Below are 67921 nucleotides of genomic sequence, written 5' to 3'. Positions count from 1 at the left end.
ACATGTCTATATAATTTTTTACAAGAATATGTTTATATAATTAGTCAATAGTTGTTCCATAAATAATTTATTCAAAGGTTTAATGAGAAACTATTATAAATTATAAACAATTAATGAATGTATAAATAATAAAGAATGAACCTATCTATTCAACTACAAGTGTTAAAAAAAATAACCCGGAGTATCGCCCGGGTCACACACTAGTTAATATACTAAAAGACGTTTCTAAGAAAGTCTATGTGTCACGAAGACCCCTTCATTATGTCACGTCATCCACTCAAGTTCTTATTACGCCACGTCATCCACTGATTCCACTCAATGCCACTTGACTCTCCCTTCTATATGTTTCTCATTGCATGTCAAGTACATTTAATAACAAATATAATTACAAGAAAAAAAAATGTAATGACCTGAGGCATCACTCGGACCCAAATACTAGCAGTGGCGGAGCTAGGATTTTTACGATGGTAGGGCACCGTATTATCTAAAACCCTTTTATCAAAGAATGTTCATAATATCAAGACTCAAAATTACTTAGCAATCATATTTGTCAAACCTTTATTATACAAAAATACATAAAATATTGCCCCTATTCAAGGCTTTAAACAATAACCTCACTCATATTTTTTTTTAGATCTTTTATACGTAGTAATAGTTCTGGAATTAGATAGATCTTTTGTATCAAATAGGATCATCCAAAATACTAATTATAAGGATTTATAACTAATAATTCAAGTATACTCATACACGTAAAAAGAAATGTTAAAATTAAACTTGACTAGTTTTCAAGTTTCGAAAGCATATTATTATATCATTAATTTCATTATCTTAGGTAGAAAAGTAATCTTGCCCAATGTGATCAAACTTTTATGTTGGTAAGTTTTTGTGTTATTTAGGAAATTGGATAAAAAGGACATTAAGAGAAAAGAAAAAAAAGGGGGGGGGGATTAAGAAGAATAAACAATGAGAGGGGGGAAAAAAAAAAACAAACAAACAAAAATGTTGGGCAAGAGATTAGAACCCATGACCATTGATTGAAAAGGTGAAGCCCTAACCACTAAGGTACTAATAAGTTGTAACACAATAATGCACTTTATATTCTATTTAAACAAATTTTGATAAACTTTTTTTTTTTTGTTGTTGAAAAAACCTGGCAGGGCACGTGCCCTACCAGGACACACTGTGGCTCCGCCAGTGAATACTAGTTATAAAACAAAAGTCATACGGGTATATCACTACTCTTACTAAGTACGTACTTCGTATTTAATACTACCTCCGTTTCTTTTTAGTTGACACGTATTCCTTTTTAGGAAGTTTCTTTTTAGTTGACACGTTTCCTTTTTGGGTAAACTTTTTACCTTGCATTTACAAGCTACCCTACTTGGTATTTCATTCTCTATCACTCTCTCTCCTCTCCTTAATATTTGTGTCTAAATCAAACGCGTCAACTAAATAGAAACGGAGGAAGTAAGACTTAACAAACTAATTAATCAAACCTAAAACAAATAATGATAACATACAATTAAAACCCCTTTTCCTATTCATTTGGGGACCTCAAAATGTTTAATCAACTTCAAATAATTTTTTTAAAAAATATCAATTCATTCTTCAAGATATTTGAAATGACTATTCAAAAACGAAATACTACGTATATGAAATGAGGGATTTATGTTACGTAGCAATATTTGAAATATTAAAGAGCAAAGTACCAAAAAAAAAAAAAAATGAACATATATTCAAGATTGGACAAGGAGAGATTGCATTTGCAAAGAGTCACGTACGGGACAATGAAAGCAATCTCTTTGTTATTTTGTTCAGCAAAGAAAAAGTGTCATTGTGAACAAAATCACATTGTTGTTAATCCGTACGTACTTAGTAATAATATACCTACTAAAACAGAAATTGAAAACTGTATACTTTAACTTAATTGGACAACGAGTGCATTATTGAGGGTTTGAGACAGATAGAGATGCTATTGTTTTCTTATATAAAGAGTTTGAGATATATAAGAATATAATCCAATATTTTTATTATGGAAAATGATATTTAGGGTATGTTCTCTTCAGCTTAATTTCAGTTCAGTGTAGAAGTTCCAATCTGTTCAATGTAGTTCAGCTCCAATATGTTCAGTGTAGTTCCTAATTTCCTTCTTTCATAAAACAATTCCTTTTAGTTCTATTCAGTTCAGTTCAGTTCAGTTTGGTTCAGCTCCAATCGGTTCAGCTCAGCTCAGTTCAGCTCACTTTAATAAATCAGAACAAGCCCTTAATTAAAGCCCTTATGGCTATATATAAGATTTATTAAACTAGATAAAATATTAATTAGGTCATGTTCTCTTCACTTTACAAAAATAATACTCGTATTCTAGTAAAAATCAATAATTGTAAAGAAGAATTATACTAGGAAATCATCAAAATAATGTCATTCAGGATAAATGATTCCAGTTCAGTAAAAATAATTCCACTTCATCAAAAACAATTGCCAAAAAAAGTTGATGATTTCAGGTCAGCAAATATAAGGTGAACATAATAGGCCTACCGATTAATGCATAATTTTGAAATTTATTATCAATTTATCAAACCAAAGTACCTTATTTTTCTAACTATTTAATTTTATAACTTTGTAAAAAAAGTAAAAGACAAATAAAGCTTTTATTTGAGGATGGAGGATGTTTTTGCAAAAGAATTCCGAAATCTGTGAGTGGGAGAGCCTCCTCATTTGGGTCAAACCAAGTCCTGTAAAACAAAGAAAGTCAATAGTATAAGGGGTGTTTCCAAAAAGCCCCTTCAATGGTCAAGTCAGTCAGTCATTTTAAAGAGAGAAAGTTTGCAAAGAGCGGAGAAAACTAATTACCCAACTAATCTATACAGAAGACTACTATTCATAACAAAGCAGAATAAACTGACTTATTAAGGTTCATATTAGGATTTCTGGGCGTTCTAGGCCGTGTTAGGCGTTATTGAGTTGTATCCGTGTTAGGCGTTATTGAGCTGTATTAAGGTTTTTTAGGGATACGTGTTGTGCACGATGTTAGAATATTTCCGCTCCAGGGTTTATTTCGAGGGTATTTTGGTAATTTTAGTATTTTATGAATGTGGGCCCATATAGGAGGCTTGAACATAGGGATTATTATATAAAATCACACTATTTAAAAATTTTAGCAACTATTTTCAAGCATCTAGAAACACTTTATATTTTTAATGATGATTATTATGTGAACCCAAATAAAATATATATATATATATATATATATATATATATATATATATATATATATATATATATATATATATATATATATATTATGAAAAAAGAGAATGAATTAATCATCGCAATATTGTTTTTCAAATTTAATTCTTGTTTTTGGTGAAAATTCAAAATTAAAATATCAATACAATTTAAAGTGGTTGGATGGAAATTTTAGAGTACAAACAAAATCATTTTTAAAAATGTTGGAGCGGGGCACGATTCTCTGTCCCATTGTTTGGGTCCGAATTGTGGGGACTATGTCAAGATTTTCCAAACATATGCTTCATTTTTGTCAAAGAATAACCCATTTTTGACGTTAACAGGAAATTTCTTAAGACGCCATATGTATCTTTGCAAAATCATGTAATAAATTGCAAAAATATGTATACCGCCAATGTTATGTTTCTCATGTCATTATAAATATTCCTTTCGTTTCCAAAGAAGATTACCTTTGGTGATTTTACACGATTAATATTGAAAATATGATAGTGGAAATTAATGATTAAATTACAAATTCTTGATTAAAGTAGACTTTCATTAAATTATTGTAAGATGATTTAAAGTTACTCTAAAAGTATTTAAAGTTACACTTATATACTAAAAACGTAATTATTTTCTTAACTTAAATTTTAACCTTAAAAAAACACTTATAATATACTTCGTATTACATTAATAATATTAGCCTCGAATTATGTATTCATAAATATTTAATTAAAGGGATAAATGTAAAGATTAAAAGTTATCCTTAAAGGGATTAAAGTTACCATATACAAAAATGGTTTAAGCTATTCTTAAATTGACTATTTTACAATAAAATTAACGTAAAACCGCCTTATACATGACTTTTTGATGATTAAATTTCACATATATAAAGTATTAAGACAATAAATTAACTTTGAAAATATGAATATTTGCATTGAAAGTAGGTATATAATTTTGTAAATAGGAATAGTTACATTGGGATATTACAAATATTTTGGTAAATAGGGATAGTTGCATAGAAAATATAATGTATAAGGAAAATGTGTAAAAAAAAAAACAAAAACAAAAACAAAAAACAAAAAAATTTCTAATCTAAGAAATAATTGACAAGTAACTAAGTAAAATGAATTAGTAATAACTAATAAGGCCTTTTTTTTGTTGGCCTTTGAAAAAGGAAAAATAAAGGGAGAAAAGGAAGGGGGGGGGGGGGGGGACACATGTTATTTGTGCCTTTGTAGTTTGTGTTATTATATATACTAGATATAGACTAAGGGCCTATTCTCTTCAGCTTAATTTCAGTTTAGTTCAGCTCCAATCAGTTTAGTTCAGTTTCTAGTTTCTCTCTCCCATAAACAATTCATTTCATTTCTATCCAGTTCAGTTCAGTTAAGCTTAACTCAGTTCAGTAAATCAGAACAGACCCTAAGTATAGATGTAAGAATGGTTATTGCTTAATAAAAATAATTTAATTTCATCAAAAAAAATACGTGAGCAAAATAAAAAGTTATTTATTGTATTTTACTAGATTAAAAACCGTTTGCACGGTTTGTAGTCCAAATGGCAGCAACCCATAGTTTTTCAATATACATAAGTAAATTCATGATCATGATTAGTAAATGTTATTTAATAATAAAAAGCTTACATTATATTTGAAAGGTTACAAATTTTGCATATATTTTATGAGCACTAATATTTAGTTGGCAGCAAAAATATTTACCAATATCGTTAATACAAGGCTTTTATCCAACTATGTTACAAAGTATTTTATATTTAAAAATAAAATTATAATAATAAAAAAGTATACTCCCTCCGTCCCTAAATTACATTCCTCCTTTCTATTTTTGGTATTCCAAAATTACATTCCACCTTTCTATCTTTGGTAAGTTTTTTTTAGTAAATCAACTCTATTTTTTTGTCATATATTTAATGCTTTCTCACTCATCATTACCTAATCTTACTCATGATCCTTGTGCCAAATTACAATGAATATGATTGGTTAAAAATTTTCAATTAGGAGCATGTGATTGGTCCTTTTTTTTTACAAAGGATTGATGACATGTCATGAGTAATAACTATTTTATCTTTGTACTTCCCATTGCATTATCTAATTATTGTTATTTGTCTTATTCTTCTCTCCTTAATTCCCGTGTAAATTTCCAAAGAGGAATGTAATTTAGGGACGGAGGGAGTATAATTTTTCACTTTTTAAAAATAAAAGAAAAATAAAGAGTAATCCCTTAACACGTGAATTGATAATCAATCAAGTGTTTAGGAACGAAATCCAATAATGATACAAAAATCCGTTCTTCAAACTAGATCAAAGTTAAAGTATATTTATGGACATTGATATGCCATATGAAGTAATTTTTTTTATGCCAATTCTTTTTAGAGTTCTATCCACTTATTAATTAGGCCTAATTATGCTTACACATATATAATCTTGATTGATAAGAGCATCTCCAATGGTAAGCTACAAGGGCTTGTTGCTTACCTTGATACATCAAAATTTTGAAATAGTATATTATTAAGTTACAAGGTGCTCCAATGGTAAGAAATAGAATGTTAGTTGTAGCTGAATATAATAAATTAAATAGTTTTAATTAAGAAAAATTACCGAAACTTTCCACTTTTAAAGGTTGTAGAAACTAGAAAACGCTTAAATTATTCGTTCTCAACTGCGGGTTACAAAAACTTCATGCATTTCCAACAAAACACTAGAGATTTCGTAACCCGCAAGTGGGAACGAAAAATTCAAGCGTTTCCACCTGCGGGTTACGATATTTCCAAGTATTTTATGATCACAATTCAAATGGTCTGTTTAAGTCAAAATGCGAGCGATAGTATGTTAAATGTGTTGACGCGTAACAACAGGGGGAGTATTTCCCTGTAAGAAATATCACTATGCTTTATTTGTATACTCCCTCCGTTTCACTTTGTTATTGCTCTTTGGAATCAATCACTTAAAAAAAAGAAAAGGGGAAATCTTAATAATTTGGAATTTGATTGCAACTTTTTTTTTTTTTTTGAAAGCATTTGATAGCAACTTTTGTAATGTCAACTAGATTAGTACTTAATATTTTTACTAATATTATACTATTAATTGATTTTGCAACAAATTATATGAAAGAGTACTTTTAGGAAGAAGAAGGTCATTAATGCGTTTTTATTAATTGATACTCATACTTTTTTTAAAATTATACTAGTTATTATGCACGGGCGATGCCCCGGGTTATTGCATTATTTCTATGATAGAAATCTTTATTAATATTTAAATTTGATAGAATCACAAGTAATATGGTAATAGCTTTAGTGGCTAACATGTTAAAGTTTAAGCTGAAGGTTGTGGGTTCAAATCTTGTAAGAACCATATTTTTGAACATATGGAATGAAAAACTTAATCCTAAATATTTTTAGGAACGCCTTTTAATATATAGTATAGATTTGTTGGAAAGATAAAAAATTGAAAAAAAAAAATGATTGAAAAAAAGATGATGTCATAATCAATTTTGGAGGGAAATTTTTAATGAAAAAATAACATGTGTACAAAGATGATGTCAGCGGTTTTAACTTTAATAATAGTTATAGATACATTAATTAAATCGCTTACAATAAATTTTGATTTGAAAATTTGCCATGTCAGCAATACACTAGCACATATATTGACCAATCAGAATTATTTAACTATTCAAACAACCAATTAGATTAATTATTCATGGATTATAGAAATTATTCACCGTATAATATGTTAAGAAATATTCAATATGGGTAAATTATCATTTTGAAGCACCCAAAATAGTATATGGGAGTATGGGACTAACAAAGTGAAACGGAAGAAGTTTTTTTTTTCCCTCTCTATTTCCTTTTATAAATTTGTTTTGTCATCTTAACATTTTTTGTTTTATTTTTTTATTTTATTTGACATAGGCTCATCTCAACTAATCGTACTTGGCTAAACAGAGCAAAAGCAAGAATTGATGATGCAACAAGTCAAGGGATGATAGTAATAATCTCATATACTTCACCGGAATATTTGTACTCCGTATTTGTTTCTCTGCTCCTGTATCTTTTAGTCAAAAAATTTACAGATTAGGAGAAGCACTGCTACAATCTAACATAAATAAAATGTACCTCCCAACATTAGAAGTCAGAACTTAATGTTCCTCAAATGATACACCATCTATCCATCCATCAATGCTTCCATCACTCTGCTTCAAAACATTAATTCCTATCAAAGCAACCAAAAAAATTGTTAATGAAGCCCTGTAAGAAGCTCAGCATAATGAGGTAAAGCTCTTCAGAAATCACTAATCAAAACATTAGTGTCCTTAATTACAAAGCAAAAACTTATTTGTTTCTCAAAATTGTCATTTATACACCAACATTTCAAACTACTCATTATATATACGAAGTGTGTATCATTAGAACACAATGGTCAATATTATAGCAATCTCAAAACGATCAATCTCTTTTTTGGCCGATACATGAGCAGAAACATTTCAAGAGATCCACATCATGTGCAAAAACAAGGCATATAGCTGTGCGCTTGTGTGTACAACTTGCTTTCTTATAAGGAGTCGTATGCCATATATTGAATCCTTACACCTTTGGATGAATAAGTAATAGGTTGTCTTATCACTCAATGTACCTCTATGTAGGTTTTATTTAGCCAAAAGTTGCCTAGAAAAGCAGAAATCATGTAAATGGTGCAGTGATAGTCCTCCATGCATTTTCAGTTTGAGCTATATTCTTCATCATCAAACAATTCACCTCTCCCGTTCAAGTAATTTGTCTAGTAAAAATAGCTGTACATTCACCGGTAAAAGAGGGTTTTATATACCTATTCATATTTGACAAAAAATTAAAATAAAATAAATAAAATAGAATAAAATAAATAAAGAACCCTATTTACACTGTATTTGGGGTTACCTTTAGATGGATTAAAGTAATGGAAGGATACAAAAAAAAATATCAAAACCTGAAGGGTACTGTGCAGACTCTCTCAAAGATACTGAAATTCTTTTTTTCTTTTCTTTTTTTTTTCTTTTTTTTTTTTTTGACGGGGATACTGAAATTCTTTTATATATATACTAGTTATATTTTATCAGGAAAGAAAACGGGGAAACTAAAAAGAGAGCTTCAACCTAACACATCCTTAAGTATGGTTTACAATAGCATGGAGACAGTATCAGGAGCAAAGAACACAATGAAATCCTAGTTTTACGCTATTTGCTTGTAAAGGTAAGTTAGTTTACATCTTGAAAGCATCTCTCTTCTTCATCCAACCCCCACACCCCACCCCCCCTCCCAAAAAAAATGGAAAAAGGAGATCAGATTTTCAATCCGTTTATTGATTGATTACAAAGGTTATGTCTTATAACATTCATCCATCATCATTCGGAAAAAAGAGATGAAGCAAAAAAACAATGAATAAGAATATTTATTGAAGTCAAGGTAAAGGTTACATTCTTTTTTTTTTTTGGGTGTTTAGAGAGCCACAAGGGTGAGTGATGAGAATCAATCCCAACTGGGAGGGAAGCTTTAACCACTTGAACTATCCCTCACTCTCAAAATTTACTAAAGCTTCTGGAAGCATCAAAGTTTAATGCATAAATAGAAATCACATTTACCAATTATCCTGCCACCAATCAGTTCCATTTTGCACCAAACTTTCATGATCAACATCACAAAGTATCAAACTCAATCTAGTTGTTAATTAAATTATGTCATAAGTCCATCAGGGAAGTACATATCAATTTCTATGTACATTTTATAATCTACTCCCTCTGTTTTTTTTTTTATATGCATCAGTTTGACCGGCATATTTGCCGAGACGTTACTTTGACCATTAATTTCTTTAATTGTGCATTAGTAAAAATTGTAACAAATTTATATTATGAAACTAAACATTATGACAAATCTAATGATATATTATATAATAACATTTATTTATTTTTTAGAGGTGAAAAAATTAAGTCAACCATGGTATGTGAATAGTGCAATTGTCAAAGTGACGCATAAAAAAAAAAAAAAAACAACGAAGGGAGTAATATAAAGAACCAACCAGGGAAATAATTTCAAATGGAAAAAGTATAAAGGGCTTAAGGGAAATTTTATAGTGCAAAAATTCCTTCATCAACATGACCAATATCAATCTTGAATTTCCTAAGAGGTTGGTCCTAGCTAACAAGATTAAGCATCTACAGGAGGCCAAGAATATTGGTAGATTCATTAAAATATATTAAGATTTAAAAAAAATAATAAAAAAAAAACACACACATTCGTTTAAATGTTTCCTGAAAGAAGCAGAGAAGCAATGGAAAGGCATGACTTACAATTGCACCTGAGCTTACAACTTAATTTGTGATTAAGTGCAGGAAGAGAATCTAAGCCTTGGTGAATATCGTGTGGGTTGGTTCTTGGAAGAAATTGACTTTTTTTTAGATCGCATATCAACATCATTATTAAGTTCAGCTGCAACAGAATATAAAAAATTAGGTATATGGTTACAAATCTTAAAATACTTCTTGATAAAACAAATAAATATAAACATCAATGCAACATATGAAAACTGTCACTGAATCTGAGTGCATAAGAGTTCCTCCGTGGTCAGAAAAGATCTGGATGTTTTCCTCCAAGAAAACAAAATAATGTTACCCTCACAGTATAAATAATAGCCTTCACTCCCTATCTAATTTATAAAGAACAAGTGTATTTGAGGGTTTCACCTACAGCTTATGCTTCTCTTTTCAGTGGACAATTATGCAGGACATACAAAGTTTATGCCAAAGTTTAAAAAATAATTAGCTAAGCTATGCACTGAAGTGATTATTAAGTACTACACTTCCACCAATGAAGGATTCTTCTTTTCTTAATATTGTAGAGATTTGGAAGCTATATTGTAGAAAGTTGCTAGCTGTCTAGCAGAGATAGATATATTACTAATTAAGTGATAAATTTTCATAAATTACAAAACAGGGAAAGGATTTGTTAGGTTACACTTAACATTCTATCAAAAAAAAAATGAAGATTTAAACTGCATAAAAAATGAACTATGGTATGGAGTACATAAGTACACCATTATCAAAGGATTTTATATTGGCAAGCTGATGTACAAGTCAAACAGGCTAAAACCAGATCATTTAAATTTTAGATGAATAATTTGCTTTAGTCTCTTCTCCAGCCTAGGAGGAGACATCATTACATCCATACCAAGCGGGTTAGACCAAGGAAAACAGACATAGACACAAAGGACAAACTTTAATCAGATATAAGACTAAATCACTTCTCTTATGAGGTGTTAGTTCGAATTTGATAGGATGGTAAGTAAAAGGCTAATTTCTGGAAAGAAAATTGACAAATAGATATCAGCTCTACTAGCTGTAAAGTTTGAGCTCTCTCATTCATTGGAAAATTAATTATAAGCTTTATGTTTGTTAAATGACCGTGAGGAAATACAGAACCAGTATAAAGAGACACAAAAGATAGAAAAGAAGACAATTCATAGAGTAGATGCAAGAACCTGCTGTCTTTTGTCTCTTCTCAACAGAGTTTAACCCCTTCTGCTTCTTATCACTTTCTGCTGATTTCAACTCAGCTTTGATCAGTGGAAAGGTCCTTTTCTGTGTTGATATCATAGCCTCAGAACCAACATTAGAATGATCTGTATGAACACTTTCTGTTTCATGTTTAACTTGGAATGGTTCTTTGGCGCAGTCATCTAAAACTCCAGAGTGTCCAGTCCCTGCACGAGCTGTTGAACGAGTTACTCGAATCGGACTGCTTAAGATGGTACGCTTTGCCCCTTCATCAAGGGTTATGTTTCTATTTCCTACATCTAAAACCTCTGTCACTTTTTTTACTGCAGAACAAATTGACCGGGTTGAATTCTTGTCCTGCAAATCTTTACTAGCCTTGTTAGCCATATTTCCTTTCTCTTTATGAGCTGTAGAGCGAGTCACACGAACAAATGTTGCATCTTTAGCTGATGTGGTTTCATTATCTTCATTTGTAGTTGCACTTTCTCTGTTCATTGCTGAACGAGTTAATCTCCTTGCAACCATGGGAAGGGCAGACTCCTCTCTCATCAAGGATGATGAACTGCCATCTGAGTCAGTAGAGGATTCAAATTTATTAGACCCCTCCATAAGCAATCCATTTGACAATTGTGCATGAAGCATCTTGTCTGAATACCCTCTTTCATTTGTCACAAGTGATTCCCCCTTGTTTATGATAAGAGAATCAGAGTCCCTAGAATTGTAGACAGAAGAGGAAAAATCTAACACAAAGCCACATTTTCTTTCTTCATGAAAAACAGATTCAATCTTTTGGGGAAGTTTTGATACTAACGAGGCCAGAACTGCACGAGCAGCAAGAGGACTGAGAGCAGACTGATTTTGTACAGATTTCTCATGAGATGACGGTGGAGAGGTTATAAGATTGTCGATTGTTGATTGTGTTATATCTTGTCTTCTTGCCGATCTTCGTAATTGTCTCCTTCCACAACTTACTTGAACACATTTATTCCCTTGTTGTGAAGCAACTAGTGTGGTCCGACCATTGCTTTCAGCTAGAAATCAGAAAACAGAAAGTTAATTTCACAAGTAAAAAACTATATCGTTTTTGCACATCTTAGTGAAATGTGAAACCAATTAAAATTGTTGACAACATAGGGGGTAACCATGTGGATTTTACAATTACACATTGAAATTTGAGGGTCATTTCCAAAGCCTCAAAGGACCGGTAAAAATTACCTTGTACGGACAAATTACAGGTGAATACTAAAAAAATTACTTCTAATGCTCAAATGGTCACAAACTCACCCCCAAAAGATAAAGACCAATATTTAGAAGCATCAATCTAAATTTGCACTCGGAACCACATAGAAGGTTAAATGTGATTGCTATTGTGAAGTGTCTTTTGAGGTCTTACAGTGGCCATTAAATGATTCTTAAGCTCTAAGAAGTGAGGAAATAAGTTGGAACATCTAATTCCTAAGTGAAGTGAATTTGGATATCGAGTTAGGGTAAAGAATTGTAGTCAAAACCTATAGCTGAGGTTATATGGAGTTATGGACTATTTAGAGGCAAATGCTAGATTTTGTCAACAAATGAACAAGGAGATGCTTAGTCATTCCCTCAATCTTACATAAGTAGGAACACTGGTCCATATCTAAGAAAATTTAAGTCTAATATTAATGATGTCAACGCTATCACTTAGTGATCCATTTTCTTCATACTCCGTATCATTTTTATACCTTCCACCCAAGTCATACTTGGCTTTCAATGACTTCTTTTAGAATCCTCAGAACCCCAACTTCTATAGCTTAACTCACATGGTTAAAAAAAATTAATTTAAGTACTCAAGACATTGCTAAGAGATTCTTTTAAGTCCTTGGACATTAGTGATAAGCATATTTCTACACCATTACTCCCTTAAGAATGCTAGGAAACATGGTGTACTTTACCACTCTTATATCAAAGGTAGGTTAGGTAGCACCAGTGTATCAGATTGGGCCTATGCCCACATCTTTAGTGAAATTTTCATTGGGCTATAGTTGTTCATTATGCTACTCCCTGCATCCCTAAATAAAAGTTTCATTTACCTTTTGCACATTACAATAGGGAGGTGAAAAAAAAAAGTTGAGTTTGATTATTTTAAGATAAATATTAAAAAGAGGATAGTGGAGTTTGGTTGATTAAGAGCGAATGAAAAAAGAAAAGAAAAGAAAATAGTGGGGTTTGGTTGATTAAAAGTGAATAAAATATAGATAAAGGTGAAATGAGATTTTGTTTAGGGAGAGGTTTATGGGAGGAATGAGACTTTCATTTGGAGATGGAGGGGGTATTATGTCTGTAGCTCATGAAGAACGAGATGCAAAACAAATTATAAATTGCAAAAGTTGGATTACATAACTCCATAGCGTCTGCCCCTGACAAAAGGCATGTTCAATCTTGGCATATTCTTTTCAGAACTATTCCGCATGAAGCCTAAGTGGCAATGCTGCAATCTGAATATCACATGCATCACTCTTCTAACACTGACCCTCATCTCCCTTCCACATCTCCATAAAGAAAGAGGATTAACTATCTGTTGGGGGGGGGGGGGGGGGTAAGAGTAGGACAACAAGGGAGAAAAATGAAGGAAAGAAAAGAAAGAGAAGAAACTATCTACTGGAGGCTAAGACTTGAACCACAAGGGAGAAACATGAAGTAATTAAGGAAGCATGATTAAGATAAGTTACAGCAGTCATACCATCAGTCAAGCTGCCAATTCCTTCTATATGCTTCAATAATCCATGAAAATCAAATTCGCTTTCAGTATCTTCAAAAGTTGTAGGGGATGCTGATGAAGTAGATAAATGGGATTTTTCCTCCGTAGAGTTAAAGAAAGCAGCAACAACTGGATGAGAATCAATGCTTTCGGTAGCTAAGTTCATGATGGAGCTAGATGGAATACTTGAAACTCCATTTTCAGTATGTTCAGAAAGCCATTTAATCATGAAAGTGCATCTGCAAGAAGCCCTTTTCGAATGTCTCACCCTTATCACCTGCCAAGAAGAGAAAGAAAGAAAATAATAAATTTGGAAGTGAAACAGCAGAATGGCATCATTAATCCAAATCTAAATGAAACTCTCACACCAAGGAAAAAAAAAATAATAAGAATCTATAATACTAAGTAAGTACATATATTAAAAGCAACTCAAGACCACGATGAACTACATTAGAAGTATTACCATGTTAGCTATCTATATGCTTTCATAATCATCTCAAATATAAATAATTTGAAATAGAGAGTGTTAAATTATAAACAATAATCATAAATTTTTTATAATACTCATCCAGTCAATGAGTACTTAAATCATAACTAACAAGATATGGTCATCCATAGATAGAAAATTCCTAAAAGGATATAGAACAATATTACACAAAATCATACAATTCACAAGCTAAGCTAAAGAATTCAAAGGCTTACAAATAACTATAAATAAGTAAAGGATGAATCAACCTACCATAAAGTGTTAAAAGTAACAATCCAAAGCATCACTTGGACCACACACGAGTTATTGAACTTATAGACGTAAAATAGTGCAGCTGTAGTTTGGTTATCAATTGTTATTTCATTAGGAAAATAGATATAAAAGGAGATAATAGGCCATTTATTATTGAAACATAATGGTGATACACAATAGCGGGGTATTTTATTTTATTTTTCCAATGCAAAAGAGAGAAGAGCCCAAACATTTTGGTAGTGGAAAGTGATATGTATAATAACACGGTCTTTCCCAAAATAGTAGTGTGAGAACTAATTTGGGATGGACGAAAATGAAAAGTGTAAGAACAGATTTGACTAGCAAGAGCAGTTTTAACGACCTGCTCCAAAACAGCATAACATAAACAATAAATTAGTGTAATGTTTGCCAGAGCCACAGCCACAATATAATCTTTCGTAATTTTCTCAAAGCCAGAATATAATTTCTTAGTTCCCACCAAATACAAAACAAAAAATGTTTGCATCCAAGTCAAGAAAGCTCTTCCAATGCTACTGATAAGATTTTCCAAAGGGAATTGTCATAAAGCAACCTATGTTCTAACTCCTAAGTACCTTTTGCATCATGAAAGATCCCTAGTAAGCTTTCTAATACAGCATGAAGCATAAGAGATGTCTTGTTCTATCATATCTCAAGCTAATAGAGTAAACTCAATTACCCTTGATTACAACAGGGGTAACCAGCCTTTCTGACAAGGCCACACCACATCTGCACACATGCTATTTCTACCCCAATAATAATATAAAAAAATATTCATTTAAAAAAAATCTTGGAAAAGAGATTTACCTTTTGCACTACTGCATCAAAAAAGAGCCTCTGGTAGTTTCTCTCACAAGCAGCAACAACATGTCTCCCTTCCTCAATACAGCAACAATCATCTCCCTGCACGGGAATTGAACGTACTCGAAGACAAACTCGTGCATCTTCTTCGTCTAATATCACATCTTCTGAAACTTGACCTTCATATTTCACAGAAAGTTCTCCACCAGAGCTATTTGACAATTGATTGGAACAAAGTCATTTAAGAAAAGAAATGTAATAATTAATACAAAGTACTGTGTATCTCAAATAAGGACACAAGAATTGATGTGATAAGAACAAGGTAAAAACAGTGCATACGAGTAGATCTGATCTTTAAATTATTTGAACAAACATAACATTACAATTATAACAACTAATAAATACTTTCATGGGTGATTCTACGAGACTATATAGAAATTTCTAACTTCTAAGGAACTCCGGTACACCATTTAACCCCAATAAAATGTCAGTCAAGTGAGTAACAACTTCCTAATCCCATGGCCACATTTCATGTTACAAACCGCCTCCTAACATGTTCAACAACATCTAGTGCCTTTTTAAATCCTCAACCTTCAAAAGTCATTATTGTCGAGGATGTCCCAGTTTCTCACGGTGAGAAACGAATTTCTCATGGTGGCATTTTTGTGAATAAATCAACAACTTTTTCAACTTTATTCAACTGTGGAGCCCACAATATTGAAAAAGTTGTTGATTTATTCACGAAAATGCCCCTATGAGAAACAAATTTCGTTTCTCACCATGAGAAACAGGGAATTTCCCATTATTGTCCATGACATCATAACAAACAATTACATACTACTATCCAACATGAAAGGCTTCTACCTATTCTTCAATTGGGTTCGAAAATCGCCAATTTAACTAGCCCCAAGTTCAGCTAGCATGCATGTCACCTATATTAGATTATGTTTTTTTTTTTTTTTTTTTCCATTCAGAATCAATCCAGATTCATCCAAAACCTTCTTTCCTTAGATAACAAAGCTAAATTCATAATCAAAATTGAAATTTAAAATAATTTTGAAAAACTATTACGGAGTAATAAATAACATAATCAGACTAATCAACTCCATATGCATGATTACACAATAATCAAATTTCAAATTAAGTAATAAATTACATCTAAATTTATATAAAAATCAATTCTAAAAGTTCATCAATCGAATTCCAAAAAACTACTCCGTATTATCAAAATTCAAAACAACACACAAAGATATAGCAACTGTCAATTGATCCTTTAAATCCCTAATTGTGAATTTTACGAACATCGAAATGTTGCATTTTAGAAACAAAAATTACAATTGATCTTGAACATAATCACAACAACAACAACAACAACAACAATGGTAGCAGTGAAAGTGAGAAGAGATTACCAGAGAGAGACTTGACAAGGATGCCAAGAGCCGTCAATCTTACGCTTAACTTCAAGCTGAACTTGAGAAGTATCTGCGATGGAAGCATCCGCCATTGATGAAGCTTTAATGGAAGTTAATTATACATGGAGTTTTGGAAGCTTTCAGAGTTTCAGAAGTTGATGAAGAAGATGAAGTGTTTATATTCAGAATTAAGCATTGTAAGAAAATTAATTCCCAGTAAAATGATACTGTACCTTCTATGAAAGTACGAAGTAATTTTGAGCGAAAGAACATGGGTGAAAGTCGAGGACTGATATTTTTCTGTAAAAAAAAATCCAATATGAAATAAAATATTTAATATTTTTGCGTTAAGTAAACAAATTGCGGGGATAGCTCAGTTGGGAGAGCGTCAGACTGAAGATCTGAAGGTCGCGTGTTCGATCCACGCTCACCGCATTTTTGGTTTGTTACTTGATTTTTTTAATGTCCTTTATTTTACTACTGTTCCCTTCATTTAAATATAACCATTTATAATATACTATTCTTTTTTTTTTTTGAAAAACATTTATAATATACTATTCTAAATTCACTATACTTTAATATAATAATATTGTTGAAAGTCTTCCCTCAAAAAAAAAAAAAAAAAAAAATATTGTTGAAAGTCTTGAAAAAACTTCCATTTTCTAATGCTACCTCTATTATTTATAACCAATTTATATTTATAATATATATACATATGAAAAAAAAAATGCAAGTAAGATTTTGTCAAGTTTGTTTTGATATTTATTTTCAATAAATCATCTTTATACATCCTATAATTTTACTCACACATAATTAAGCTATAAAAGATTGAATAAATATATATGCATTGACACACATACTAATAAGTTAATACCCTGTGAATAATATATGCATTGCATTTCTTCAAAAAAAAAAAAAAAAAAAAATGCATTGCATGGGTCAATTACACCTTGTGGGCTTACCAGATACAACCTTAATAAATATGGTATTACACCTTGTAGGCAATTAGTATAATATAAACCAAGCTAAGCTTGGTGTAGTGAGAAATATTACACTTTTAAACCCTGGGGTTAGCGGTTCAATCTCCACTAGAAACACTTTAAGGGTATGGATCCCTTTCCCTACTCCCTCACTTTTAAAGTGTCTAATTAGTAATTACTGAACCTAAATAACTGTGAGAAATGAGGAGGAGGTTTCATTGGTTATTTCACCTTAGAAAAAATTATATATAAATTGTTGTATGTAATATAAATTCAGTTGATCGAAGGCCAAATTTGATCAATAATTAGGATTAATGGAGGTGTATGAAAATAGGCCCATTTCTGAGATTTCAATACCCTAAGGGCGGATAAAAGTAAAGAATAATATCACCAATTCTCACTAAATGCTAGTGGTAAAACCGAAAAGGTTGCAAATTTTAATAGCACATATTAAACTGTTTAGTATAATTGAATAATACATTAAAATATATTAAATTTATAAAATAAAAAAAAAAAAAAACATATTACTAAAAATTCATGTAGAGGCGGTAGAGCAGTAAGCCAGTAAGCAACATTTGACAATTTGATAATTCATAATCATAAATCATAATCCAAACAAAATGAGAATTAGTTGACAAATTATAAGTCATAAATCGTATACATGTACAAGTATAAATCATCTACAGTAAAATTTAATATTTCAGAAACTTCTCATTTAAAATTGAGTAATTCATATATTATAATAAATTAGTAAGTATGAAAATGTAATTGTCATATAAGGTTGTCCTATGAGAGTTTGTTCTATACACTTTGGTGTACCGTACAAATCGGGTCATTTGCTCATGAAATAAATAAACAAAAATAATAACCAAGGGTGTACGGTATACTCGGGTGTATTTAACTAACAAATTCTATTATCCTAACATATTTTATTAAGAGTTGAGATGATAAAAAATTAGAGGATAATGAAAAATTGATTGTTTGACATTATGCTTAATGGTACATATGAAAGTTGACAATGCGAGTATATAATAACACGACTAGCATTGACATTCCATGTAAAACGTATGTAAATACTTCGTAACAACTTTATATTATATAAGAAATACGGAGTATTAGCATTCACGTTTGAATTACGTTACATAATAATTTCTAACAGAGAATATTAACAATAATGGAGGTGCAAGTTCTATTAAACAGCAATCATAATGATAAATTGATGTCTGATGATGACTAAGACGGAGGTGCAATATAAATTTAATTATATTGACATTTTGAAGAAGGAGAACAAGTACCACTTATATAAATAGGGCATCTATTTCGATTGAAACTACAACTACAAATATTCAAAATAGAGTATTCAAAAGTGAGACTTTTACTTAGATATTCATATATATCTGAAAAATGGGGGGAAAGCACCATAAGATGAATGTATTCACAATCTTGGTCTTCTTTGCATTAGGTAATTAAATTTGGTTTACTACTCGGTTTAAATTATTGTTTTTTAATCCTTGAAAAATCATTGTGTTTCGTTGTTATCCTATAATATGTTTATTTATGATAAGAAGATTTGTCCTATTCGGTATGGGTTATAATCTTACACAAGTTAATTAGACCCTATTAATAAGCTAAACACTAGGATAAAGAGGAAGCTTAAGTGAGTAATCCCTACTTGAGTGCCTCTCCAGAGGTTGAGCTCCAAATTCTACTTTTTTTTTTTTTTTTTTTCATAACTAGGTATAGACAAACATATTATACGTATCGTACAGCCAAAATTGTATGCTCCAGTTGTGTTTGTGACTTGTGACTTTATGAGCAGACTAGAAAAAGACTGGTTTGTACATACTTTGACTAATTGTACAATCAAAATACTTCCTTAAACTAAGGCTGAAGGACGCAATTCTTACCACTAAGGAAACATTTGGTTTGCAAACTGGTATAAGGTTTAAAACACAAGGAGTTTAAAACATTCTAAACCTATACCTCATACCTGAATTCTGTGTACCAATCACTGCTTGATTGTTACCCTATGAGACTATGATATAGCATATAGTATCATATTAGACATATAGTATCATATGTGTTTAATTAAGAATGAATGAAGATGATTTGATTGTTCATATGCTAAAGTGCTAAACTCATACCCTAGTTTCAATTACTTATGTACTAACCATATACTCCACACATGTATATTTGCAGTACAATTAATGTATAATGGGAAAATGGTGGAATCATGTGTTCTTGCTAAAGAACATTGTGGTCCTATTGACTGGTGTTGCGCAGGGTACAGCTGTACGGATTCAATTTTTGGAGGTGTATGTGAAAGTGGTAAGGCATAAAAACAAGAAGTATATCTTTGATTAATCTCCAAAAACTGAATTGAATTCCATAATATGTTTATGTTAATCTCTAAATTAAGGATATAAGAGGTTTATTGCACAACATATATCAAATTCATATCTTTCTTATAATATAAATATTGATTTATATTCTTTTTTAAACATGGTTTCATGCCACCCTTATTCGTCCTGAATATATATGTACTAATTTTTTTAATTCATATTTTTTAACTAAAGTATTGTGAATTTTTCAGTCACAAATTAAGAAGTTTTTAAGTTCAATTTTTATAATTAACTAGATTAGATCCCGTGCAATGCACGAGTTTAACAATATTTTATGAATTATTATAATTTTTAAATACAATAATTACACAAAAGAGAGAGTTATAGTTTCTTTTCATATAAACAAAATTACTTTTTTTTTTTTTTTTTGAAACAACAAAATTATTTAGTTTTATACTAGTTCTTAATTGAACAAAGACACCAAGGTAGTACCATGCAATACACTCTTAATTACAGTCTTTAACTAGTATAGTACCCGTACAATTGCACGGTTTTAAAAGTTTATATATTAAATATCACAAAATCAAAACCCAAATTAGCTTAATGCATAGTAGTGATATTTTTTTTGTTTTTACATTATATGATTATTTATTCACAATAATATGTATTATGGTATTGCGTATCATAATTTTAATTCAATGTTGAAAAAAAAATATTAATTTTGAGATATATAAAAGTTTATTTCCTTTACATAATTACATATGTTACCTTTTAGACCATTCATATATCTCATATATCTCATATTTTACCCTTATATGTACTTTTGATTTAATCAACTTAATAAACTACTATCTCTATCTTTGTGGTCACAAAATTTTGAATTAGATACTTAAGTTACCTCCAAGATAAACTAAAGTTATCCTGTTATCAATAAAAGTTATCTTGTTATAAGTAAAAGTTACTCATTTAATAGAGAGCTTATGTTTACAATATATGTGCAATAGGCCATATTTTCTAGGTCCTTTAGTTATTTTGCAGAACCATTAGTTATTTTCTAGGTCCTTTAGTTATCAATAATGTAAGAAATGAATTAAACATTGTAAAAGCTTTTCAAAAAAGAAAATTGAGCAAGTATTTAAAAAACGGCCGGAAAAGGAAAGTGGAGCAAGTATTTAAAATCAAAAGGAGTATAAAACAATTTATTTATTAGCAAGGGTTACTATGATGATGATCGCATGTTATTATCTTGATGAAAGGGGTTAGGGCCTGTTCTCATACGTTGAAATTCAGTTCAGTTCGGTTTAGTTTAGTTCAGTTCAGCTCAGTTCAGTTCAGTTCAACCCCTAATTTCCTTATATTATAAAATATTCATTTCATTTTAGTTCAGTTCAGTTCTGTTTAGCTCAGTTCAGTTTAGTTCAATTCAATTCAGCTGAGTTCAGTTAAAGAGAATTGGGCCTTAATCCAATAATGGAAAAATGGGTTGAGGATTACATTATATGTAATGGAAAAATGGGTTGAGGATTACATTATATGTAATCAGTAGATCAGACCTATTCTCTCTTTTATTATTGTAAAAACAAGAGAAGATGGTTTACTCAAACGAGCATGTGACGTTGTTACTTTATTTTAAATAATTGATGTAAGTCTGTTGCTCGATCGTATGGAAATAATAAGGTTATTAATTCGTATAAATGAATTATTGTAATATTGTATGTTACTCTTATAAACAATGTGGATTGGCCTAACATTTGGTTGTTGTATTGCAATTTTGTAGACGAATGCGTACCTGCTGGGGGAGTGTGTGATGTTAGTTTTATTGGTTCACACCAATGCTGTGGAAGATTGGTTTGTGATTATGAAGTGAGAATTTGTTATTCATCAGATGATTAAATCCAATCTCCAACAAATATCCATTTGTTATGCATGCATTGGACCATTTCATTTTACTGTTAAATTCAATGCTTTTATTTACTCCACTTCATTATGAATTTAATGTAATGTGTGTTCATTTTCTTTTCACTTGGTGTATCATATATATATTGTACAACTCCTATCCGTTGCTATTTGGGATCCCAAGTCCCAACATGCATGAAAATAAAATTAGGGTTAAATTTGTACAACTTTTACGCAATACATATACATAAATTCTTCTGCTGATGTATATTTATACATTTACCCGCTTATTTTATTTAGTTCTATATCAACAAAGATATAAAAAAAAAAAACATATTCGCGTGATATCTTATTACATAAGCATGACTAAACAGCAGATACTAGCATATTTTTGCCCGGTGGAATGAATATTAACGGTTAATTATTAGTTATTTCGTAATAATTGTTGTAGTGGTTCCTAATTTCCTATGCCCTATCCTCCAACTCTCGCTTGGCAAAATTTGATTTGCATTAAGATTTGTCCTGCCCTCATTTTCCTTTTTAAAAAAACGACATTTGATTTTTATTGAATGATAACAAGTTTGCAAAAATCGCTTTTTTCTGCAGTATGAAAGTGTCAAAATTGATTCTAATCAAATGTGTCCATGATCTTCTTCAAAAATTAGGCACATGATCATGGCCAACTAGGAGTACATTTCGTGGAAAATATTGATTCTTTTTGGGATTATATTAGGTAAATATATTTATCTTTTAGAAAGTTTTTCACAAAGATTTTCACCTTGGAATATTAATAAATAAAAAGGTAAAAATAAATTAAATATGCGGGGATAGCTCAGTTGGGAGAGCGTCAGACTGAAGATCTGAAGGTCGCGTGTTCGATCCACGCTCACCGCAATTTTATTTCAAGACTTATTTTTGAGCATTTTTATTGGTTTTATTTTATTTGTTTTTTTAAAAAAATAACTAATAGATAAAAAATAAAAAAATAAAAAACATCTTGACTAGTTCATAATTTTTTTTTTATTTTTTTTATTTTTTTTTGAGGGAATCTTGACTAGTTCATAATCTACTCAAGTAAAAGAGAGCATAAATTAAATTACAACAAATGTTAGGTGAAGAGAGTATAAATTAAATTATTGCTTTCATTATTATTTTTTTATATAACTAATAGATTTAAAATAAATAAATAAATCATCTTCACTAGTTCATAATCTACTCAACTGAAAAGAGAATAAATTAAATTAAAACAAATGTTGGGTCTTAGGTGGATTACGTCCTTATTAAACGTTTAATTATAATGAATCTTAACAATGAGATGTTAAAACAATGTGAAAATTAATTTCAGACAAACATCTTGGCTAGTTCATACTCTACTCAACTAATAAAACATAAATTAAATTAAAACATAAATTAAATTAAAACATATATTATGCGAATTAATTTCAGACAAATATCAAACTTTAAGTATGATGAATCTTAACTATGAGATGTTAATACAATGTGAAAATTAATTTAGGACAAAGAGATTCATCGCAAACCGAAAACTCTTAAGCTTTTCCTCTGTTTGCACATTCCTAGTGCTGCTGGTTTACTATTCTACTTGCTTTTTAGTTTGTACTGATCAAGTGAAAATTCATAATCTGAGATTATGAGGTGCATAATCAAGCTTCATTCTACAGTGCAGATGTGCAGCCAAACGTACAACTAAATGTATCAAGGAAATTGTCACGAATCGATCCTTCTCAAGTTAACATGATCTAACAATTTACAAAGATAAACCAATTTACAAGCATATTTATCTAATTATCTCTTACAATCTTAGCTTCTTTAGCTCGGAAGCTGTATTTATTATAACATTGGCATCCTTATTTATAGATACCAAGCAAAGAACAAACAAACAAACAAATAAATCGAATGTTGAAACTACTCTTACAGTAGTGTAATACGATGATTAGAGAATCGAGGAATGTAACCTCGGGTTTCAACCTTACATTTATCTTTCACATCATCGAAGACAATGGTGTAGTTGTAGCTGCTCACATTTCTAAAGTAACAATATTTACCAGTGTTCTCATTATAATCATAAACCTGATGAGTACTCCCCAATCCACCAGACACCAAATTGTTCTTCACCAGCATAGTTCCATCCCCCTTTTGCCAGTTTCGCAGTGTGCTCGAGGAAAGGATGCCTGCAGCAGCCAATGTCTTATCCTCGTCGAATCCTAAGGTCACATTGCTCAGCAAACTATAGGTGTTGTCACCTTGATCAATCTGGTTGGTATACACAAACAACGGAAACTTCTTGTGTGATTCGATCTTATACAGCGGAGAGGCAGCAGACCCTGTGCTTGCAGAAACACTGGTGTTAAAGTGAATAGTCTGATTCACTGCCTGAAAACTACCATCATTTTTAAGCACATTAGTGTTTTGGAAATCGAATTCTTGAATCGAAACTGTTGTGATGTTCCCCTTGGAGGATTCTACCCATCCTTTCGACACTATAGACCTGCTTGCAACAGCTTTAAACTTGCCATTAAGACCTTTGAAATGTGATTTCGTCGACAAAGTTAGAGGGTCAGCATTGTTCTCCAATAACTCCCCCTTCACAACCTTAACTTTATTGTCCAACCAAAGATGCAAATTAGCATCAACATACCACACATTCAACGCATTCGTAACACTAAACCCAAGATCATGCAATTTTCCATCCAACAACTTGCCCAAGAACGGAGTGATTTCAACGTCATACGTAGGAAGATCAAACGATCCAATCGCACTAATCGGCCTCCAAAGGAGGGGATTAATTCCACCAGTGAAGATCACAGTAAAAGGCCAAACAGCACCAATCAATTCACCATCTAAACTCACCAAAACCTCCCTAAAAGCCCCATTTCCGGGCGTATTACTACTCAAATTATTCGCCAACAAATAATCATTCGGCAAATTGGTATACCAAAATTCATCATTCTCATGAAACGAAACATAAACTTCTAACACAGCCCTATAAACATTCCTGGGAATCGACACCTTTTTCGACTCAAAATCAGTGGAATTCTGAATTTCAAACCACAACCCATCATTCAATGGCAAATTCCTCGAAATGGGTACTATCAAATCCGCCCAATTTCCATACAAATCACCAGAATTCCCATGATCATTCACAAAAGGGTAGTAATGAAAAGTGACATTAACATGATAAACACCAGTATAAGTTTGATCAACAAGATTCCCAATATAAACAGCAATACTCTGATTAGACTGCGAAAGCAAAGAAGAATACTTCGTAATATCCTTACGAACCTTCCAGAAGATACCGTCGCGCGTAGGCTCGGCAGTGCAGCTACGAAGGAGCTCAACCCCAGAAAGCCAAACACCGAAGATGCGGTCAAATTGGCGGCCACGGCAGGCGGCGGAGAACTCGAGGACGACGTCGGAGTAGCGGGAGAAGGGGCAGTGAGAGGGGGGAGAGTAGGGTGCGGTGATAGGGGGGCGAGAGTAGGTGGTGGCGAAGTCGTGCGAGAGGAGGAGGTGGGAGCACGGGGTGGTCGTGCGGGAGGAAGGTGGTGGTGTGGGTTTGGTGACTTCGAAGAAGGTGGTGGGGTGAGGGGGTGGTGGTGCGGTGGTGGAGAGGGTGGTTGTGGTGGGGGTGAAGGGGGGAGGACGGTGGGGTGGGATGGCCGAGGAGGAGTGGAGGAGAGAGAGTGAAGTGAGGAGGAGAGAGAAAATAATGATTGGATGCATTTTTTTATTTTTATTTTTTTTTTTGTCAACTAGGAGAATTCATTCAATTTTATATTGAAATGTTTGTTTTTATTATGATAGAAGTTTATAATTAGAAAAGATAATAATACATTGAATTTAATCCAAATCATATTCATATCATATTCCATCAAAAAAATATTCATATCATATTAATTTATTTAATAAGGTCATGAAGTTGATAGGAATTGAATATTGGTTGAAAAGTTAACATAGATGATGAATTGTGTAAAAAAAAAAAAAAATACATAGATGATGAATGAATGAGTATGATAGAAATATAGAATGAACTCAATGAAGAATATTTTAGGAATATTTTGTGATATGGTTTTGAAAAAAGATTATTATTACTTCTTACTAGTATAAGAGATTTGATTGTGTAAAAAAAAAAAAAAAAAAAAAAAAGATATGATTGTTTAAAATTTTTAGAAATTAGAAGTAATATAGATTCATAATTCACATAGTCTATGGACGTTAATCAGTCTAGGGGTGATCTCGAAAAACTTGAAATTGAATCCTTTCTAAATCAAACAATATACATAATCACCAATTAGCAATAAATGATGTGTTAGGTACTCACTTTAAAGTTTACAAGCATAGTTTAGTTTGGTATATTTATCATTCTCCAAATAGTGAAGTGGCGCTTTATGGTCCATCCACAGGCCAGAATTCCTTTACTCTTACTACTAATCTTAATCTGCCATAGTTCCATCATTTGCTAGTATTGTATACCAACTATATTGCCTTACTTTTCACATCACACCTAATTTACCCGTGTTGCTTTCTGCTTTTGTAGATGAAATCAATGAGCATTTGTGGTACCCCATGTTTAAAGGTTCAAAACACAATTGTAAGTTGTAACCTAATAATCTAACCTCTCAGTCTCTCATAAAAAATTAATTTGGTATATGGCTATGAATATGTATCATTACTAGTTACTACCATACTCCCTTTGTCCTTATTTATTTGCATTAAAAGGGTTGGACTTTTTTAAATTTCAGACGAAACAAGTTGATAAGATAGAGAAACGATAGGCTTAAATGTTGTGGTTGGTAGAGTAAGAATGTGTTCTAATACAAATAGAAGTATGAACTAAAAAGGAAAATAGGACAAACATTAAAAGTATTAATATTTTCAATATTCATGTGCTTGCTCAGTTGTATACAAAGTATTATTCTTCCTATGATACGTTGACCTATTTTATACAATAAATTTGACAATGTTTGGCTACTAGTATTTAATGATAAGCATATTTGTTATGTCTGTAATCCAGGACATAGCCCAAACTGATGCATGCATAATTGCATTTGGTGAACTCCATCTCTTATTAAGGATATTATCAGAACAATCAAATTATTCATCCTTTTAAGTGCAACAATTAAGCAAAAGAACAACTGTCTAATTTGAGTTGCTAAAAAATGAATGATTTACAAGTTTGTCATCATCCCTGGAGAATACATGCCCAGGAAAGTGCTCCAACATACTTCGATCGATCTGACTTGCGTCAAGCACATGTATACAAGATTACTATCATAAATACATGAGAATTTTTACAGCTTATAAAATACTAAGTACAAAAGAATGTAAATAAAATCAAATTAGTGAAGAGATCTGTTTAAAACCGACAATTGACCGGAGTCTCCATTCAACAAAAAGACCTCTAAAGGCATGTATGATGAAAAGGATGTCATCGACGAGCTGAATCTGTACGTAGGCTGTAGAATCTTACTTCCCTTGGCGCATTGAATTGTGAGAAGGCGTGGGCCTGTTCTCATCTGCCACACCTGTATCAGTAAATTGTGTTCAGTTTCACTGAGAACACATCACAAAAATCCAATAGTTTATGCATTCTAACATTTCCTATTCTGAATATAGAAATCAATTTACACATCTAAAGCAAGCTCCCACATTAAAATACATTTTGCCAAACTTCCCTCCCTTGAACCCCGACAATGGCTTCCTACATATGTCATAGGAAAATGAAGTATTGGACTTGTGGTACAGAGTATCTCATAAGTGTAATAGTGTTACAGATAAAATAGCAAACAAGACTCCATAAAGTATGCTTATAAGTATGAAAATAAACAAAAGTCCACTTGTCTTATCTATGAACTAGACCAGAGAGCAGGTACAAGGCCTAAAAATATTAGCTGAGCCAAGTTTTTGCCAAGAACTCAAAACACACAAGCGAAACAGAGCAGAATTAGATATAACAAGGTAAAAAGGGCAAAGTTTTTATTGATGAATCAAAATGATCAAGGATCAAATATAATTTGCCCAATTTCGAGAGGTGGGGAAGCTCCTAGGTGAAATTTTTAACTTATTGAGTGGTCTCTACAAGATGACTAACTTAAATACTGATTTTGCCAGTACCTCGATGATTCCTTTTTTCGGAGCATGAATAGCAAGACACAAGCAATAATCGCTCTTCTTATACTCGTGATAAGAAGTTGATGCAGAATCTTTCTTGACCAGCATCTCCATGAAAAGACAGCTGGCATCACGATATCCCTGGTATTGAAGATAAATAATCATGAATTTACATTTGGTTCTATTAAAGGACCAATTCAATTGAAGTGTGCAGTGGAACACAGAATTCACCTTCCACAATCGAACAACGACAAGTGCTTGAGTGTCTAAGAGCAATATACGACCAAGTGAATCCGTAATAGCAGCCAATGTACCGCTAGGTGACAAGGTCAGCTTCTCTCCTTTTCTTGGCGGATCTTTCAAACAAGTCAGAGAAGCAGCTGCACACCAAGGCAATGATTCAGTTCAAGATAAATCAATAGCAACTTGCCCTCATTTGTTTTTTTATATATTAGTAAAAAAAAAGACAAAAATAAGAAAGAAAAGTCCAAGTTGGTATACTAGTGGAAAGGTCTGAGTAATGCATTTATATAGGAGCTGTAGAACTGTGGGAGTATTAATTTACCATTAGACTGCATCAAAAACCTTGTAAATAAGTGCCTAGCATAGGGGGATGTGTGGACGTGTTTTGTCAAGGATCGGTTGTTGGTTTTCGTGCTTCACTGTTTCTCTCTTTTTTCATTAGTGTAATTCATAAGAGTTGTCAAGGTTTTATGTGGAATGTTGGATGTAAGGATTTGATGAGGCTTTGGTTAGTTTTAATTTGCATTTATCCTAGCTAAAGTGTGCTTTCTTTAAGTTGGTGTTTGATCTTGTTCATGATTATATGGCACACTTAGGCTAAAACTATTGCATTATGATGCGGATAACCTCACTTTTTTACTTATGCATGTTCAATAGAGTAACCTTTTTCTGCTTAATTTTGTTAGTTGAGTTTGGTTGGATTAATTGATTGTGCTTTGGTTGATTGAGTTGCCTTGGTACGGATTGAATTGATTTGATTCGGCTTGATTTTGTTAATTGTTTGACTTGATGATAATGACGATGTTAATGATGTTGGCGAGATGAATGGTTGAATTTTGGTCCCTTTGAATCCCAAGCCCAAGAATCCAAATTTGCTTCCTTTGAAATCCAAAGCCCTAAATCTAAAATATTGAAGTTAAATTACCTTTTTTTTTCTCCTTTCTTTGAAAGGAAAGAAAAGAAAATGATAGAAACTTAAAGTCTAAAAAGATTTTTTCCCCTTTAGTGTAGTTTTTGTAATTATGCTTCCCTATTTTCCTAGTTTCCCTATGATGAGATTGATGAATGCATGGTTAGATTCAATTTTATTTCTTAATAATTTTGAGAGTTTGAGCATAGATTAGATGTCTTTGGTTGAGCTTTGAACCAGGCTAATTTCGGCTCATAAAGGAAAACCTCTTAGAAAATGCAAAATCTCAGCTTAAGGGACTTGCAGTAAGTTGGTATCGCTTTCCACGTGATCTAAAACCCGAATAAGTGATAATTGAACCTTGGTGAGATATTTAGAGCCTTCTACTGATTAAGGCATCCATCATTTGGCCTTTGTTTCTTTTCATTTGTGGTTTATTATTCCTCATTGAGGCCATTTGGTTCAAGAACTTGCATTGTGCCTCTTGAAATCATGACTCAAATCGTTTTTAAAAGATAGTTGAGCAAAATTTCATTTTATCTTCGTAGGACTTGTAATTGTTAGTTTTATTTTGCTGTTTTGTTTGACATTTTCTCCTTTGCTAACCCATTTGCAACCTATTCCTTCCTTCATAGCCACATTATTTTTATTTTTATTTTTACTTTTTTAATTTTTTTTGTGAGAGAAAGAAAAAAATGATAGAAAAGAAAAGAAGAAAGTGTGATGAAGAATGGAAAGAAAAGAACAAAAAAAAAATGAAAGATTATATTACTATGAAATCACTCCACTAGAGTAGGTTTTGACACCACTTCCTAAATTTAACCTTACCTTAAACCTCATTACAACCATAGAAGCTGCCTACGTGATTTGAGAATGGTAATTAAGTCTTTGTCGGTGGAGAGTCACTTTTCAAGAATATATGGAGAGGATGGTTTACAATGAGGCGGTTGTAAACTTGAGTGTCCTTCCCTTAATATCTTCTCTTTACTTTTCTAGCTCCTATTTGGATGCTTGTGATGTCACTTAATAGGGGCAATTTGAACTTGGGGAAGGACATGGCATGAATGTTTACACCGGGGTTACGCTCTAATTGGTTTGCAAGTTTGAGGTTAGTCCGCTCTATGTTCCTTCTTCGACATCCGGTTTACGCTTTACTTTCTTGTTATGGGAAAAATTTTTGAATCTTTGCATGCATGATCATAAGGGAACCTTATCAAGCTTCCTCCTGTTCCTTGTAATTCATTTGGTAAAGGACAAGTAATTAGCTAGCTTGGGGGCTTGATAAGTGGACTTTTAACCCACTTTATGTAATTTATTAATTCACTTTTGTAGTCGTTCTCCCTAAATAACTTTTTACACTATATCAGCAATAAATTCGAGAGTAATGGGAGCTTTGCCATCCTTCTTAAAATTACTAATCCCTCCGTCCCCAAATGATAGTCCCTTATTGCCTATTTTTAGTCTCAAATTGATAGTCCCATTTGCTTTTTTCAAGTACCATTAATATCAATTTTTTATCAAAATTTCCTCCAATTACAACACTATTTGTGCAAATTTAACTTTCCTATGTAAATTTTGTTTTTCAATGTACTTTTATTACTTTATCTCTCTACTATTTTACATACCCAATGTAAATTTATCTTTTCAATGTAATTTTACTACTTTTATTTAAGTTTTTGATTCCCGTGAATTTTGCCCATAAGGGACTATCATTTGGGGACGGAGGGAGTATTATATTATTGGAAAATTGGCTTAAAATAATACCAACTATTAATGGTGTGTCTAAAATAATACAAACTCAAGTATTTGCTACTAGTGGTACCACCTTTTTAACTATATGTGCAAAATAGTACGACAATATCCGAAAATGTATTTCGATGAATTCCATCTATCTTTGTAATTAATTTTTATTTTTTATATTAATTTCTGTTTTCGTTAACAATCTTATTTACAATCCAAATTAATAATGCCCAACCTTTTGTTAGGATTTTTTTTAAAAAATAAAAAAAAAAATCAATATGTAATTAACTTTTATTTCATAATACATATAGTAATTTCTACCTCACACAACAGTATATAGGGTATTTAAATGCCTTAGTATTATATTGATATAATTAGTTTCAAAATATCAGAAATTTTCCACATTCACCGACCAAAATAATGTAGGGATTTTTTTTGGATTTTAAAAATAATTTTTGTAGCTAATTAAATAAAAAATACCCTACTTACTATTGTGTGGTAGACTAGTAGTAGAAATAATCACTACATGTATTTTAAAATAAATTATTTAAATACATATTGACAATTAAAACATAAAACCTAACAAAGGGGTGGGGCATGCATTATTAATTTGATTGTAAGGGAAATTATAAATACAATATGTATTTTTTAAAAATAATTATTAAAATAATAGTATTAAATGTAGACGGAACATTACTCAAAATACGTTTTTGGTGACTTGCGTACTATTTTGCACATTATAGTATAAAAGGTGGTGCCACTAATAGCAAATAGTTGAGTTCGTATTGTTTTGCACACACCGTTGATAGTTGGTATTATTTTTAGCCAATTTTCCTATATTATTTCATCAACTTATCTATTTCACATTCATTTCTTTTCCTCTTATTTAGAACTCTTTTTCTCTTCTGGTTATCAATAAAGTTCTACTGACGAAAATGACCTTGAAGAGTGCTTACACTATCTGAAGATAAGGCCATATGGTCTCAACCTTTCATAATTTAAAAAATACAAGGTTACTTAAAGCTTCTTCATAATAGTTGAAACGGTGCCATACTATTCTAAAATAAGATTTTCTATCTATTCTAAAATACAAAATGTGACTATACATTAAAAGATTCAAAACGGTGATATATCACAGGGTACCTATTACAATCAGTCATCATGCCACATACTTTATTCTCTTCTGGTCATTGAATTAAGTTCTAGTTCACCTTCCTTCTCGTTCCATTTTTTAAAGCCCATTTCATCATCTGGTCATCAGATAAATCTCTAGTAGTCTTTGTAAGTACCCACCCTGTCTGAATGTAATGCCACATAGCTCAACCCCTCAGTATATTCATTATGGCTCAACTTAACTAAAATCCATTCATAATTGCTGGACCACTCTAATAATTAACCCATAACTCAATCATAGTAAGATGACAACTTCATCTGGTCATTTGAAAATGGAATATGCACCAATTATATCAAAAGATTCATAACATGAACAAGTAGATCACTGGATACCATAATAGTTAACCATCAAGCCTCGATCGTTTCCATTATTACTTTCAGAATTATATTTATCCCCATACTCCAAGTCCTTAACACAAAAATTGGCTCCTCTTGGTTCATAGTCTTACTCCATAGTATCACTTAACTTTTACTCAATCTATCAGAGTTTCCCAAAAAGTTATTATACTTCTAAAAGCCCTTTTAATAGCAGAGATAAAACCATATTTTGGTGAGATTTTTGTGCTGAGAGAAGCAATAACTGAGTAGATCATTTCACCTCAGGGTTGTTACCTGAGGATGATTTATATAGATATGAACTCCACTGGAATAAGAATATTTAGAGAAAGACAAAACGTTTTGCCCTTTAACAGCATCAGCAATAAAGCATCTGATAATGTCTTTCAACAGTCCTAAAATTATATACTCGTATTTGATTACCGTAAACTATGGAAGGCGCCACCATAATCACTAAGATAGAGTACTCAATTTCAAGCCTCACTTCTAATTAAATTGCATCTTCTACCATTTGCATGATTGGGGAAATTTTGAATATAAAGAAACAGGATGTCTTACCTCTAGCAAAAGACTGGGGTTTTGGTTCAGCTTTTTTTGGTGATGCTCTGTCACTTCTCCATATCAATTTGGAGAATGAAGCTATTGTTGAAAATGTTGCAGGAACAACTTTTGATAAAATTGCGCCTACAAGAGACCTATTCTTGTCTTCCGAAAGCCTGTATTAAATTGAAAGCCTCATTCAAACATGATTCAATAAAAAATTACGAGACAACAATAGTTTGATAAACAAAGCTGAATAAATAAGCACCTAACACTCCAAAATATAAGTATACCTGTATGCTGAAATGACAGCATCATTGCCGATTGTGACTGCACGATAATAGCGATGGCTTGACTGCTCAAACATAAAAGCAGCTGAATTCAAGTACCAGAATAACTTCAGATAGCTTCCATAGGACATGGATATAGAATGAGCAACAATAAAATCTGTTTCTCTTATTTGTCAAGGGATTTTGGAGTGAGAAAATTTTCAAAAATTAACAGCTCTTGTAATGGAAATTTAAGATAAAGCCATTTAGCTGCAAACACACGGCATGGTAGTCAGAGACAGCTATGAACACACATCATCAGTTACAACTGATTCAAATACCCCCAGACAATTTCACAATGACAGAGCCATTCCATTCACCCCAGTCAGATTGCTTCCATCAAGTCAAAACTTCCAAAGCTTCTACAACTAATAAAGTAATAATCATCACCCCCCCTTTATAATACATACACTTCTATACATGGCATTTTAGCGCCATTTACAAATTCACCACATCCCTAGAATTGAATCTCCAAACACAAAAACTAACTTAACCTAGAGAGAAAGGAGCAGATTGTATCACTACTCCTCAACCCCCCCCCCCCCCCCCCAAAAAACAACCCACAGAATAATGGAGAGGTATAATAATGTTAAATTGACGGAGCAAAGAATTTTGGTGGCACCTGAGTCACCCAATATTCTCAAGTCACTCATGAGTCCCTACTTCCTCCCTCACACCCCCCCCCCTTTTCTCCCCAGTCCCCCCCCCCCCCCCCCCACACACACACACACACACACTCACATTCTTCAATGTGCAAATTGGAATTGTAGGATGTGTTACTGTCTTCACCATTACTTTACAGCCTGATTAATACAAACTAAGCAGAATTCTTGGTTCACATACCTGTATAATTACCAGAACATACTGCTTTTGGGGGAACAAAGCGTCCAGAGGTATAAAAGGATTAGGAACAGCATTAGAACTATGTTTGGTAAGGTTCATGATGCATTGTCATCTAAGGTTTAAACACTAGCTTATATCTTATCCTATAGGAGCGCTAAATACTAATAAGGTGCGCATTTTTTAATTCTAATGGAGACAGAATTCCACAGAGGTCCTTATAGACCACTTAATATGCAAAAAAAAATGTATTATTTCACAACAAAGAGGCAGAAGACCACCAATTTCAACTACAGAATAAGGTCATCTTTGGAAGATCAGATATAAGAAGATATGTAGAGTGTACTTCAACTCTTATGGCAACCATTAAAGTTGAAGTATTTTGGCAGGAGAATAATGTAAAGCTGGAGAGGGATATAAAAAATATACAATAGCTTTTATCCATTCAGCAAACATCTTAATCTAATTGAAAACAAGTAGAGTATCTACCTCAAGTTCCATTAATGGAGGTGGCATAACACCTGTGATTGCTGCATCAGCACAAGCTCCATATTTGTTAACACTCCACAGCTGGTAAGGAACTCTCTCAAAAGAATTCTCAAAATCATCTAAGTCCCTTTTCTTCCTCTTCTGATCCCAAAAGTTTGTTTGTGTTTCTCGAAACCATCGCCGCAGCATATCCTGTATCACAAAATGAGGGTAAGATCAACTGAAAGTCTGCGAGTCATATAAGATCAAGTGAGGTTGTACCCTCAAAAATATAAAAAGATCAACTAGAAATCATAATCAAAAACTTCAGAAATCAGCACTGTACCATTGTACGAAATAACAAACAAGATATAGTAGAGATTCAAACACTTTACTAGAAACATCATGAATTCCAACATAAATTGCTTTTCAAAATTCTATCTACACGCGTACATGCACCCGCATGTTCTCAAAAAAAAAAAAACAAGCAAAAGAGAGAGAGGACAAGTCAATACACATATTGCTGCCACTGGTGACAGGACCCCCTAATATCCAGGACAACTTAATTATAGGAGTCCCATCACTAAACTTGTCAGAAAAAAGTATTAGCTTTATGAACCCTTTTTTTTTCTTTATAGACTGTGTGTATGTGTGTGTGTTTGTGTTGGGGGTTGCAACGAATCCCTTGAGCAAGCAGCGTGACTTGATCACATATGTGGTAAGGGGTAAGAAAGGACACAATGAACCGTTAAGGAGAGGGATAGTGGAGAAGCCTCCAAATCAGTGAGCAGCCAATGCAGGACCGCTGCGAAGAGGGGACTAGCATATCACATTGTGACAGCTACAGCTTTTGTCATTATCTACTTTTTGATTGCTTATTTAAATATAAAAAGGGGAGGAAGGACCTTGCTAAGGTAGCTATATTATTGTGGTATTTGACTATTTGGTGAGTAGAGAGTTGTGACCTCTAAGAGATTGGTGGCCTCAAGCCTCCACTTATAAGAAAACTTTCAATCAATCAAAGCCTTAATCCCATAAATGGGGTCGGCTACATGAACCAAAAATGATTATTCCTTATAGTAATCCACAAAAATCTTTATCCTCCATCCCTTACAATCAAATATCTCATTCTCATGCAAATTCATATGCTTCATATCCTTCCTAACTCCTTCGAACCAAGTCATTTTCAGTCTCCCATTACCTCGTTTAACCTCTCCATGTAACCTAGGGTCTCTGTCTTACATGCCCGAACCAACACAGACGATTTTCCCTTAATTTGTCAGCAATGCCTATTGCTTACTTTCTTGCGAATAACTTCATTTCTGATTTTATCTCTTAGAGTGTTCCCGCACATCAACATTAACATAAGCATTTTCGTAACCTCCGTTATTTTAATATGCTCCTTCTTAGAAGCCTAACATTATGTACAATAAAGCAACACTAGTTTTATGGCAGCCCTATAGAATTTTCCCTTCAAATGTATTGGAATGCTTCGGGCACATAACACTCTTGTGGCCACTCTCCATTTAAGCACCTAACTTAATCTTGTGGGCTACGTCTTGATCAATGTCACCATTCTTTTGGGTGATCAACCCAATATATTTAAAACATTCACTCATGGTCAAATCCTTTCCGTCAAAATTCACTTGTAAGAAAGCTTTGATCTTCATTATCGAAATTACTGCCCGCTTCCCTCAATCTGATTTCTTAGTGATTCGGTAGCTGGTTGCATTTAATTTCATGTTATGATTTTTTCACCTGTCTAGAAGGAAAAGACAAGCTTCTAGTTAAATTAGCAAATCAGTGTAAACCAACAGGGTGACAGAAATAGACAACTATTTCAATAGAAACATGAAGAGAAGTCGAGGAAAAAGGCAAACAAAGGTGGCAATGACAGTTCTTCAGAAGGCAAACAAAACTTGGAGTCTTGGACAATAGAAAGCCTACTATAACTTTGTATTATTACAAAGAGACCAATCACCTCTATATCCGATCCATCAAAGCGTGCAATCACTCCATCCATAACAATGCAAACCTCCTCATTTGATATATCTTGTGAAATATCTCTCTTTGTTCCACGAACTCGAAGCTTCAAGATCCGTGTAGGATATATTATCTGCATAGATATTTGAGCAGATTATGTCTAATTGGAACAAAAATAAGTTCTTAAAATCCATCATAAACCTGCACACTCAAGGCAGGCACAAAAATGAAATGGGTCAACATATGAGTAAAGAGGAAATAACTTGTGAATAATTTCATGATTTCAGATTTAAGCGAATGCAATTAAGAAAACCTTGCTTTCCATTTGAGCGAACTTTGTTATACATCCTGCAAGATAACTAAACATAGCTACAATGCCTACAAACACAGCAAGATAAACATTTCAATTACAAAGGTTGCCCAAAAGCCCCAAATTCCCAAACAGCATGAGATACAACCAAAAGTGCAATTGAATCTGAGTGATAACAAGTAAGGGTGAATATGAGTTTGTCGAAAAGATGCAAGCATGCCCATGATGCCCTTCAAGGGCTTCAACTAGAGGTGGCCAGTGGGCCGGGTTGGACCCAGCCCACCCTGACCCGCACGGCTGGTGGGTCAAATGGGTCCAGCCCGGATCCGACTCGGCACAACCCGGCACAACCCGGTCCAAAAATTCTAGGCCAGCCCATTTCGACCCAGCCCATTTTGACCCACATGATTCGGCCCAACTCGTTCAACCCATTTCGACCCACGTGATTCGACCCACCCAACCCACGAACCCACCCAACCCGACCCATCACGCACGGCCCACCCAACCCACCAACCCGCACAACCCGCCAGCCCACCCAACCCGCCAACCCGCACAACCCACCAACCCGCCCAACCCGCCAACCCGCACAACCCGCACAACCCGCCCAACCCGCCAACCCGCACAACCCGCACAACCCGCACAACCCGCCCAACCCGCCTAGCCTAACAGCCATATTCCAAATAATTTTCAAAACTAACGGCTACTTTTTTTTTGAATTTGATGAAGAATGTTAACGGCTAGTTTTTTTGTATTGTATGATCATCCCCTCAATTTTTCCTATAAATACCAATTCCATTTCATTGAAATTTCCACACAACTCAAGCTTTCTTTCTCTCTTACTCAAAAATTCTTAATTGTTCTCAAATTCTCAAGTGTTATTTAGTGTTATATAGAGTTTTATTTTTGTTAAAAAAAAATCTCCTTACTATTATTATTAGTATTCTTAAGATTCTAAAAAAAAAAAAAAAAAAAAAAAGTTCTTCTCCATATTATAATTAGTAATCATAAAAAAAAAAAATGGGCTCAAGAGGAGGAATGGGAAGGAGTCAAAGTGGTGGTCGAAGTGGTGGCCAAAGGAGTGGTGGTGCAAATTTTTCGTATGAAATTAATACGGAAAATTTAAACCAATTTGTCAATGAATATGGAGATTATGGTTTAGGAGATGGGCAAAATATTCAAACGTCTCCACCACAACATTTCTCCCACCAATCATCGAGTTCAACTATGCCACCTCCATCACAACCAACATCTCAACCTTCATCTCAAGGTAATTTCTAATTTAATTTTTATTGTTATGAATATTTGAAAAAAACTATTATTAATGATTATAAAGTTCGTTTAGTTCCAATTTTCTATGATTTATAATTACCATGAAAAATGCGTTTAAATAATTATAATTAAAATATTTAAAATTTAAAAGCTTATTTTCATGAATAGCGTTTAAAAATTAATTTCAATAATTTGATTTATGAAAGGTGGTGGCGGTGAAAGTAGAGGTCGAGGACACACTTCTTGGGTGTGGAAACATTTTGACGGTGTTGACGTCACACCCCCGGGATGGCAACCCGGTCAACCAAAGAGGTTCACGTATACATGCCTAGTTTGCAAGGCGCTAGGTGCAAATGACAAGTCATATAGTTGGAAAACGGGAGATGGAACCGGAACCTTTAGTCGGCATTTGCAAAATAAACACGACTTGTTCGAAAATGGCCCCCGTCCTTCGGGGGGTAAGTTGCCCGTCCAAACACAATTGGGTGGATACATGAGCCATCTACCAGGCGGAGGTACACCTTTCCATTATAATAAAGATAGAATGATTGATGAAATGAGTACTTTAGTTATTGCTAATGAATACCCTTTTAGTTATGGTGAAAATGCAAATGTTGAGCATTTTAATAAAGTTGCATTACAACCTGCATTTACTCGTGTCCCCCGAAACACCCTAAGACGTTATACACAAACTTCTTATTATAAATATAGGAGTGGTTTGATTGAATTATTTCGTACTTTTGATGGTCGTGTTAGTTTTACAAGTGATACATGGACTTCTAGTATGGGCGAACCTTTTCTTTGCATTACTGCTCATTGGGTGGATGATGATTGGTTTATTCAAAAACGTATACTATGTTTTCAAGCTATGGAAGAAAGGCATACCGGTTTTAACATCAAAGTTCGTATTTTGGATTGTTTAAAAGAATTTCACTTGAATAATAAAGTTTTTTCTTTGTCTCTTGATAATGCAACTGCAAACACAAAGTGTATTGACTATTTGAAAAATGACTCCGAGTTGCATTTGTTGTTGGGTGGTAGTCTCTTGCATGTTAGATGTTGTGCTCATATTTTGAATTTTTCTGTTCAAGAGGGTCTCGCTGAGTTGCAACCATTGCTAAACCCAATTAGAACAGTTATAAAATGGATTAGGATAACTCAGTCAGTTAAACGAAAGTACATAGCTATGTGTAAAGAAAGAGGTCTTAAGAAAAGACAATGGTCTATTGATACCCCTACCCGTTGGAATTCTACTTTCAATTTGTTGAATGATGCTATAAAGTATCGTGATATTTTGACCCAACTTTACAACGAGACTCGTGTTGATCCTACTGAGTTATTAACCGAAAGTCAATGGACTAATGCTTCTTTTGTTCGTGATGTTTTAAATGCTTTTGATAGTGCAACTCATATTTTCTCTTATATCTACGAGCCTAACATTCATTTAGTAGTAATTGAGTGTGTTAAAGTTGTTCACACCATCGAAGAGCATATGAAGATTGATGAACTTCGTCCCGTTCTTGATAGCATGAAACGTAAGTGGCATACTTATTTTAGTGAATTTCCAATTATTTATGGAATTGCTGCTATTCTTGACCCCGGTGTCAAAGCTGAAGGTTTGGAAAATCTTTTAGAATTTTATTATACAAGTTTAGGAATCGATTATGATGTTAGTGAATATATTAACAAATGCAAATCTGTTTTGGGAGACCTTTATGATCATTATGCATCTATTTATGGTTTTGATTTAGCTACACCAACTAATACTAGTACTTCCGATTCTAGATTTGGTTTTCTTGATAAAGTTATGAAAAAAAAACACAAAGCATCTACATCATTCTCATCATCATCTTCTTCAACACTTGCTATTAATGATTATTTGTCATATCAACATGAGACCAACAACAGCTTTCAAATTATAAAATGGTGGCAAGAACATCAAAAAAGTTTTCCTATATTAGCGAGAATTGCAAAAGATATACTTGCAGTTCCCGCTTCATCAGTTGCTTCCGAGTCTGCTTTTAGTGCAGGTAGAAGAGTGTTAGATGAAAAAAGATCTCGCTTAACTCCGGAAAGCATTCAAATTTGTGTTTGTAAGAAAGATTGGGATCAAGCTGAAAGAAGAACTCAAGGTTTAAAGCAAGACGAAGACGATGAAGATGATCCTGTGATGATATTGGAGTCGTCAACGGATGATGCAGCTTCCGGGGATGATGATGCAACAAACATGGGTGGCTAGAAAAGTCTTAATCAGGTACGCTAAGAACTACGTGGGCTTTGATTCTTTCGGGATACGTAGGCAACTTATTTTTCGAAAATTAGAATTTAATTGAAAAATTAAATTTTAATTTTCTAAAGATAGGTCCAAGCCCCCCTTCCTCCCCCAAATTCCAAAATAAGTACAATATAAGAACTACGTTGGCTTTGATTCCTTATTTTGTGATATAAGGATACGTAGGCATCTTAATTAAGAGCAAGCCATCAAATTGTTAATTTTGTAAAAATTAAAACATCACACACCCCATTTAGCCGTTTCACCCACCCGACCCTAACACACGAACCCACCCGACCCTAACACACTAACCCAACTCAACCCAAACCCACCCTTTGACCCACCCTAACCCATGAACCCACCTCGACCCACCCTAACCCACCTCGACCCACCCTTTGACCCACCCTAACCCACGAACCCACCTCGACCCACCCACGACCCGTCTAACCCACGAACCCAGCTCGACCCACCCACGACCCATCTAACCCACGAACCTAACCCTAGTGTGTCCAACTTCTCTGACCCAACCCACGACCCGGCCCACCCTACCTAACGTGTGTCGTGTCGTGTGTCATGAAACCCCAACCCGCGACCCACCTAACCCTAACCCAGCTCGCACGACTCGCACGGTGGACACCTCTAGCTTCAACTGGTTAAAGCATCATTAAAAAAAAAAAAAAATTCTAACTTGTGCATGATTTGAAAGAAGTATACACAATTTCAAAGCAATAGTTCAGGGTTATGCCAATTCTCCCCCAATAGCTATCTAAAATTGCTTAACGCATGAACAAATTAATAATATATAATAACTAATTGTTGAAGGCCATTAAGAGAAATGGGAATCTAAGAAACCAATAGGGGTGAGTTCTTTGTTCCATCATCGACCCAAACAAAAAAATCAAGCTCAACAGACTAGGTGGGTCATTATTGCATGATCGAGAACAAATTAATAATATTTCATCTACAAGGGACTGTCAAACAGCCCACTCTAAACCAGTTCCATTCTAGTGTAATCAAACCCCTTGCACCCCTCCTCAACAAGTGACTATCAAAACTATTACTCCAACAGCAAGAAACCGAATCTTAATTCCAGGTAAGCTGGTTCAATTTACCACAGCCACCACCTAACGAGTTAGGAAAGGCCCAAAGAAGGAGCAACTAATCCTACCAGCCTACACTCGAGCTTTTTCATATTTTTCCCACTTTTACTCTAAACTCGAGCTTTTTACATCATTACTACTGCAGATTTCATATTAATTCTAAATTCTAAGGCCTAAATTCTTTCAAGCTAACCATTATGCATAGAACAATCAAGCCTTAGCTCAGATCAACAACTCATAAAGTGGCAAAAATGCTACATTGGCCTTAAAATCTACAATTTTAAAAATTCCATATAGGATTCCCTATCTATCATCCAAAAAACATAAAATTCACAAAATAATTAATAGCATTGACACAACGTATCCCTAAATCAAGGACTGAATATAGCTCTAAAAACCGGGATCGAATCTCGTCTACATCACTGCCCCTCTTAGCTCCCTACGAACCCGAAAACATCCCCAACTCCCCACCCCCAACAAATTAAAACCCCATTACCAAAATCAAATATGAAAATTAAGCTAAGAAGAACAAAAATTCACCTGTTTATGGATCAAACCACCATCCAAAGAATAAATCAACAAATACCCAGATGAAATCCCAACAGCAAGAACACGAATATCATCAAAAACAAGCCATTCAATGGCAGTAATATACTCCCCACCAATTGGGGAAAGCTCAGGGTGGATCTTAACCTTGATATTATCAAACGGGTCATCGGACCACCCGAATATAAGTATCAAAGACTTGTTCGAAAGAGCAAGAGAATGAGTGTCGAGTGCAGATAGAATAAAGGGGTTGTCGACTAGCCATGATTCTTTGCCTGCGCCCAATTCACTGAGTTCATCGCAGGCTATGCACCCTAATGGGGTTGAGTGGTTTCGTTTCGCCATGTGAGGGAATCGATCATGGAGGAGAGAGAAAATGGAGATTGGATGAGAATGGAAAAATGGGTTGATGCCCAAATTCAGGAACAAGGAAGAGGTGATTTAAGGAAGAAGATATTGTTAAGGAATCGAATGAGATTGTGAGAGGGGTGGAAGAAGGCGAAGAACTAAGGGGGTGTTTGGAAAGTGGGATTATTTGGTGGGAATAGGATTATTTAATCCCAAGCTCCATAATCCCATGTTTGTTGGATGGGAATTAGTTTAGGGAGTGGAATAAGCTTGGGAATATTTATCCTCTATTCCCACCATTTTATTACCTTGGCGCGCGTTTGGCATGTGGGAATGGGAATTGGGGGAATAAAGAGTGGGAATGGGATTGGGAATTTGTAGTTGGGAATTGGTAAAATATGACAATTACCTTGTTTGGTAGCAAAGTGAGAATAGGTATGGAATAAATAACAAATTTACTAAAATAGCCTTACTAATTATTCTTTCACACCCATTTTCATTAATGGCAATATTGTCATTTCATCCATTTTTCAATTCCCATCACTTAATACCACCCCTACCAAGTATTATTTTGATGGGAATTCAAGCTTTTTATTCCCAATCCCACTCCCTCCTAACAAACTAATTCCCATCAAACAAACATGGGCTTTATGATAAATGGGATTTAAATTCCCATTTCCATTTTCTATTCCCACTAACCAAACACCCCCTGGGGGGTAGGTAATAAAATAGTGGGAAACTATATAAAAGATACAAATGCCCTCAACTTAATAATACATACTTCCTCCGTTTTCTTTTAGATGCAACACACCTTTTAGCGCGGTAATTAAGAAAGGTGGGGTTTACATGATATAATAAACTTTAAAATAGGATGAGTGGTTGTTAGGCGTGTAATTTAGTGGATCATGTGCTTTAAATAAGGGATATAGTATAGTTGATCCCTAAAGTAACTTTCCTTTTATAGTGTGTTGCAAGTATTGTGACATTTTCTTTTTAGGGAAGTGTTGCAAATAAAAGAAAACGGAGGAAGTATCAAATTTGAGTCTTTGAGATTTAAGACAATAAGGATAAAATTGTAATTTCATCCTTTAATCCTAATTTTATTCCAAGATATATGCCAAACAAGGGATTGGGAATATTTGACAAACTCCCACTTACCAATTCTCATTTCCACTTCCACTTTATATTTCCCAAATTCCCATTCCCACTTGCCAAACGCCCCGTAAGGAAAACTTTTGTATACACCCGGTTTTCAGTAATTTACTGTACATCGGGTACACTTTTGTCAGATTTAGTGTCACTTTTGTCAAATTTAGTGTCACTTTTGTCAAATTTATCAATGAAGCATAAATAACTCTTATATATGTCAGGATAACTTTTGTGCGTTTTAGTGTAACTTTTGCACATTTAATTGTCACTTTATAACGGATGTTCAGTAATTTATTGAACATCCGTTTTATTTAAAAGTTTATCAAGAACTAAAGGTGGAGCATGCACAATGTTAGTAGTGTAACACATTAACTCATCTCCCGGTATTAGACCATCTCCAATGGTGAGACTCAACATTGAGTATTAAAATACAAAATGAGTTGTTTTTTACCTCTAATGGTGAGATCACACCACTTCTCAATTTAGCAACTCATGTTAAGTCTAATTTTCCAATGGTGAAACTCTCTAAAATATACAAATGTCACTTTCAATTTATGGGCCATCAATTATTATAAGATTAAAAAATAATTAATTATTTATCCCTACACTCTAAAGCATGCATTACTCCCTACACCCCCACTTAAACGGCACCGTTTAACTCCACTACACGAGTACACCCACTACCCAATTATCCACTGCCATTCCACTTTCTTTATTCAGAATTCAACGTTGCCGTCCTCTCAATCTTCAAAAAGGCTCATCTACTATCTTTCTTCTTCTTATTAGATATATATATTTTTTTAATTATTTTCGATTTGGTTGCTACTGTATCAATTAGTTGGTGATGATAGTTCAATTGTTCATATGTTTCTGTAGACTGATTTTTTTTTTTTTTTAATATTATTAAACTATGTTTTTTCAGATCTAAATTGACGTTTAATTGTAGTTCCTTATTTCAACATGATCTAGTTGATCTAGCTTAGAGCGTATTATTGATAATTTAATAAAAAAATTGGACTTAGTGATAGAACTTCATTGCTCAAAACGGGATGCTAAGCCTTCGATAATTGCATTGTTTGACGTTCATTCTCACTTAGAAAAATGTTCATTCTCATTTAGAAAAATGTTCATTTAAAAAATGTTATATGTTCTAGTCGTTCATTCACTATTAGGTACGGGGTAATAGATATACATTTGAATTTTCTACTTGTTCATATGGGTATATAATCAATCTCATTTTAGTCGAGTTAAACTTCAATTACAAATTTCAATACATGTGTTTTTTTATAAGGATACATAGTCAATATCATATTAATAGATGCGAAGGAAAAGTCCTCGATCAAGTATAGTAACTAATAAATATAAAAAGGATTAATTAAGGAGATAATTGATTTTATTTTAAAAAAAATACCAATGTTTAGTGTTTTTGATAGTTATATAGAGTGAAAATTATTTTTATGAATGTTCATTGTTATTTTGGTATATGTTCACTTACATATAAGTATATGCTCATTCATATATTGATGGTTTCAAAAAAAAAAAAAAAAAATTCACCTATATATTTCATGTTCATTGATCATTATCTTTGAAGGTCATACCAATCAACCTTACAACTTGAAGTAATGAATTAATGATTTAGCATTGCTTATTTTATACTAAGTTTTTTTTTCCTTGAACAATTGTCAATTCTGAATATGTACATGTTAAAAATATACGAGGATGTTCATTTTAAAAGACATAAATGTACATTTTTTGAATCTAAATTTATGCTTATTTCTAATTTAAAATTCCATTCTCATCATATTAATAGGTGATTAAGTTTGCGTGTATGATATTTATATATTGATTGACCTCTATTTGGCTATATTACAAAAGTTAGTCATCATTACTGATCAATTGTACAAAATTAAATCATGTTCAATAGCTATAACACAAAATGTACTCCCAACTTCTACATATCAACATTTATACTTATATTCTGAAATTTTTAGGGCTAATTAAAAACATACAACCTCATAAAAAAATAAAAAATAAATAAAAAAAAGAAAGAAAAAATACAACCTTTCCCCACAAAAAAAGTTAAAAATATACAACTTTTCCCCACGAGAAATGTGAAATATTATAAGTTAGTACAGTAGTTTACTACATATCTTACCTTACCCATTGAATATATAAAATGATCATTTACAGATATTTAACCCCCATCCATAGCATACATATTAGATACTTACTAACTTTCAAAATATAAATTAATATCAGCATATAAAATGTTCATTTTCATATTGGTATATGCCCATTTTTATTATGATTCATGATCATTTCATTTAGATCAAGCAAATGAATTTATTTTAAATAAACATATACACATACATCAAGGTTCATATTGATACTCCAATAGTACAATTTGTTATATACACCCGTGTGCGTACACCTCATTCAAGATTGATTTTTGCTCTTCATTTGGCTATTAAATGAAAAACAAACATCAAAATGATAATGCTCTATAAATAAATGTTCAGTTGTAAAATAATTAATGTTCATTTACAATCTTTTTTAACAAAATGTTCATTTAGAAGATAGTATATGTTTAATCTATATCTATACTAATCTATCCTTTATTATATATTAAAAAACGTTCTTAAAACAAAATATGTTCCACGTGTCATCTTTTTCAAGTTTGACATGTCAGCAACATGCGCCACATGTCATTATAAACATGACATGTCACTTTCACATGTATTAGGTTTGCATCAAAAAAATGCTTATAATAAGACTTAAACTCAAGACCAACAAATCTTAAGTTAAGAGTCTTACCATCTGAGCCATTTTATTAATTGTGTTTTTTTATCCAATAAGATTATAGTTAACTTAGATAAGTTAATTTTTGTCTTATTATACTATTTGTTTCCATTATGTAATGATTGAGTTTGACAACTAAAAAAATGTTTATAGCAAGACTTAAACTCGAAACCAACAAGTCTTACTATCTAAACAGTCAAATTTGATTAGCAAATTAAACAAGTACAAACTAGCAACCCGGGGCATCGTTCGGACCACACACTAGTTATGGAGTATAAAAGTTTGCCAATAATTTGCCCAGTTCAATTTTCTGAGCCCGACCAAGATAACAAATTAGCATAAGCCAATGTGCTTCCTTCAAACAATCCATGGTGATGGGTCACTGATGGTGATGAACTGATGATATGATATAATATCATCTTGTACATCTCCCGCTGCAGCTATATGTTGTCCACAATCCATGGTGAATGTTGTCGTCGAAGAAGAGAATGACGATGAAATCACCGAATATGGATTTTGTTGTAGTTGATAAATTAAAGGTGGATATAATAGCTGCTATAGTTTTTCGGTGAAATGCAGTAATTAAGAAATTAGTTGGTATAAATTAAGGGGGAAGAGGTGGGGAGGTGGAGGATTGGAGGAGATGTAGTGAGGAGAGGTGCGGGGAATGTAGTGGGGTGGGGGTGTAGGGATTTTTGCCTACAATAGATTGTAGGTAAAAATTTGTAAAAAATAATAATAATAAAGGAAAAACTTAAATAAATTACAAAATATATTGGAATATTGACAAGGGCCCACATTTTTTGTCAAATGAAACTCAAAGTTGAGTATCTAAATCGAGAGCTACTTGGACGATTTCTTTTCTTCAAATTTTGGCTAATTCTTTTCCTCAAATCTGTACCTAAAACTTATTAAATTCCCTCCTCTCTCCTATCACAAGAAAAAGAAGAAAATAAAAACTAAAAAAAAACAAGAAAAATATGGGTTACCTCCCACAAAGCGCTGGTTTATCTAGTTCCCGCACGACTCTCTTACTATAATGTGCTTCAAGGTGAAATGGAACTGATTAGGTGTAGCAATTCAACTGCACCAATCGTAGCCCCCTCATGGTATAGCTTAAGTCTTTGGCCATTATGTGTATGGGTTCGGGAAGCTTAACATAGCTAGGTACATCATTCACCACCTAGGTAGACATGCAACTGCTAGCAACATTGCTACTACCCCCATCCATCTAGGTGGTCTTATCACTAGGATAGCCATCAAGAAGGCCGGCTTTGTAGAGACCAGACCCCACCGTATGACTAACTGTGGACCTGACACCTACATGACTGCTAGGTACCTTGAGGAGTTGGGGTGGTTGAGGGTAGACGGCCATCAGGTTACCCATTGGTGCATTAAGGTAGGGAATGAGCACCCTTTGTCCATCTTTCCCCTACCTAACCCTGACTTGACCGCCTTTCCCCCGGGCAGGATTCTTACACCTATGCCCTTTTAGTTGCCCATGCCCGAGGGAAAGTACCTCCCGTTCCACCACCACAGCCACCATTTGTGACTGAGCCCATAGAGATTCCACGATCACCACCTCGCAAGTCTGACCCAGTTTGGGACCTTCAGAGTATAGGTCAAGCCCTAGGTCGTATCGAGCACTCCCATTCTCACATTAGGAGGATGGTAGGGTCCATTGACCATAGGCTGGGGTATCTTGAGAGGAACCAGGGTAAAGGGCTCTACCCTATTTATTATGATTATGCTCGTCGGGCCAACATTCCCGACGATGCTATTTACCCTAACTGGTTCCAGCCTCCACCCAGGGATATGATAGGGATCCCACCACCCATGGCATTTACACTGACTATTCTTCCTTCCATGGGTACGGCTAGGACATTCCTTTCGGGGGACCGGCGCGGGGGGGGGGGGGGAGTTTTCACGCTAACTATTTTGGTGGTAGCTCTTCTGGTGCAAATGGTGCAGGTAGCAGCGGAGGAGGGGGATACACTCGGATGGATGAGGATGAGGAGGATTAGCCATGTTGGGCTAGCTCCCGAGCCATTGTCTGATTCTGGCTTGGGGAGATTTTTGGATTTGGTATCTTTCTTTTTTCCCTTTTTTCTTTTAGTTTTGGTGTGTTTTGTTTTATTTTTGGTGTGCTTTCCTATATGAAAAACACAAAAAAATTGAGAAATTTAAAAAAAATCCAAAAATACGTTCCAATGAATTGTAAATCATGCTTCCCTATGCCCCATACTTGAGAAAATTTGTTTTGATTCTTGGTTATTGATGATGAGCATTGTGGATTTGTTGGTCATGATTTGAAGTTTAATTGCTTGGATTCCTAAACATGCGTCAATTTTGTCCAACTACTTGTGAATTTAGTGCTTGACTAGTTGATTTGGTTAGGAATGTGTGTTTAGTTCCTGGTATGCCAATGAATTTGAGTATTGGTTTGCAACTATGAGTAGTATTTCATGGCTCTTTATTATGCACATGAGGAGGGCGAAGGCGTTCATTCTTTTAGGTAGCCTCCAAATTTATTTAGATACATTTGTTCCCTTCTTGCTACCCATGTTGTTGCTTGTGCCCTTTTATTGTTTATTAACCACATTACAAGCCTTATTTGCCCCATTGATTACTAGTCTTAAGCTTGGCTTGGGGGAGCTATGAGTGAGTAAGGTGAGGGAGTTTGTAGTGTGCACATTATTTGCACAATTTGGTTGGGTTTTGAGAAGTAATTTGTTCTTGATCATATTTTTGTTTTGATGAGTTTAAAAGTTGAATATCCTTGGAAAAATAAAAGTGTGATGAAAAAAAAGAAAGAAGAAGTTCAAGGAAAAAAAAAGTGAGAAATATGTTGAAAAAAAGAAAGTGAACTTCTAAAGAAAGAAAAAAGAAGAGCAAAAGAAAAAAAAAATTGTTTATATGTTCAAATGTTCTATATGAAGGTTGCTCAAGGAAAGAAAAAAAAAGTGAAAAAAATTCAAGTTTGAAAAGAGAAAAAAAAAAAGGAATGAGTTCAAAGTTTATGTATTCACTCAAGTTCTACATTGTTATAGTTTTATGAGTGAAATTGTAAGTGTTGGGATTGTTTATGTTGTTTGAAGTTGTATTTGGTGGATTCTTGTTGGAGTTATTTATGTTGGAAATGTATGATCATCATTTATTGTTGATCATGAGTTTACTAGGATTTGGCTCCCTTAATGCATAGCTTTCTCACATATTTCCAAATTTATCTTACCCTTTACCCTAGCCTTACATTACAAGCTTTAAAGACATTCAGACCTTGTGCATAGAGTTGTGTAAATGTGAAAGTGTTGCTTATCAATGCAAGTTATGACTTGACATATTCCGAGTCGACTATTAGGTTGAGTGTATGTCTTTTTACATAGTGATTTACCCCCGTCCCTTGGTCATAATTGTGAGTTTGGGAGGGCATTGTTCACATAAAGGGGTTGGGTTGGAGAGCGATCGAGTACATCTTTTACTCGCCATATAAATGAGAGTTGAGTGTGTGAGCACTAGTCTTGAATTCTATATGCTCATGTGGTTGCTCTATTTGACAATTGTTGGGGAGGAAGAGTGATTGGATGAATGAGATTGATTGATATTGAAACATGTTTATTAGATTTGCCTTGAATCGTTTGTGCTTGGTTTGATTATTGGGGTAAGACATGTTTTATATGTATGACCCATAGATTTTAAATATGATCTGCACATCGTGGTGTATTTATGTAATTTACATACGGCCTGTGTACCGTTAAGTATTTTTGTAACTTTTATTTAAAGTAAATAGATTAGTTGTTTAAATAGTGTTAGTCCAAAGTAGCCCATGAAGGCCCAAAGGAGCAAGGTGGATGGAGATCCATGATGATTCAAGTGGGAGCTTTTCAATTCTAGTTTTCTTAGGACTAAGAGGCCATACTATGTCATGCTTTATTTTATGCATTAGTAGATTATGCATGTTAGATTTTCTTTATGTTGTTTGATGATGTGCTAGAGTTCACTAAATAATCATAACATAATAAATCTAGGTCCCAGTAATATTAAGATTGCTTTTTGATCCAATTAGGTACCCAACAATCCTTCAATCATAAGTGATGGGTCAGCCTCAACAGAGTGTCACTTGTTATCTTGGGTAATTTGGGCTAGATCACACTTTACATATATAATTGGTTATGCTCAACAAGGTTCTCAAAAGAGTTTAGAACCTTGAAACAAAGGATAATAATTAAACATGTGATATTTAATTATTCAACCAAGAGTTACAAGAGTTGTAATCAGTAAAGAGTTTATTCACCTTTAAAATGTAATGCTTGATGGTAGGGCCTCGGTCTGGTCAACTATTACACAAATAAAGGATCTTGGAATCACTTAAAATTCAATTGGGATCATTAAATTATTAAATAAAATGCTTTAAAGTTACCTATATTATTCGTTTATGGTACAATTTACTATTAATTAACCATAATTATTAAACTTTGCGTTAATTTGCCATAGATGGGAAGCTGTAATCACAATGACAACAACATTTACAATCTTTGACCATTCCTTGAGAAGGATAGGTTGATAGGGGATAACTTTTCCAACAGGGAAAGAATGCTGAGACTAGTTCTGAAATCTGAAGGTAGAGAGGATGTCATTGACACCCCGTTGCTAGGATGTGACAGAGATCAAAAAGCACAAGGAAACTCATGAGAGAGTTATGCCTATCTCTTGCTTAATGATTGCTACCATGGATCATGGTCTTCAAAAGCATTTTGAGGATCGGGATGCGTACACAATCATGCAAGAACTCAAAGCCTTGTTTAAGAAACAAGCAGCGATTGAAAGGTACGAGCTCCATCGTGAGATTTTGGATTGTAAGATGGAGAAGAGTACCACAGTTCATGATCATGTTTTCAAAATGATCGGCCTTATTCTAAATATGGAGAAACTTGGGCACCCATACAGTGATGAGATGGCAACTGACATCATTCTCAACTCACTTCCAGAAAGTTTTAACCAGTTTATCATGAATTTTAACATGACTGATGCCGCAAAGACTATGAATGAGTTGCATGCAATGCTGGTTAGTGCTGAAAAAGAAAATCCAAAAGAAGTTCTTATGATTCAAAAGGGAAAGGGGTTTAAGAAGAAGGGGCAAAAGGCTACTGCCAAGAGCAAGGGAAAGTCAGTTGCCAAGGCTCCTGAAAAGCCTAAGGCGACTCCAAAACCCAAGGCTGCAAGAGAAAGTGAATGCTTTTACTGCAAGAAGAAAGGGCATTGAAAGCGCAACTGTCACAAATACCTTAACTTCCTCAAGAATAATGGAGCATCAACCTCAGGTACTATGTTATAAACATTTAACTTTCACTTAGGTATGTGATACCAAGTTGCAGTGCTTAACATTATTAATGTTGCGCAGGAACTGCAAACAAATGAGGCTAGTATGGAGATGGAGCTTGAAGGTGCACTAGAAGTATTTGAGTGGCCAGAGATAGCTTCATAGTTTTATTTTCTGATTATTTTATCATGATTTTAGAACAATTTCTAGTTTTGATGAGATAATATTTCAGTTTTTGTTTATGTACTGATTTGGTTTACTTGGCTTGGACAAGTGTTGATCCATGACCAAGGTAATAAATTGTTTTCATTTTGCAAGATGTGAGTTAATTTCATTTTATGACATTGATATAAGTATATCACAAAAGTAAAATAAGATGATTCAAAGTAAACTTACTTATAACCAAGTAAGGTTAGTTAGGTCACATAAACCCTTTACGCATCCAAAGTTACATTTGGATGAACTCTTATTCTTATTTGATTATGAATCACTTGAGAATTATTAGAAGTCATGCTTGATAAGATAAGATGACCAATTTGCCTTTTAGTTGAAAGGGTGAAAAAGCTAAAATGACCTTATGGAACTCATACATATGATGTGTGTGGACCATTAAGTTCAAGAGTTAGCAAAGAGATTTAACGATTTCATTGCTTTTATTAATAATTTAAGTAAATGTATCGATAATTACTTAATGAAGTAAAGGTTGGAATCCTTCAAAATGTTCAAAATTCCAAAATGAAATGTAAAATCAGTTTGCGATAAACAATTAACACCACAATATGATTGTTGTGATAAATATTTAACTCAAAATAAATGATGATCCAAATAAATTGTTGAACTAATCACAATCCAGGAACAATACAATTAAAAAGTGTGTTGAAAGCAGGAATCAAACTTTTCTTGCCATGGTTCGATCCAAAATTTAATGATTTACAAAATATCATTTTGAGGATATGCATTAGAACAACAAATTGCAAATATGCTAAACAAAAAACTTAACCAAAGCAATAGAAAAGATGTCATAAGAGTTATGAACTGGAAATGTTCCAAAGTTATCTATTTTAAACAGGATTAAGGGTTATAAAATATATGTAACATGTTTACAAAGATGACATAATCCACCCTAAATCAAGATAAATAAGTTCTTCGTGGGTTTCCCATGAAAACTAAGAGGTATTATTCCTACAATCGCGTAGATAACAAAGTGTTTGTCGCTCGCAATAGTGTCCTTATAGAAAGAAATCTCTTCCTATAAAGCCAAGTGGGAGTAAAGTTAAATCTCGAAGAGATTCGAGACAAGCAATAAGTGGATGTGGATAATACTACATCAGAGACAAAGGCGCATGAAATCAGCAAATTTGACAAATCATGTGTCGTAGCAAGCTAATTTAACTAGCGAGTCTTCTATCATCCCACTTGAATGAAAGGCTTCAAAGAGTTGAAGAAAATAATTCTATTGTTGCTTCTACCTATTGTAGTTTACTTAGGATCAAAACAAACAGTTTGTTGAAATTCTGGTAAAAGGTGGATTCTAAAATTTTCCTATTGGAATGGTTGGAACCCATGCCCTACAAGCTAGCTTTGGATAAAGTAACAACCCAGAAAAAGGCTTAAGGCCAAGAAATCCAAAATGGACTCCATGTCTGAAAGATGTGTTAGTCCATAATAGTCTTACAAATGGGGTCAAACCTGTTAGTTGCGTAAGCTTATTCGGATTATTCTAGTTAAAAATATCAAAATCTCCTTCATGAAATGTTCTTGATGGAGAGTATGTATATGATACAACCTAAGAATTTTTGAAATCCATAAATTCTAGAAAGTTTTGCAAACTTCAAAATTTCATTTATGGATTTAAGCATGGAACATTTGTTTTTGATTAGGCAATCAAACAGTTTGATTTCCTTACAAAAAAACAAAAAGGAATTTTGTAGAGACAAGAAGTTTAGTGGGTGCAATTGATCTTTTCAGTCTTGTATGTAGTTGACATACAGTTCATGTAAAATGATATATCAATGCTTGAATAAATCAAGTAATGGTTAAGAAGTTGTTTCTACATGAAAGACTTAGGAGATATTGGATACATGTTAGAAATCAAAATCCACAAAGTGAATCTTGAAGAATGATTGGACTTAATCAAGAGACTTATGTTGATAAGATGCTTGACAAGTTCAAGATGCAAGACTCTAAGAGAGGATATATTCCAATGTCTCATGGTACTACTCAGTGCTTCAAAAGCTAATAGAGCTGAGTCGTATGGATAATGTACTTTATGCTTTTACAAAAGGGTCCATTATGTGTGCCATGATATGTATAAACAAGACGTTGCATATGATTTATGCATATGTAGTAGGTTTTGAGAAAATTCAGGATTAGCATACCAAAAGCTACTAATTAAGAGCAAATCCTTGAGTACTTAAGAAGGTTTAAAGGAATGTTTCTAGTTCAATAATGGCAAAATAAATTAGTTGTCAAAAGGTTATACAGATTCAAGTTTTCAAACAGACAAGATGACTTTAGATGTTGCTCTAGATGCATATTTATGTCTGGATGGAGACGGACAATATGCTTGAAGAGTTCAAAGCAGAGCACTGTTGCATACTCAATATCAGAATATGTGTATTTAGCTACAGTAAGAGTGGTTAAAGAGGAAGTTTGGATCAAATTGTCATATGCTAAGAGGATGCCTTTGCCAAAAACAAAGGAGCCAGGGTCATGTCACAAATCCAAACTAATAGATATGAGATATCACCTCGTTTATGAGATCATTGGCCAGCGGGAGGTCATGTTCAGCAAACTTTTATTATGAGTAAGAAATCACTAAATCCCTTCCATAGACTAAGGTATGAGAGTTATATTAAAGTCTTGGATTAAAGTAAGTAATGTAATTTAAGTTGTGTATGTTTTGAGAAAACAAATTACATAAGAAATGCATCAGTTTGTAGAATTATGTTTAAAACAGAAATTATTTCTCTTATTTAATTATGGTTTTGGAAATTAAATAAAATGTCCAAAATAATTGTGAATTGATGGGCTCATCAGGTTGATGACCTGATGAATGAAACCCCACAGGTGAACAAAATTCATATATTTTTTAAGTTCCTAGCTTGAAAAGGTGGACATAAATGATTTCAATAAATGGACTGACATGTAAGATTGTTGGATAGCATAGTTTCATGGGCTATAAGGGCATAATGATGCTCGGTCAATCACATGAATATGAATGAATGATGCATGATTGAACTATTGACCTACTTTGAAGTTCAAGTGCTTCCGGATATATTAGTGGATTCCTTTAACATGAGTGGAACATTGATTTCACTCAATAGATGTTTGACTATGGTGCATTCAAAAGTCTTCCCACAACCGGAGGCTATAATGGATGTTTCCTAGTTATTTCAAAAGTTGAGTGGGAGCCTTGTTGCTACAAGATTGGATTGAGTCTACCTATTAAATTAGGAAATGTGTCATGGCCGCTTGAAGAGGGAGAATTTAAAAGATACGTGGCCGTGTTCGAATGTACTACTCAATAATCATTTGGTTTTGTAATTCTAACTTAGATTTCAAGAAACGATTTGTAGATTAATATGATCTCGACATGTGACGCAATCATATTATCAAATCGACGCATATTGACTTAAGGAATTTGAATATTGCAAACTTGTCTCAGACAAGTGGGAGATTGAAGGATTTATGTCTTCATCATGTGCAATTACTAGATATATAAATGGATCAAATTATGGACATAATTAAGTTCGTACTTTTGGGTTGTCGTTATATCATAGCTAAAGGTACTAACGATCTTTGGGCTAGTAAAATAGGCCAAAGTCCAATTGGACGGATCCTATAAGGTCACACAAAGGGCCTAAATCGAGCACGAGAGGATGAGGCCCATGATGGGCATCCCCTGTGATGGCCGACCATATGAAGGGTTTGGAGAGTTTTCGGGCTTCCTAACCTAGTCTAATTATAAGTAGATTAGGTGCCTAGGTAATTCTATAGAACGGTTATATTGTCAAGTTGAAACCCTAATTAGTAAGCACGAAACCAGCTTATCTCAAACTCCTCTCTCTCTCTCTCACGGCATTCTCTCTCCTCCTAGCTGCAGGTGGTGGTTCGTGGTGGTGGTGGTTCATGGTGGTTGGTCTTGTCTGTTAAAGGTGGTGATCGCGGTTCTTCCCCTTCACTCAACCAATCTAGTATTGGTGGACGGCTCATTCGAATCCCGTGGACTAAGTAGAGGAGAAACACTTGGGGCTCTATTCTCTCTCTCATTTGCTGTCAAATAGTTTCGTGGAATTCATGCTTCAAAGGTATAATCTTGTGTGTGCATGTGATCTTGGGATTAGTATGATTCATGTTTTTTCGCATTATAGTATCTAGAAACTCCAACAGTTGTCACCTACCTATCCAAACTAGAAATATATTTTTACTAAAACTAAATAAAAAAAGATCACCATCATCTTCCTTCTCACTCCACCGTGACCTATCTCCATGATTAATCCATGGTTTCCTTTCCTGCTTCCTTCACATTCCCGACCCTGCTAGCACCTTCATCTTCTTTCTCCTTCTCTAATCCCCAAACACCTTAGTCTTCTTCATTTTCTTCTTCAAGATACTTCAATGGTGAATACCAAACCTCAAAACCATTTTCAACGGCTTCGCCGCCAAAAACAACGAAAAGCCTAGCTATGTCAAAATGTGGAAATTAAGGGAATGGTTAAACCCTAAGGGGAAGGTGTTTTTGCAACCACCGCTTGACAGATTTAGCCGCTTGGATTTACAAACCCATTTTCATCTCTTGGATTCACAAAGCCATTTTCATGTACTTTTTCAGCTTACTTTTCTGTTTCTCTCACATGACCAAGATGAAGACAATTGCACCTGTGAGATTTTTACTTTTAGTTGCAGTAAAATCTTAACTCACCCTCAATTACCGTGAGTCAAGCTAGACGGAGAGAAGATAACGGTAGTTTTCTCCGTCAAGTTCACTTTAACTAGCCAACTTGCATAATGTCAGTACTTTTGTTTATAAAACAATTGTTTACTGCTGCAACACGAAAACCAACGAACTTTTATTACCATTTTACCACGGGATAGACAATGCTAGTTTATCACTGAGATCAACTTGGATTTTCTCGTAATATGTATATAAAAAAACCTAGTACAGACTATCACATAACAAAATAAGAACTCAATTAAATTGACTTAAAACTTTGTGTCAATTGAAATGTGTATCAACCAATTAAAATTAGAACAAATTAAGAAAATTATAAAACAAGGAAAAATGAACCAGTGATATTTCTTGCACACGTGACGAGTACATCTAATAATGTCAGGCTGTCAGCTATACCTGTAAATCCTATCTTAATAACTTTACATTACTTGCATGCGTGGCGGGCACATCTAATAGTGCCAGTCCTTACCTGTAAATCCTATCTTGGTAACTTTACATTTCATGCATGTGTGGCTGGTACATCTAACAGTGTCAACCCTTACTTGTAAATCTTATCTTAATAGCTTTATACAAGGAAACATATCATATCTCGCGTGATTCACCCAAACCTCAAAAATACTTTTCTTGATGTGTAACCTCAATCTTTTTATAAATAGGTCTTGATCAAAGACAATCATTATCACTAATCCTCGTACTAGCTAATATTCAAAAAACAAACCAACTCTCTCAAAAGTTCAACTTTAGTCAAAATATCATTTTCAATGGTCACTTTGGTTGAAGAGCGCTGGTTTAGAAGAAAGAAAAAACAGAAGAAACTTAAATTCACTTAATATCATTCATCAACTTCACCAGCATTGCGTCTGCAATAATTCACCAAGTTTGTTTTCTTCTTTTCTCAAATAATTTAATTTTGGCAATATCTAACATTTTAATTATTGATTTTCACTAGTATAGCATATAAATTACACTATGTTAAGAGGAAAATTTGATTTGTTATGTCTTTTATTATTTGAAAAAGATATAAATATGCTAAACAAAAGATCCACATATTTTATAAATTCACGTCACAATCACACAATTCATCTCATTATCATGTACCGACTAGAATACAATCAGCAACCAAATTTGTATCCATACTATTAAAGATTGACTCGAGTTTCCTCCTTGTCTTATAAAGGTTAAAATCTCATGGTTATGAGATTTGAATTGAGCGACTAAGGTGGTAACATTCGTTGCAGTCATCAACTATTACAAGTGTAATTTTTCTCCTTTCAATGCGCAACTTGATACCCAAAGTACAGGAGCTGTTGAGAAGGATCAAGGAGTTCAGAGATGATGATTACATGAATGAAATGCACACCTTTTCAATTCAAGGGAGGTTTGCAAGGCTCAAGAGCCCTGTCCTTCTTCATACCATGCCAAATTAGGAGAATGTGTCCTTAGTAGAAAGTCTTTCTTATATCTTTGACATGGGATAGATTTTCAAAGCGGTGGATCCAGGATTTGGGTAATGGGGGTACGAAATTTAATTCGATAAAAAAAAAATTACAAACTAATATGTGAACTGCAATAATTTTTTTGCTACCTAAATTTAAAGTTAATAAATCATAAATTATTTTACTTTGTATTAGTATTTGTGTGTACGATATCGCTCATCTTCCAATAATAAGTCTTATAATTGAATAATTAAACATGGTTGTGGGTTAAAAAAAAAAATTCTAAGAGACCTGTTATTTGTAACAACAGGTCTCTTTAATACTCATATCACCCAAGAGTCTAAGAGACCTGTTTTTGAAATAGGTGGTCTCTTTGAATTCCAACACAAAAAAGACGAGCTGATTCATTGCCTAGGCTAACTAGGTTAAGTCTTGGCGCATAGCGCCTATTGATTTCAGCGTATATAGGATGACAATTTTGCAATTAAAAAGTACTATTCAGATAACTTATATTTTAGTGGTACATTATACATGCATAATGGTACATTATAATATACCATTAGAGAGTCAGCTTTTTCCAAAAGTTGAAACTTATAGATGGTAAAAAGTACCACTACACTCGTAGTAGTCCACAAAAAATACTATTCAGACAAATTATACTTTAGTGGTACATTATACATGCATAATGGTACATTATAATGTATCACTAGAGAGTCAGTTTTTTTTAGCTGTAAAAATTGAATCAGCGGAAATTACTCTCTTATCCTCCTATTTACATAACTCGCCCATAGGCGCTATGCGCCTAGACTCACTCGGCTAACTACATGACCTTACCTAAGAGACCTATCATATACAGGCGGCTCTTTTCTTATCAGTTTTTGTTTTTTTTTTTTTCGCGGAATGGGGATACAACTGGATCTGCCACTGGATTTTCCACTAAGTTATTAATCGTTAATCTCCTTTTTGACTAGAATTTCTTTTCTGCGTCAATTTTTTTTTTTTTTTTCTTTTTTTTTGCTTACTAGCAACCTAAGAAGTAAATTTAGGTGTTCATATTTGAGGACTTTCAAGCAGCCATTATGTCATAATCTAGGTTGGGCTTACCGACTTGTACTATTACACCATCAATAAATAAACGTTTACACTTTCAAGAGTTTTGGTTTACAGAGCCTAGAATCAGGCTATTCTAAACAGTTTTAATATATGACAAGCTAAGAAATGTGTTAGGAGTAAGTTATGGGATTGAAGAAGCTAATGCCAGCAGTCCAACCGTGGAAAATAGTAGCAATTATATTTTGGTTCTTACTAGCAATTGCTATCTTTGCTTACATTTGAGGATTAGTAATACTGTGGAAAAAATAATTCAAATAAAAGATCATGATTGCAATTGATAAGAGCATACAGCTTACATAAACAATTAAATACCACTACAATAGTAGATCAGTTCTACCAAAGGTGCATTATAATTGACGTACATCTCAAGCATACAGCAGATCAGATTTTCAGCAATGATAGACCATGTTAATGTACAAGGGAAAATCAAGATGACCATGGAAAATTAAGCACAATCAGCAATCGACAGCAGCCCAGGAATGTCGGTTCATATACATGCTAAGGTTAGTGCATGTTCATACAGTGAAGAACTCCTCTGGAACATAGAACTTCAACCCAACACCCTGCATAACGACATGATCATATACAATCAACCATACTTATCAGCATCCTAAAAGTTGAGAATTTTAACCAGCTATTGCATAAAACCTCAACCAGAGAGCCATAGAGGTAGCTTTGTTGGGAACAAACCTCATCAAGCAACAAAAAGGGTTAAGAGGGTTTTGGGAAGGTTATATTAGATAAGTAGTGCTGTGTTAAAGGGAGTTTAATGAAATATACTTACCAAATTTTTAATATATACAATCACCCACTTTTTGACAAAGTCACATAACAAAAGTTAGCAGTGTTTCAAATGCAACACATGTAATAGCTAAAAGCCTTAAAGTCACCATGGTAATACATGAGGCTTGGTCACTCGAGAGTTGCAATGCTCAAGTTGAATACCTAAAAATTGAATATATAGCATAGAGATTCAGAAGCAAGCATAAACCGCCTGCATTTTACTGATACTGTAGGTCAGTTTTATAGTTAATTGATTCAAAAAAACACTTTGTGCAAAAATCTACTCTATCAGATATTTTCTTTCAATCTCGTTAATATGACATATAACACAAGCTACTTTAAGCTACAAAACAATTTAAATTTGATCCTCATTACCTCACTATGTTGTCGAAGGCAAATTATGATTGTTAGTATTGTTTCTACCCTTAGTAAGAAATTGATAAGATGACATCAATCAAGTTATTTAACAAAGAAACCTACAGCAATACCTGAGCAAATTTGATATCAGCATCACTGTGATCATTTTTCCTCCCAGCTGCATCCCCGACATAAAAGGACCTGCCCACAGGAAAGCTTATAGCATCTCATAGATGACAGGCCAGGAAATATTTTATAGTTTTACTTGTATTACATTATCCTAATCAGACAAAAAAAAAATTCACAAAGTGGAGAGAGAAATTACTGATCCATATCAACTGGAATTCCAGAGTTAAAGTGCTGTTCCATAACATGCCACATTCCAGTTTTGGGTTTACGGTATGGGTCTGTAGGTCCAAACCCGCATGCTATGTATACCTGTAAATAAATTATCATTGTATCACCTATTAGGTCTTGCAAGTCACAGCAATACATTAAAATATTGACTTTGCAAGCATGAAATGACAATGCAAGTCTCAGAAATAAAGCAAAAAAACTTCCCACTTTATTAAATGCCCGGTAAACAATTAATCATTCATATAAACAAACAATAATATATCAAACTTCATAAGCCTTTGCTACTCAGACTCAGTTGCTCGTGTCAGTCTGGAACATGTGCTTAAGTGTCCAACTCGGCTATATCGTGATTTTAGCCCAAAATGAAGTGGCATAGTATCCAAACCCATGTCTGGGTGGCAAAGATCCGACATTGGGACATGAGGCGATATGAAGAGCCTGGATAACATAAATCAAAAGCTACAACAATATAAACATTGCTAACAGCAATTAAAAGTCAACTATTTGATAAAGCGCATAAACTAAAAAAGAGAAATGAAATTAGCATGCTATATAAAATTTTGATCTATAACGATGGCTAAGCCAACAATCTGTCCATCAATTTTCCATATAAATATGTTTAACTTCATTGGATATCTCTGTATCTCCTTACAAGAAATATGACGATCTATCTACTAAAGTCAGTAGACACCTAAACAAGCTTCACCAACACTTTTCTGCCTCTAAGGATATCATCCAGCTTAGCTACTTTCAATTGTATTATATGGAGTTTACTCATATCTTTCAAAAAAAAAAAAAAAAAAAAATGGAGTTTACTCATACTTTCTGCAGAAAGAGGTCTTTTCGTTCTTTACAAATTTTCATAAAGATGATGGATGGGGAGTAAAACTAGAAACTCCATTTGATGTAAACTGATCACTTAACTAACTTCTTTCATTTCATATTACTTGTCATTCAAATTTCTATGCATTATTATTTGTTGGTTTGTGTATCAATGCAACATAACTTCTTTTTTTTTGAAAAAATGCAATATAACTTCTAATGCATGAACTAACAATTATTATACACTTGGGCATAGCCTTTGATGAAGATGCAAAAAAACAGAGTAAGTACTAGACTTCTTGTAAGTTCAACACGTTAACTTCCTAAAAATTTGGCCAGTAAACCACTACCCAACTTCAGCACTATCAGCAGTGCAACACTGCCAACCATTGGACTTAGCCTACCCTAAACTAACTTTTTCAAGCTACAACTATCTTTACAATAGCTTAAATATGTGTAGAAACCTATGAATGCAGCCCCTCCTATCTCTATCATATAATCATTAAGAGAAAACTAAGCCTACCTCAAAAAGTACCCCAGATTTTTGCTGTTATCATGCAGCCTTGGCATCTATCAATACAACTATCTTCAAAATGAGCATCCTTCTTTCTCCATATAGTTTATCAGTGTCTCTAGATTTTCACACTTTTGTACAAAGCACCTTTCTCACAATTTTTAATGGATTTAGTTTGGTTGGAATCTGCTGTGTATTGATATGTCTATTTATATAGTATTTTATCCCCGTCCCTTGGTCATAATTGATAGTGTTTTTAACTCTTCAGAGCCACTTTCATTACTAATTTGTGTTTTCTAGTGTTTTCGTAGTTTTGGTTGAGTTTTGTAGGAAATTGCACATTTGGAGCTTTTTCTAGGGATTATTTGAAGCAACTACAAGCATTGGAGGAGCACGACCACTTTTCGTAGCCCAAGGCCGATTGGAGTCATCAAACCGGTGATTAAGGGCTCGACTTTGAAGGAACCGAGGCATTGGACCGAGTATTCAAGACCCAATGAGAATATTTGGTTTGGGCCAAGTTACGAGCCCAAGCAAGGAGTCCATTGTGCCCAAAGTGGCCTTGCCCGGCCAAAGAGGCTCCGCTCGAAGGCACACCCGACCGAGCAAGGTAGATAAAGGTTGCAGCAGTCTTCGCCTGATCTCACGCCCAGCCGAGTGCGAGAGGAGTATTGATGAAAAAAAAGACGGGCCCGACGGGCGGTGTGGCGCCCGACCGGGCTTGTGTTTCGAAGAGTCATTTTCCGACGATTTTACTTAGTCTAATTAGGATTTTTAGGAGCTTGGTATAAATACGTTTTAGTGCTTTTGGTTCTTTTTACCTCTTCTCTTAGACTTTTTCTCTCTACATAGTTTTCTCTCTTAGTTAACGGAAATAATGAGTTGAACCAAGCACAAAGTGTAAAGTTTTAGAGAAAGAAATTAAGAGAGAAAACTAAGTAAATAGAGAAAGTCTAAGAGAAGAGGTAAAAAGAACCAAAAGCACTAAAACGTATTTATACAAAACTCCTAAAAATCCTAACTAGAAACTAAATAAAATCGTCGGAAAATAACTCTTCAAAGCACGAGCCCGATCGGGCGCGACACCGTCCGGTCGGGCGCGTCTTTCATCAATACTTCTCTTGGCTACGAAATGTTGTCGTGCTCCTTCAATGCTCGTAGTTGCTCCAAATAATCCTAGGAAAAAACTCCAAATGTGCAATTCCCCACAAAACTTAATTAAAACTACGAAAATACTATAAAACACAAATTAGTAGTAAAAATGGCTCTAGAGAGCCAAAAACACTACCAATTATGACCAAAGGACGGGGATAAAATACTATATAAAATAAACATATCAAACTCACCCAAGCCAAACCATGCTTCACCCCATATAATCAAAATCAAGAACAACCAATTTAAGGCAAATCTAACAAACATGTTTCAACATCAACCAATCTCATCCATCCAATCACTCATCCTCCCTAACAATTGTCGAGTAGAGCAAACCACAAGAGTATATAGAATTCAAGACTAGTGCTCACACACTCAACTCTCATTTCTCTCATTTATGTGCCGGATATAAAATGTATCCGATAGCTCTCCAACCAACCCCTTTAATGTGAACAATGCCCTCCCAACTCACACTCTCACACTCTCGTGTGTTTAAAAAGACATACACTCAATCTAATAGTCGACTCGGAATATGTCAAGTCATTCCTTGCATTGATAAGCAACAGTTTCACATTCGCACGACTCTATGCACAAAGGTCGAAGGTCTTTAAAGCTTGTAATGTAAGGCTAGGGTAAAGGGTAGGATATATTTGGAAAAATGTGAGAGAATAGCTATGCTTAAAGGGAGCCAAAACCTAATAAAACCCAAGGTCAAAAATAAATAATGACCAAACATCTCCAACATACTCAACTCCAACAAAAATTCACCAAATACAACTCAAAACATGTCAAATAATCCCAACACTTACAATTTCACTCTAAAAAATATAGTAATGTAGAACTCGAGCGAACAAACAAACTCTAACTATCAAACTTGAAACTTTTCATTAAAATACATTTTTTTTTCCTTTCTTTTGATCAACTTTCCCTTAGAACATTTGAACTTTCAACGATTTTTTTCTTTTTGCTCTATTTTTCTCTTTTGAAGTTTACTCTTTTTTCTTCACTTTTTTTTTTTTTCTTTGAACTTCCATTTTTTTCATATCATCATACTTTATTTTTGCCAAGAAAAATAAAACTTTCAATATCATCAAAAATAAACTACGATCAAGAACAAAATAACTTCTCAAAACCCACCTAAATTGTGCTAATAATAAGCACACTACAAACTCCCTCACCTCACTCACTAATAGCTCCCCCAAGCCAAGCTTGAGACTAGTAACCTATGGGGCAAATATAGCTTGTAATGTGGCTAATAAACAACAAAAAGTCAAGGCAACATGGTAGCAAGAAAGGAACAAATGCCACCTAAAAGAGTAAACGCCTTCGTTCTCCACAATGTGCATAATAGTGAGACATGAAACACTACTCATAGTTGCAAATCAATACTCAAATACATTGACATACCATGAACTAATACACATTCCTAACCAAATCAACTAGACTAGCACTATATTCACAAGCAATTGGACAAAATTGACACATGTATGGCATCCAAGTAATCAAATATCAAATCATGGCTAACCTATCCACAATGTTCATCGTCATATACCAAGAATCAAAACAATTTTTAAGCAGGGGGCACAGGGAAGCATGATTTACAATTCATTGGAACGTATTTTTTTTATTTTTCAATTTTTTTGTATTTTTCATATAGTTAAGTAATAAATCTATACTAGAAAGCAATAAATCTATATTAAAAAAACACACCAAAAATAAGAAAAAGGGAAAGAGAAAGATATCAAAATCCACAATCTCCCCCAAGCTAAGATCAGAATGTCATCATTGCCTCGAGAACTAGCCCAGCACGGCTAATCGTCATCATCCTCATCCATGGAGCCAAAACCTCCACACCGCTGCCACCTGCACCACCAGAAGAGCTACCACCAAAATGATCAGGCTGAAAATTCAACCCTCTCCCTCCCCCCCCCCCGCCAGCCCCCCAAAAGGAATGTCTTGGCCATACCCGTGGAATAATGAATAGCCGGTATAAATACCATGGGCGGTGGGATCTGGGGCTGAAACTAATCGAGTAAACAGCATCGTCGGGAGTAGCACCCCGACGAGTGTAGTCATCATACATGGGATACAGGGTCCTCTCAAGGTACCCTAATCGTGAATCTAAGGAGCCAACTATCCTCCTAAGGTCACCATGTGAATGCTATATACGTCCTATGACCTCACCTATACTAAACGGTCTCAGAGTCAATTCTCGGGGGAGATGGAGGCATATGAGGCATACGGATGGTATCAGGCTAGGTGGTGGTACTAAAATATTATATGTATAAGACTCTTGCCCATGAGAAAAGGCGGTCAACTCGGGGTTAGACAGGGGAGAGATAGGCAAAGGTTGCTCGGTTCCTGTCCTAACACACCAATGGGGGATTTGTTGGCTATCCAATCTTACCCAAGTCCTAAAGATACCTAGCGGTCATGTAAGTGTCCGCCCCACAGTTAGTGAGACCGTGACGCCCACTCTCAACAACCCTGGCCTTCTTGAGTGCTATCCTAATAATTAGGCCTCCTAAACGGATAGGGGTACTAGCCGTGTTACTAGTGGTGGCATGTCTACTCAGGTGGTGGATAATGTATCTACCCATGCCTAGTTTACCATACCCATACACATAATGTCCAATTACTGCTAGCTCGTGAGTTTGGGCGTTATGTGGTTCATTCCTACTTTAAAAACAAACACCTGCAAATTTTTGCTAGATTTTAGGGACAGGGTGGTGAATGGGTTTGACACTAGCATGTTGGGCGTTAGGGGCCCGTAAACAAGTTTATATTCTTCATGCCAATGGTGAGGTAATTTCGACTCCAAATCAAAAATTTTACAGAAATCAACAAAAGTTCAACTAATATTCCTATTGTTTAACCTAAACAACAATTTCGGTCCATTTTTATTATTTACAACAGTCATAGAGAAAAGAAATTCACAAGTCAATTCACGATAAGTAGGATAATGCATATCAACAAATTTTCTCATTCCTATATCGTTCATGAATCGTCTAAAATAATCATACAAACCAAAAGACTCAAGAGTAGAGCGGTGTAACCACCGTGAAGGGATTACCTCACGCCCATAAAGCTGTTAGAGTCGTTCTTTTTGCTCCGGAGTTGCGGTTCGGATGGTTGGCCACTGCGAAAGTTGTAACTCAAGGTCATATTGCTGGCTCGAACTGGATCTCCTCCTAAGTATCTTCCCCTCTTTGATGCCACGTAGAAAAATGGGTATGTAATAATTTGTTTGGAATTGGAAGATTTTGGTATGAGAATGTAGAGGATGAAGAGAGAAGTATAAATATGTAATTATATTTAAATTTGGGTAAGAGATGGAGAGAAGATCTTAGAGATAAGTTAGGGAGAATTTGAGATTTAGAGAGAGAATCAATGGAGGAAAGAGAAAAGGATGAGAAAAGAAAGGAGGAAGGAGAAGAAAGAAGAAGGAAAGGAGGCTCCGGATTTGTGTGACCTCGCGCCCGATCGGGCGCCACGGGCGATCTAACCCTTCGTAGCTTTCTTCTTCTCGCGCCCGGTCGGGCGAGAATTGCCAATTTTCCATCCTTGTTCTTGCATCCGTTGGGTTTAGCCTATCACTCTCAAACGTGTGGCCAAGTTGAAGATTCTAACCGTGAGATCAAGGCCATTCTAGAGAAGGTGGTGGCAAAATCAAGGAATGATCAGAGTGATAAGTTGGATAAAACTCTTTAGGCGTACAGAATTGCATTTAAGACCCCAATTGGTACTACTCCCTACAGACTTGTGTATGGTAAAGGATGTCACCTCCCGATGGAATTGGAATACAAGGCATATTGGGCTATTAAAGAGCTCAATTTGGATGATAAGCTAGCGGGAGAAAAGAAGCTACTTCAACTAAATCAACTAGATGAGTTTAGGTTGACGGCCTATGATAGTGCCCGTGTCTACGAAGAGAAGACTAAGAAATGGCACGACAAGATGATCCTTCCGAGAGAATTCAAAAAGAGTGACAAAGTTTATTGTTCAACTCTGGTCGGGTCCTTTTATTGTTAAAAGGTCTAATAAATTTGGTTCTGTGGAATTGATCGATAAACATGGTAACGAGTTCAAAGTAAATGGTCATAGACTTAAGCTATACCATGAAGGGGCTAAGATTGGTGCGATTGAACTACTTAATGTGGTAGGAGGGTCGTGCGGGACCTAGATAAACCAGCGCTCTTCGGAAGGCAACAATTGAGAAAAGAGAAGCAAAATTTTCATACAAATAATTGCTGCCTCGTGCCCAACCGGGCGCGAGAACGAGGATGGAAAATTGGCAATTTTCGCCTGGCGTGCCCGACCGGGCGCGAGAGTTGACGTGTCCAGACATGTTTCTTGCCCAATCGGGCGAGAAAATGCCCAACCGGGCGCGAGAGCAAAGGAAATCAAGAGGCAAATTTCGCCCGATCGGACGAGCTGGCGCCCAACCGGGCGCAAGAAGAAGAAAGCTACGAAGGGTCGGATCGCCCGACGGTGTGACGCCCGATCAGGCGCGAGGTCACACAAATCCGGAGCCTCCTTTCCTTCTTTCTTCTTCTTCCTCCTCTCCATTGATTCTCTCTCCATCTCTTACCCAAATTCAAAAATAATTACATATTTCTACTCCTCTCATCATCCTCTACATTCTCATCCCAAAATCTTCCAATTTCAAACAAATTTTTACATACCCATTTTTTTTACATGGCATCGAAGAGGGCAAGATCGATACTTGGGAGGAGCTCCAGTTCGAACTAGCAATATGACCCGGAGTTGCAACTTTCGCAGTGGCCAAACATCCGAATCGCAACCGTGGAGCAAAAGGAACGACTCGAATAGCTTTATCGGCGTGAGGTAATCCCTTCACGGTGGTTACACCGCTCTACTCTTGAGTCTTTTGGTTTGTATGATTATGTTAGACGATTCATGAACGATATAGGAATAAGAAAA

General features: G+C 34.2%; 4 protein-coding genes, 1 long non-coding RNA gene, 2 other non-coding genes and 1 pseudogene across 9 annotated transcripts in view; 4 read left to right on the top strand and 4 right to left on the bottom strand.

Annotated features, from left to right (window-relative positions):
* Positions 1 to 7183: 7183 nt before the first annotated feature.
* On the bottom strand, positions 7184 to 16680 carry LOC145605478 (uncharacterized). 2 transcript variants are annotated; one of them, XM_081661536.1, is made up of 6 exons: positions 16468 to 16680; positions 15065 to 15269; positions 13483 to 13777; positions 10751 to 11797; positions 9564 to 9702; positions 7184 to 7456 (listed from the first exon to the last, which is right to left on the bottom strand). In XM_081661536.1, exons 1-5 carry the CDS (start codon positions 16560 to 16562, stop codon positions 9596 to 9598), a joined length of 1749 nt encoding a protein of 582 aa, XP_081517662.1. In that variant the 5' UTR covers positions 16563 to 16680; the 3' UTR covers positions 7184 to 7456; positions 9564 to 9595. The 2 variants fall into 2 exon arrangements, with proteins under 2 accessions (XP_081517662.1, XP_081517663.1); XM_081661537.1 differs by lacking the exon at positions 7184 to 7456 and adding an exon at positions 7522 to 8068.
* A 152-nt stretch (positions 16681 to 16832) lies between these two features.
* On the top strand, positions 16833 to 16905 carry TRNAF-GAA (transfer RNA phenylalanine (anticodon GAA)). The gene has a single exon. It is a non-coding gene; the product is annotated as a tRNA-Phe (tRNA).
* Positions 16906 to 22509: 5604 nt separating this feature from the next.
* On the top strand, positions 22510 to 22582 carry TRNAF-GAA (transfer RNA phenylalanine (anticodon GAA)). Its single transcript has one exon. It is a non-coding gene; the product is annotated as a tRNA-Phe (tRNA).
* An 882-nt stretch (positions 22583 to 23464) lies between these two features.
* On the bottom strand, positions 23465 to 25454 carry LOC145605015 (peptide-N4-(N-acetyl-beta-glucosaminyl)asparagine amidase A pseudogene; annotated as a pseudogene).
* Positions 25455 to 26825: 1371 nt separating this feature from the next.
* LOC145603800 (uncharacterized) lies at positions 26826 to 42470 on the bottom strand. Its single transcript, XM_081659784.1, has 8 exons — positions 41871 to 42470; positions 36378 to 36512; positions 34418 to 34609; positions 33053 to 33114; positions 32778 to 32935; positions 28049 to 28197; positions 27821 to 27958; positions 26826 to 27231 (listed from the first exon to the last, which is right to left on the bottom strand). The coding sequence occupies exons 1-8, from the start codon at positions 42219 to 42221 to the stop codon at positions 27046 to 27048; spliced, it is 1371 nt and encodes a 456-aa protein (XP_081515910.1). The 5' UTR covers positions 42222 to 42470; the 3' UTR covers positions 26826 to 27045.
* On the top strand, positions 36557 to 40279 carry LOC145603801 (uncharacterized). Of its 2 annotated transcripts, none has more exons than XM_081659785.1 (3): positions 36557 to 37956; positions 38165 to 38473; positions 39947 to 40279. In XM_081659785.1, the coding sequence occupies exons 1-3, from the start codon at positions 37707 to 37709 to the stop codon at positions 40195 to 40197; spliced, it is 810 nt and encodes a 269-aa protein (XP_081515911.1). In that variant the 5' UTR covers positions 36557 to 37706; the 3' UTR covers positions 40198 to 40279. The 2 variants fall into 2 exon arrangements, with proteins under 2 accessions (XP_081515911.1, XP_081515912.1); XM_081659786.1 differs by having other exon boundaries at positions 36561 to 37956; positions 39989 to 40279.
* A 14667-nt stretch (positions 42471 to 57137) lies between the features above and the next one.
* On the top strand, positions 57138 to 58073 carry LOC145603570 (uncharacterized). Its single transcript, XR_014104876.1, has 2 exons — positions 57138 to 57320; positions 57621 to 58073. It is a non-coding gene; the product is annotated as an uncharacterized LOC145603570 (long non-coding RNA).
* Positions 58074 to 59241: 1168 nt separating this feature from the next.
* Positions 59242 to 67921, bottom strand: part of LOC145603569 (polynucleotide 3'-phosphatase ZDP-like) — a 16995-nt gene continuing 8315 nt past the window's right edge. Inside the window, exons 10-12 of the mRNA XM_081659495.1 lie at positions 60458 to 60570; positions 60264 to 60333; positions 59242 to 59555 (exon numbers count right to left, since the gene is read on the bottom strand). Of these exons, the coding sequence (XP_081515621.1) occupies positions 59508 to 59555; positions 60264 to 60333; positions 60458 to 60570 (231 nt within the window). The 3' untranslated portion in view covers positions 59242 to 59507. The remainder of the gene's footprint in view (positions 59556 to 60263; positions 60334 to 60457; positions 60571 to 67921) is intronic.

Source organism: Chenopodium album, chromosome 22 (genome assembly GCF_948465745.1).
Source record: "Chenopodium album chromosome 22, dcCheAlbu1.1, whole genome shotgun sequence".
In the NCBI taxonomy this organism is placed as follows: Eukaryota; Viridiplantae; Streptophyta; class Magnoliopsida; order Caryophyllales; family Amaranthaceae; genus Chenopodium; species Chenopodium album.
Note: the sequence above shows the minus strand (reverse complement) of the source record. Positions and strands in the feature narration are given on the sequence as shown.

Excerpts from the sequence above, each read along its gene's own strand:
- LOC145605478 (XM_081661536.1), bottom strand. The coding sequence starts at position 16,562 with ATGGCGGATGCTTCCATCGCAGATACTTCTCAAGTTCAGCTTGAAGTT. Across the intron at positions 11,798-13,482 it reads AATTGGCAGCTTGACTGATG|CTGAAAGCAATGGTCGGACC; the intron begins GTATGACTGCTG and ends TCTGATTTCTAG. Across the intron at positions 9,703-10,750 it reads GAAGAGACAAAAGACAGCAG|CTGAACTTAATAATGATGTT; the intron begins GTTCTTGCATCT and ends ATTCTGTTGCAG.
- LOC145603800 (XM_081659784.1), bottom strand. The coding sequence starts at position 42,221 with ATGGCGAAACGAAACCACTCAACCCCATTAGGGTGCATAGCCTGCGAT. Across the intron at positions 34,610-36,377 it reads TTGATGGATCGGATATAGAG|GATATGCTGCGGCGATGGTT; the intron begins GTGATTGGTCTC and ends TTTGTGATACAG. Across the intron at positions 28,198-32,777 it reads ACCCCAGTCTTTTGCTAGAG|CTGCTTCTCTGACTTGTTTG; the intron begins GTAAGACATCCT and ends CTTGGTGTGCAG.
- LOC145603801 (XM_081659785.1), top strand. The coding sequence starts at position 37,707 with ATGGGCTCAAGAGGAGGAATGGGAAGGAGTCAAAGTGGTGGTCGAAGT. Across the intron at positions 37,957-38,164 it reads ATCTCAACCTTCATCTCAAG|GTGGTGGCGGTGAAAGTAGA; the intron begins GTAATTTCTAAT and ends GATTTATGAAAG. Across the intron at positions 38,474-39,946 it reads GAGCCATCTACCAGGCGGAG|TTCCCGCTTCATCAGTTGCT; the intron begins GTACACCTTTCC and ends ATATACTTGCAG.